The sequence below is a fragment of the Lepus europaeus genome, chromosome Y (assembly GCF_033115175.1).
Source record: "Lepus europaeus isolate LE1 chromosome Y, mLepTim1.pri, whole genome shotgun sequence".
Taxonomy (NCBI): Eukaryota; Metazoa; Chordata; class Mammalia; order Lagomorpha; family Leporidae; genus Lepus; species Lepus europaeus.
Window position 1 is genome coordinate 31,928,624 of NC_084851.1, and position 72,089 is coordinate 32,000,712.

The 72,089-nt window shown below is 40.4% G+C and overlaps 1 pseudogene; it reads right to left on the reverse strand.

The window, feature by feature from the left end:
• Positions 1 to 18,574: 18,574 nt before the first annotated feature.
• Positions 18,575 to 28,065, reverse strand: LOC133754019 (SRSF protein kinase 2-like; annotated as a pseudogene).
• Between the last annotated feature and the right edge of the window lie 44,024 nt (positions 28,066 to 72,089).

Consider the following 72,089-nt stretch of genomic DNA (forward strand, 5'->3'; position numbering starts at 1 on the left):
CCTTTCATATTAAATTGCAGATTTCAGAAATTGGGTCTTGGGTTGGATTTTGTGATGGTGGGTTAAGTGGTTACTTGAGACATCCACATCCCATCTCAGAGTGCTTGGTTTGGAATCTTGCCTCTATATTTTTTTATTTGACAGATAGAGTTAGACAGTTAGAGAGAGAGAGAGAGAGAGAGAAAGTTCTCTTTCCATTGGTTCACCTTCCAACTGGCTGCTATGGCCGTAGCTACACTGATCTGAAGCCAGGAGCCAGGTGCTTCCTCCCAGTCTCCCATGCAGGTGCAGGGGCCCAAGCACTTGGGCCATCCTCCAATGCCTGCTTGGGCCACAGCAGATAGCTGGACTGGAAGAGGAGCCACTGGGACTAGAACCCCACACCCATATGGGGTGCTGGCACCTCAGGCAGAGGATTAACCAAGTGAACCATGGCGTCAGCCCGCTTCTACTTCTTATCCAGCTTCCTACTAGTGTGCACCCTGGGAGGCAGCAATGGAAAACCAAGTACTTGGGTCACTGTCATCCAAGTGAGAGACCCAAATGGAGTTCTTTGTTCCTGGCATTGGCCAGGCCCTGCCCAGACTATTAGGGACATTTGTGGAGAGAATTGGTGGATAGAAATTTTTATTCCCCTGTTTCTCCTTCTAAATCCATAACTGCATTTCTAATGAATACATCTTTGAAAGTGACTGGGGTCTGACCATGCTGGATGCATAACCACAGGGAGCAACAATTGACTGTAGCTGGTTAGCTGCTATTCCTTTTATAATGTACACATATTCTAATTCACCACAATCATTATTGCATTTCAATAGGTCCTTTTTATTCCTCAATACTGTCTGTATTAGCACAGTAGGCAATGAGTGAGAATTGTTTCAAGTAACAGATTATCACAGATAGAGAAACCTATCAGGACTCTGCTGGCTTCTCAATTCCTTAGGAAGCTACATTATTCCTGTTATCAGGAACAAAATTGCTCTAAATCTGTTGACTTCATAAGATGTTTATTCAGGTAGGGCCAGAATTTTTGATGTATATGTGAGGGATCAGGGTACATGAGGGGAGATTCATGAAACTGGGATTTTGGCAAAATTTGGCCTGCATGGCTGGTGCCGCAGCTCAATAGGCTAATCCTCCACCTTGTGGCAATGGCACACCAGGTTCTAGTCCCAGTCAGGGTGCTGGATTCTGTCCCTGTTGCCCTTCTTCCAGGCCAGCTCTCTGCTGTGGCCAGGGAGTGCAGTGGAGGATGGCCCAAGTGCTTGGGCTCTGCACCCCATGAGAGACCAGGAGAAGCACCTGGCTCCGGCCATCGGATCAGTGTGGTGCGCTGGCTGCAGCATGCCAGTTGTGGCAGCCATTAGAGGGTGATCCAATGGCAAAGGAAGACCTTTCCCTCTGTCTCTCTCTCTCACTGTCCACTCTGCCTTCCAAAAAAGAAAGAAAGAAAAGAAAGAAAGAAAGAAAGGAAGAAAGAAAGAAAATTTGGCCTGCACAATAACATGAATAAAGAAAATATATCTTAGCATTTTAAAAATCTTAAATTCAATGGCTTAAAGAAACTGCTTTTTATGCCTAATTCCAAATTTATGATTAATTTTTATAATGAATTGTGGGTAGAAGAATGATAGCCTGTCTCATGATAAGATCTCATTAATGTATAGTTGGAAATTAATTGGAGAGTGAGGAGCAACTCAAACTGCCTGAAAAAGTTAAACAGAGTTCATAGTATGAGGTGAAAAAGAGACCTCCATTTGGGTAGGTCAAAGATGTTTTGAAAATGCAAAATGAGGTGTTCTGTTCCCATATGGCGTAAGGTCTTGTTATCAAGCTGAACCACCACATCCTCCTCAGCCTTAATCTTGGCAGCAACCCTTGCCCCACCCCATCATGACCAACTGCAGCTCCAGAGGACCCTTGCACACAATGCTGCCCACTAATGGAGATGGGAGTATTGGGTTCTCTGAAAGAAGTCAGATCAAGCTTGCTCTTAGGCCAACCCACTACACATTTCTGGTCCAGCTACAACTCATAGCCATCACCCTCAGTGCTGGCCATGGTGATGGCTCATGCTGGGTCCAGGCTTGCACACTGTTGTATGGCTGCTTGGCTGCCACTGAGTCAGAGCAAGTTCTGCTCATCCCAACTCTGGCTTGTCCTCCAGCTCATGCTCAGGCTCAGGCTCTGGCTCCCACTGCCTCAAGTAATGAGCCATGATGCATACCTCAAACATCTACATGGGACAGACTCTAGACTCAGTTTTAAAATTAGAATAGAATTGAAAGTGAGGGAATGCTCCAACATGGGAAAACGTCCAGTTAGCAGATTCATAGAATGACAATTGCTTTAAGTAACACTCTGACCTCAGAATCAGCCCGTAAGTCTTCCTGGTCTGGTGGAGAGCCTGTGAGAGCCTTTCAGGCATGGAAAGCTAAGGCCCTGTGGCAAAAAATATTCTACATGAAGGATCTCTGTGAGTGAGATCTAAATGGAAAGAAGTAGCCATCAAAGAAGGATGTACTTTTCTCTAAAGGGAAGAGAGAACTTCCAATTTGTTATGGCCTTGTCTAAATACTGGTGGTATTTGTGGATTCAAAAGGCTTCCATAGCCTAAGCAGCTCATGTCAAGAGCCTCAGATGGTCAATCACATCATGCATAAGAATGTTACTTGTTAGATTAACAGCAAGAGTCACTGAGCACTAACTTTATGCAGGACCTCTGTCTTCAAAGAGTTGACTGGGATACTTGTTTTCAGTTTGTGTGTGTTTGTGTGCATGTATGTGTGGGTGTTTCTGTGCAAATTATTGAAATCTTTATTTAGTATAGAGTTGATCTTCTGTGTACAATGTTAACTGAAAATAATCCTTAATGGATAAAGGGACTGGGAAGTGGACAAAGAGGAGGAGAGATGGGAGTGTGGATGGGAGGGGCAGATGTTGAGGGAAGAACAACTATATTCCCAAAGTTGTACATATATAATTGGAATTCCTTAAAAACTAATTAATAAAAAACACAATGTATTTGTAAATATTAGAACTGAATCTGTTAAATGCAACCATATATATTTGTGCATTTCAATAACAATTAGAAAAATCCATTAAAGAATAGAGTTAATGGTGTTATGAAAATCATGTCTGTGAAAGACTCTGCTAGGCATTTTCAAGAGAAATACCATAAATATGCAGAGAACATTTAGCAATGGTAGCCTCCTGGTCCCCTGAACATAACTTGAACTCGAGATTCTGAAATGAGAAATTAGGTTGATTATTTTGAAGCCTATATTAAATGTGGGTACTAGAAAATAAAGATATCTTTGATTATGAAATTATTTTTAAATTTTCATGTCTATTTAATGTTTTTTATCCACTTGCCCTTAAAAAGCTTACATATTATAATTTTGCTCATAAAGGAAAATATGTTTGTTATATATCCATTTTCTGTCTCATAGCATTATTTTACCTTTGAAGCTGCATAGATCTAGAATTCTCCTATTATTACATGGACATGATTGCTTTATTTAAGGCCATTATTATTGATTTAAAATTTTCATGGTTATTTAATGCATAAAAAGTGTGTAATGAAGATATTGGTTCATTTAAGAAAGGAAGTCTCATGTTAATAAGTTTTAAAGTGACATATTCATTAAAAGTTGCATTCAAGCTCATGTCTAAAACAAACACACTGCTGTGAAGTATATTTGAATTGGAATACAATCCCATCAAGGTGGCATGTACCAATGCCATCTCACTAGTCCAAGTGATCAATTTCAGTTCACAATTGATCACACTGATAGATCTAAGAGTCAAAGAGATCACACAAACAAGACTAATGTCTGCTAATACAAACTGATAAAATCAAAAAGGGAGAGAATGATCCAACATGGGAAGTGGGAGACACAGAAGACTCATAGAATGGCAGATGTCCTAAATAGCACTCTGGCTTCAGAATCAACCCTTAAGGCATTCGGATCTGGCTGAAGAGCCCATGAGAGAATTTTAGGCATGGAAAGGCAAGACACTCTGGAAAAAAAAAGAAGAAAAAGAAGACCTAAATGAAGGATCTCAGTGATTGTGATCACAGTGGAAAGAACGGGGCCATCAAAGATGGAGGTACCTTTCTCCGAAGGGAGGAGAGAACTTCAACTTTGATATCTAAAATAATATAAGCCATGAATCAATTGTATGTTGAGAAAGAGAAGACATGGGACAGCTTTTCTGATGAAAAGCATATACTAAGAATTATATTGTTTATTAGCTAATAATTGAAAACTTATTTTCTTTTTTTTTAACTTTTATTTAATGAATATAAATTTCCAAAGTACAGCTTATGGATTACAATGTATCCCCCCAATACCTTCCCTCCTGCCCGCAAACCTCCCCTTTCCTGCTCCCTCTCCCCTTCCATTCACATCAAGATTCATTTTCAATTCTCTTTATATACAGAAGATCAGTTCAATATATATTCAGCAAAGATTTCAACAGTTTGCTGCACATAGCAAAAAAAGTGAAAAATACTGTTGGAGTACTAGTTATAGCATTAAATAACAGTGTACAGCACATTAAAGACAGAGATGCTACATAATATTTTTTAAAAATTAACTAATTTTCTATGCAATTTCCAGTTTAACACCAGTTTTTTTTTCATTTTCAAATATCTTTATATACAAAATATCAATTCAGTATATACTAAGTAAAGATTTCATCAATTTGCACCCACACAGAAACACAAAGTGTAAAAATACTGTTTCAGTACTAGTTATAGCATCACTTCACATTAGACAACACATTAAGTACAGATCCCACATGAGATGTAAGTACACAGTGACTCATGTTGCTGACTTAACAATCTGACACTCTTGTTATGGCATCAGTAATCTCCCTAGGCTCTAGTCATGAGTTGCTGAGGCTATGGAAGCCTTTAAGGTTCGCCGACTTTGATCTTATTCCGATAGGGTCATAGTCAAAGTGGAAGTTCTCTCCTCCCTTCAGAGAAAGGTACCTCCATCTTTGATGGCTCCATTCTTTCCACTTCCCATGTTGGATTGTTCTCTCCCTTTTTGATTCTATCAGTTAGTATTAGCAGACACTAGTCTTGTTTGTGTGACCCCTTTAACTCTTAGACTTATCAGAGTCATCAATTGTGAACTGAGATTGATCACTTGGACTAGTGAGAATGCATTGCTGCATGCCACCTTGTGATTGTATTGGAATCCCCTGGCACATTTCTAACTCCACCATTTGGGGCAAGTCCGATTGAGCATGTCTCAAATTGTACATTTCCTCCCTCTCTTTTTCCCACTCTTATATTTAACAGGGATCACTTTTCAGTTAAAATTTAAACACCTAAGAATAATTGTGTGTTAATTACAGAGTTCAACCACTAGTACTAGAACAACAACAACAAAAAATACTAAAAAGGATAAAGTATTATATTGTACATCAACAGTTAGGACAAGAGCTGATCAGGACATTGTTTCTTATAGTGGTACTGGTACAGAAACACATGGATAGACTAATGGAACAGAATAGAAACACCAGAAATCAATTCAAACATCTACAGCCAACTTATATTTGATCAAAGATCCAAAACCAATCCCTGGAATAAGTATAGTGTATTCAGTAAATGGTGTAGGGAAAATTAGATTTCTACATGTAGACACATGAAACAAGACCCCTACCTTACACCTTAAACAAAAATTCACTCAACATGGATTAAAGACTTAAATCTATGACCCAAAACCATCAAATTATTAGAGAGCATTGGAGAAACCCTGCAAGATATAGGTACAGGCAAAGACTTCTTGGAAAAAAACCCAGGAGCACAGTCAGTCAAAACCAAAATTAACATTTGAGATTGCATCAAATTGAGAAGTTTCTGTACTTCAAAAGTAACAGTCAGGGAAGTGAATAGGCAACCAACAGAATGGGAAAAAATATTTGCAAACTATGCTATAGATAAAGGGTTGATAACCAGAATCTACAAAGAAATCAAGAAAATCCACAACAACAGAACAAACAGCCCAATTAAGAGAAGGGCCAAGGAGCTCATTAGACATTTTTCAAAAGAAGAAATCCAATGGCCAACAGACACATGAAAAACTGTTCAAGATCACTAGCAATCAGAGAAATGCAAATCAAAACCACAATGAGGTTTCACCTCACCCAGGTGAGAATGGCTCACATTCAGAAACCTACCAACAATAGATGCTGGAGAGGATGTGGGGAAAAAGGGACACTGTTGGTGGGAATGCAAACTGGTTAAGCTGCTATGGAAGTCATTCTGGAGATTCCTCAGAAATCTGAACATAACCCTACCATACAACCCAGCCATCCCACTCCTTGGAATTTACCCAAAGGAAATTAACTTGGGAAGCAAAAAAAGCCATCTGCACATTAATGTTTATTGCAGCTCAATTCACAATAGCTAAGACCTGGAACCAACCCAAAGGCCCATCAATAGTAGACTGGATAAAGAAATTATGGGACATATACTCCATAGAATACTATACAGCAGTCATAAACAATGAAACCCAGTCATTTGCAACAAGATGGTGGAATCTGGAAAACATCATGCTGAGTGAATTAAGCCAGTCCCAAAGAGACAAATATCATTTGTTTTCCCTGATTGGTGACAACTAACTGAGCACCAAAAGGGAAACTTGTTGAAGTGAAATGAAAACTTATTTTCAAATATTTTAGTTTACAATTCTGACAACATGACCTTCAATATGAAGACTTATCTAAGTTACAGCATTTTGAAAGTCTAAAAGTATCTATTTGTATGCCAAAAGCATGACCAAAATCAGATAACATGCACAAAATTTGGACAAATGGGCTTGACACTTAAGAAAATTTGAATATTACAACTGTGTGTTTATTAGCTAAATGTACGAGAAAACAACAACAATTAAAGATTTATAGAAGAATTGAGAACCCAACTGTAGAGCACCTCTGCATGGCTTCATAATATGTCAGTCGTGGGATTTTTTAAAAATCATTTTGGGGCAAAATTTACTTTCGAGTTTATTCTCCTTATGTACACTTAATAAAAATCATTCTATAGCAGGTATTGACAATTTTGACTCTAAATATTTCTGGATATATTTCTTTAGTTGAGGCCTATATTGCCCTTATTTTCCACTCTTGTTTTATTATTCACCACACTCCATCTATCTAATATCCATTTCAGCGTAAAGTATTCCCAATAAAAACATGACTGCTAGCCATTATTTAAACCTTAGTTTGAAGCATTTGAACATTATGTGTCATGCTTTAAAATCCGTATTCAGCTCAACTCTCCATCTTAGTCCCTTTCTGTCTGCCCATTGCTTTGGCATTAGTGATCTGTTTGCTGATTCCCTTCTCAGCAACATCTATATTTTATTTTATTTTGTCCATGTGTAAACTTATATTCCGTTTAACATCATACAAACATTTCAACTCAAAGAATAAAATGAATACATGCACATTTTACCAGTGTGAGATAAGCAAAAGTTTCAGCATTTGAATTGATCTGCAAAAAACTACATTAGATAGGCAAATTGTGCTATAGTAGGTCTGAAAGAAGTTGAAAACTTAAGCCTGTTTCAATAATATTTTTTAAAGATTTATTTTATTTATCTGAATGTCACAGTTACACAGAGAGAGGAGAGGCAGAGTGATAGAGGACTTCCATCTGCTGGTTCAGTACCCAATTGGCAGCAAAGACTAGTGATTCACAGACCTGCAGCCAAGAGCCATGACCTTGCTCCCACATAGATGTGGGGGCCATCCTCCACTGCTTTTCCAGGTGACAGTAGAGAGCTGGATCAGAAATGGAGCAGCCAGGACTTGAACCAGTGCCCATATGGGATGCTGGCACTACAGGCAGCAGCTCTACTTGCTACATGACAGCACCAGCCCCTCAAGAATACTTTTTACATTTAAATTCATAGCTACTTAAATAATCAAAAAAAAAGCATAATAAACAGTGTAACTTGCTTTAGCAGCCACACTATTTCTTTCTTGTGTGAAAGAAATATTTAAAAAGATACTTTTACAAACAGTAAGCTCTTACTTATAATAATTTTGTTATGTCTTAACTAAAACATTTTGTTTTGGTTTATTGCCTAAAAACCCCAATTCACATTATAATCCTTCCATTGTCTCCGAAAAACAAAATCTGAGACTGAAATAGAAAATAACCTTAACTTTGATCTTTTTGTTCCTGTTGCTTCATGTCACGGAGAATAATAGCAGGAAAATGGGAAAGTGATAGGTGTGCTCACTGTGCTACACTGCCACAAAGCTTAGGGAACTTAATCTTTTCAAACATTTATCCTGAAAAGGATGCTGCGAAACAACTATCTGCTGTAAGAGTTTGTGCTTACAGAACTACAGTGAAAAATGCATTGTTTCTACAGAAATTTAAACAATCTCATGAGTACTTTGAAAATCTTTGAGGTACTAATAAAATGCTAACAGAAACACTTGAAGCTTCAGGTCATTCTCAATGAGTCAAATGAATACTTAAAGCAATTGTCTAGTATTTCATGACTCTGGAGTGATTTCACTGAAGTAAAATATTTCATTTTGCTTCAAGTAACTCACTGCCTGACTTGAGTCTTAACTTCGCTAGAATGGAGTAAAAGAGAAAACTATCTCTTGGAGGCTATATTGTCAGCACTTATCAATTAGACCCTTTTCAAAATTTCATGCATTGTGTCAGTATTAGCATGTAGTACAATGAACTGAATTTATATCAAAACCTTTATTTGTTCAGGTAATTTCCCAAAATATATTTTCTCATATCCTGAAAATTCATGCCATGAGTAATCATTAATGCAAACATTTTCAAAAATATCTTAAATCAAATGGTTTTATTAGGAAATGTAATAAAATCAGCAATATTTATGTAATATGCTATTTAAAAATAAAACATGAAAACCAAAAGAACACAAAATGAAGCATGATGGAGGTAAAAATGTAAATGACACAGTCACTGTTCTTCCTTTGTTGAAGACCTCATCAAGAGAAAGACCAGTTATCTTTTCTATACATCAGCTCTTAAGGGGAGTATACTGTTCATGTCTCTATTGTTTATCAATATGTGTCATGACTTTAAAAACTTGTCTTTGATCATGTCAAATTTCTGCTTTTCATGCACAGCTCTGGCTGTGTTTCATGCTTCCCAAAATTTGTCCACACAGATGTACTTAATTCTGCACTCAATACCATATCACAATGGTGGTTTATAACATCACAATTTATTATGACTACCTAAAGATAGATTTGTGACATCATAATAGTTTCTATGAGTTCAAAACTGACTATGACATATGGTAGCTTTATAACATCACAATATGTTATTGATGTAAGCATTGATTATAATGTTACAATGATAGTTTCATAACACAACAATAACTTTTAAGACTTCATATTGATCATGACATCAACTGTTGAATTATGACATCACAATGATTGTGATATCCCAGTTGATTATGTCATCGCAAGGATTTTTATGACATCACAATTGATTATGACATAACAATGGTAGTTTTATGATAATACAAGTATATATTATAGCATATTAAGGAGTGACATGCTTTGCAAGGCCAGAAAAAAACAGTGAGGAGAATAGTGTAGGTGGTAAACACTTGGTGGAAAAGTGGAGAGAAAACTGCCTGGGAAGCCTCATGTGGGAATGGTAATGGCTTGAACTTGCATGGTGAGTGCTAATGTGCTAACATGCAGCCAGAGAACTCAGAAAAATGGAGCCACTCACCCAGCTTTACAGAAGACAAGATCTTTCATCTGATGGTTCACTCCCTAGATGGCTGCAATGGCCAGTGCTGTGCAAATCCAAAACCAGGAGGCAGGAGCTTCTTCCAGGTTTCTTACATGGGTGCAGGGGTCCAAGGGCTTGGGTCATCTTCTACTGCTCTCCCAGGCCAAAGCAGAAAGCTGGATCAGAATTGGAGTAGCCAGGTCTCAAACTAGTGCCCATATGTGATGAAAGTGCTTCAGGCCAGGTTGTTAACCCTCTGCACCACAGCAAAGGCCCCAAAATACAACCTCCTTTTATGATGAAAACTTCAAGGAAAATGCATATGGAAGGCACATTTTTTCAGCACAATCAAGGCAATATAAGACAAATCCACGGTAAGCATCATACTAAATAGAGAAAACTGTCAACACCTCTACTAAAATATGAAAACCAAAAAAAAAAAGATGTTCACTCTCACTATTGTTATTCAATATGATTCTGGAAGTTTTAATTAAAGCCATTAGGCAAGAACAAAATCAAAGGTGTGGAAGTTAGAAAAAAGGAACTTAAATTATCCTTATTTGCAGATGACATGATCCCATACATAAGAGATCCAAAAAACTCCAATGAGTGACTATTGGAACTCATAAAAGAGTTGCTAAAGTGGCACTATATAAAATCAATACAGAAAAAAATAAGAGCCTTTGTATGTGCAGACAATGCCTTGGCTGAAAAAGAATTTTTAAGACCAGTACCATTCACAATAGCACCATAAAGAAACTAATTCATCAAATATTTTGGAATAAAGTTAACTAAGGAATTCAAAGATGACTATGATGAAAATTATATAACACTAAAGAAAGAAATAGAAGAAGACATTAAAAATGGAAAAAAATCTTCCACATTCATGGATTGGAAGAATCAACATCACCAAAATATCCATACTTACAAAAGCAATTTATAGATTCAATATGATATCAATCAAAATTTCAATGATATTCTTTTCAGATCCAGAAAAAAATGATGCTAGAATTCATATAGAAACACAAGAGGCCCTGGATAGCTAAAGCAATCTTGTACAACAAAAACAAAGCTAGAGGCATCACAATCCTGGATTTCAAGACAAACTACAGGATAATCAAAATAGCCTGGTACTGGCACAAAAACAGATGTATAAATTAATGGATTAGAATAGAAACTCCCAAATTCAATCCATGTGTCTACAGAAAGCTGTGATGTTATTATGTGTAATAAAATAGCAAAAATCAATCCATGTACAGGGATAGTCTCTTTAACAAATGATGCTGGAAAAAGTGGACCTCTGATTGTGGAAGTAGGAAATTGGACCCCTACTTTATACTCTACACAAAAATCCACTAAAATGGATAAAGGAATTAAATCTATGACCAATATAATCAAATTATTATTGAACAGTGAGGAAGCTCTGCAAATCATTGGCATAGGCAAAGACTTCTTGGATAGACCCCAGAAGCACAGGCAATCAAAACCAAAATCAACAAATAGGATTACATCAAGCTGAAAAGCTTCTGCCTGCAAAGAAGCACTCAGAAAAATGAAGAGGCAATTGACACTCTTGTTTATGGTGTCAGTAATCTCCCTAGGCTCTAGTCATGAGTTGCTGAGGCTATGGAAGCCTTTAGAGTTCGCCGACTTTGATCTTATTCCGATAGGGTCATTGTCAAAGTGGAAGTTCTCTCCTCCCTTCAGAGAAAGGTACCTCCTTCTTTGATGGCCCCGTTCTTTCCACTGGGATCTCACTTGCAGAGATCTTTCATTTAGATCTTCTTTTTTTTCTTTTCCATCGTGTCTTGGCTTTCCATGCCTACAATACTCTCATGGGCTCTTCAGCCAGATCTGAATGCCTTAAGGGCTGATTCTGAGGCCAGAGTGCTGTTTAGGACATCTGCCATTCTATGAGTCTTCTGTGTCTCCCACTTCCCATGTTGGATTGTTCTCTCCCTTTTTGATTCTATCAGTTAGTATTAGCAGATACTAGTCTTGTTTGTGTGACCCCTTTAACTCTTAGACTTATCAGGGTCATCAATTGTGAACTGAGATTGATCACTTGGACTAGTGAGAATGCATTGGTACATGCCACCTTGATGGGATTGTATTGGAATCCCCTGGCACATTTCTAACTCCACCATTTGGGGCAAGTCCAGTTGAGCATGTCCCAAATTGTACATTTCCTCCCTCTCTTTTTCCCACTTTTATATTTAACAGGGATCACTTTTCAGTTAAAATTTAAACACCTAAGAATAATTGTGTGTTAATTACAGAGTTCAACCACTAGTACTAGAACAACAACAACAACAACAAAAATACTAAAAAGGATAAAGTGTCAAATTGTTAAGTCACCAACAGGAGTCACTGTGTACTTACATCTCATGTGGGATCTGTCCTTAACGTGTTGTATAATGTGAAGTGATGCTGTAACTAGTACTAAAACAGTATTTTTACACTTCGTGTTTCTGTGTGGGTGCAAACTGATGAAATCTTTACTAAGTATATGCAGAATCGATCTTCTGTATATAAAGATAATTGGAAATGAAAAAAAACCTTGTGTTAAATTGGAAATGGCATAGAAAATTAATTAATTTTTAAAAAATATCATGTAGGATCTCTGTCTTCAATGTGCTGTACACCATTATTTAATGCTATGACTAGTATTTCAACAGTATTTTTCACTTTGTGTTGCTATGTGGGGACAAACTGTTGAAATCTTTACTTAATATATACTGAACTGATCTTCTGTATATAAAGGGAATTGAAAATGAATCTTGATGTGAATGGAAAGGAAGAGGGAGCGGGAAAGGGGAGGGTTGCTGGTGGGAGGGAAGTTATGGGAGGAGGGAAGCCAATGTAATTCATAAGCTGTACTTTGGAAATTTATATTCATTAAATAAATGTTTTTAATAAAAAATAAAATGGAATGAACAAGAAAAAAAATGAAGAGGCAATTGATAAAATGGGAGCAAATATTTGCGAACTGTGCAACTGATAAAGGGTTAACATCCAGAATATATAAGGAGCTCAAGGAATTCAATAACAACACAATAAACAATACAATAAAGAAATGGGCAAGGAATATTCACGAGTGTTTTTTAAAAGAGGAAATTTATATGGGAAAATGCTCAGGTTCACACCCTTCAGGAAAATTTATATGGGAAAATGCTCAGGTTCACACCCTTCAGGAAAATGCAAATCAAAACCACAATGAGGTTCATCTCACTATAGTTAGAATGGCTCTCATAAACAATAATCAACAAATGCTGGCAAGGATGTGGCAAAACAGGTACTCTGATCCACTGCTCATGGGAATGTAAACAGGTACAACCACTGTGGAAGACAGTATGGAGATAACTCAGAAACCTGAGAATAGACCTTCCATATTATCCTGCCATTCCAGGCCTGGCAATTTAACCAAACCAAAAGATAAGTACATGAAAAAGATACCTGTACCCGCAAGTTCATTGCAGCTCAATTCACAATAGCTAAGATGTGGAATCAACCCAGTTGTCCATCAGCTAGGCACTGAGTAAAGAAATTATTGTATATATGCACTATGGAGTACTACTCAGCTGTAAAAGCAAATAAAAAAAATGAAATCCTTTATTTTGCAACAAGATGATCACCACTGTATACCATTACATTTAGTGAAATGTGCAAGTCCCAAAAAACAAATACTGTATGTTTTCCCTGATCTGATGCAACTGACAGAATACCTGAAATGTAATGTATTCAAGCAAGACAGTCATTTGGAGAATGGATGATTGTTTGTAGCCCTTCTTTCTTCCATTGATGAACAATCTTCATTTTTGCTTTATTTCATTTTGTTTTCTCTTCAAGTTGTTTGCTGAAATCTTCTACTTAGAGTAGGGCTAATTATAAGATCACTAAGTAAATTGATCGTAGATCATCATAAAAATTAAGAATGGGAATCTGAGAAGGGTGGGAGGATTGGAATGTGGGCAGGAAGGAGGGAAAGCTCCATTTTGTTCCTAAACCTGAATACATGAAATATATGAAACTTGTAGTACTTAAATTTAAAAAAAAGACTACATATTGTTTACAACATCAAATGGTTGGGTTATGACATCACAATGATTGTTTTTTATATCTCAGTTGATTATACCAGCACAAGAGATTTTATGACATCACAATTGATTATAACATAACAATGGTAGCTTTATGATAACAATAGTATGCTATGCCATCACAATACTGGTTTATTTCATCACAATTTATTTTATGACATCTAATTGATCATAACATGATAATCATCAATTGTGACATCAGAAGTGATACAAGATCCCAATGGTTTATATGGCATAACAATTGCTTATCATATCACAACGGTGGGTTATGGCAACACAAACTGATTATGACTTCAGATTGGTAGATGTATAACATCACAATAGTCTTTATGAGTTGATTATGACATCACAATGAAAGATATATGATATAACAATGATAGATCCTCACATCCTAGTTGATAAGAAAATTACAAGGGATTTAATGAAATCACAATTGATTATGACATAATGATAGGTTTGTCATTTATAACATGGTTTTGCATGACATGCTATCTGTTGACATCAAAATAGTTTTAATTACATCATAGGTTATTATACCATCATATTGGTAGTTTTACAACATTCCAATGGAAGCTTAGGATATCATAATATCAGTTCATGATAACATCTCAATGGAAATTCATGTATGTCCACCCAGTGGTCATTATGACATCCCAATTGATTATTACCTCATGATGATAGTTTTATATCAGAATTATATTCATTTCATCATGACCACATTATGTTTTCTCTATATATATTTATGGCAGGACAATATTGGTATATGACATGAAAATAGTTTTCATAATATCAGAATTTTTTATAACTTCAATATTGTGGTTTATGCCATCACAATGGTGGTTTATGACATAGCAATTGACTAAGATATATTATAGGTTTATGACATCACAATGGTTTTGTTAATTCATAATTGAATATGACATCATAATAATTTTATGGGATCACAAGTAATTATGATGTCAAAATGGTAAGTTTATGATGTCCCAGTTATTTCAACAACTTCACAATTGATTATGAGACTACAAGTGTAGTTTTGTGATATCACAATCATCATTATGGCAACACGAGGGTTGTTTATGACATCACAATTGATCATAATGTCACAATGGCAGGTTTATGATACAGGAATTATTGGTATATGTAATCATAAGTATTATTATAACATCACAGTGGTAGGTTTATTGCAGTATAAGGCATTTTATGTCATCACAATACTGATCTATGACATAATTGTTTTATGACATCACCAGCAATTACAGTACCACCACAATGGCCTATGACATTTCAATTTATTCTGGTGTTACAACATTGGATTTATGGCATCACAATAGCTTTTATGACTTTGCAATTGATAATAACATCACAGTGGTTGGATTATGATGTCACAATGGTGATTTATCAAGTCCTGATTGATTATATCACTATGATTTTGATGATGTCACAATTGATTATAACATAGCAATGGTAATTTTATAAAATCACAGATTTTACGTGTCACAACAATATATTTATACTTCTCAATTATTTTATGACATCACAATTGACTATAACATGAGGATGATAGTGAATGAAATTTTGTTATGCCATCAGAATATTTGTGACATCAGAATATTGGTTTATGACATAAGAATAGTTTTAACATCATCATAGATTTTAGCACTGCGTGGAGGTTCATAATATTACAATTAATTATGACATCATGATGATAAGTTTACAATGTCCCAATTGGTTCAGTGACTTCACAGAGGTAGTTTTATTTTCATTTTATTTTTTTTTTGACAGACAGAGTTATCCAGTGAGAGAGAGAGACAGAGAGAAGGGTCTTCCTTTTTCCACTGGTTCACCCCCTCAAGTGGCCACTACAGCCAGAGATTTGTGGTTGGTGTGCTGCACTGATCCGAAGCCAGAAGCCAGGTACCTCCTACTGGTCTCCCATGTGGGTGCAGGGCCCAAGGACCTGGGCCATCCTCCATTGCACTCCAGGGCCACAGCAGAGAGCTGGACTGGAAGAGGAGCAACCAGGACAGAATCTGGCACCCCAACTGGGACTAGAACCCAGGGTGCCAGTGCCGCAGGCAGAGCATTAGCCACAGAGGTGGTTTTATAACATCACAAAGATCATTATGACACCACAAATGTTATTCATAACATCACAATTTATTACTATAGTACAATGATAGGTTTATGACACCACAACGATTTTTACAACTTTGCTATTGATTATGACATCACAATAGTAGTCTTCCAGGCATTGTTTTGTGATCACAATGATGACTAATGACATCACAATTCATTATGACTCCATAATTCTTGTTTATAATTTCATAGATTTTTATGATTTCACAAGTCATCATGAAATCACAATGATAGTTTTATGATACAATCATGGTTTATCACATCTCAGTTGATTTTTCAACCTCAAAAATAATAATGATGACTTGATTTTATGTCATAATACTGGTTTATAAAATCACAATGGATTTTATGACATCACAATAGAACATAACATAATAGTGGTTTATGCTATTACAATTTTGACTTATAAATCTACTACAAATTGTGGTTTATGTTACACTAATTTTTTTTCATTTCACAATTGATTTTGTAGTCACCATGATCATTTATGCCATCACAGTAGATTGTGACTTCACAATGGTGTTGATGACATCACAATTGATTATGACATTACAATGTTAGGCTTATGATATCACAATGGCAGTTTGTTACATCCCAATAAATTATGACATCAAGTGCATCCTTGCATCACAGATAATTATGATGTAACAATGGTAGTTTTATGATATCACACTAGATTTTTATGACATCACAACAGACTTCAAGATAACAATTATTTTATGATGTCAAAGTTGATTTTATCTTAAAACCAATGGTAGTTTATGAAATGAAAATTGATTATGATATATCTATGGTTGCTGCATGATATCAAAATGATTTTATGACATTAAAATTAACTATGAAATCACAATGGTGATTTATAGCATCATAGTCAATTATGGTATAACAATTTTGATGAGTCCATGATTGATTTGATGTTACAATTTACATATATGAGACCACAGTACTGTTTTATGGCATCACAATGATTTTGTGACATCATAATAGATTGTGATGTCATAATTGTAGCTTTACTATATCACAATGTTTTTATGTCATAATTTGGTTTATGTAACCACACTGGTTTTTATGATAATGATGTTAGCATCCTATTGGCAGTTTATGACATCATAATTGATTATGACATCAAATTGATAGGTTTATGGGACAACATTTGATTTATAACTTCATAACTGACAATGAAAGCACAATGCTAGGGATATAATATCACAGTAGTGGTTTATCACATCTGAATTAATTATGACATCATGATTTTTTTACTATGTCACAATATGTTATGTTATAGAAATTTAGATTTTGATGTTACCTTGTCTTTTATATTATCACAGTTAATTTTCAACATCTATCAATTCTTTTTTTTTTCTCTTGTCCAATTTAATCTATGTATTTAACTCTTTGCAGGAGGCTTCACCACATGGTACCCAGCCATCACATTTTTAAAGGGAAATCACCCTTTTCCTTTAAAAGTACATTTAGAAATATGCAAAAAAAATAGGCATGGGACTGCTAAATCATAATGCATATTTTGGAATGAGAAACATGTCTTTTCCCTCTATAAAGTGCCATATGGGGAATGGCATCTTGTAACCCAGAGCCACTTCATTTCAAGTCCAATATAAAAGGACTGTAATGGAATGAAAAGTCTGCACAATGCCTTGGAGCAGTTAAAATCTGCTACATGCAACTCAGGCTATAAAGCACTCAACACTTGCTAGCTTTTCTGCATTTGAGTCTCCATCCCATTTCTAATGAAAATTAACATTTATATAGTGCATTTACATATACTATAACAGGAATGATGTCCCTTTGCCAGAAGGCAAAATTGTATATTTCCTTGCTATTTCTTGGTTCCAACTTGATAATATCTTTTTTTTAAATTATTTGACAGGTAGAGTTATAGACAGTGAGAGAGAGAGAGACAGAGATAAAGGTCTTTCCTCCATTTGTTTGCTCCCCAAATGACTGCAATGGCCAGGGTTGTGCTGATCTGAAGCAAGGAGCCAGGTGCCTCTTCCTGGTCTCCCATGCAGGTGCAGGGGCCCAAACTCTTGGGCCATCCTCCACTGCCCTCCTGGGCCACAGCAGAGCTGGACTGGAAGAGAAGCAACCAGGACTAGAACCCAGCACTCATATGGGATGCTGGCACCACAGGCAGAGGATTAACCAAGTGAGCCATGGTGCCAGCCCCCGATAATATCTTATGATTTTAATTTATAGAGTACTCAGCTAAAATATTTCTTCATAAATAGTTATAAAACCTGCCAAAACACAAATGGGAAAGTATTTTTTATTGAAGTAAATGACACCTGAATGTCACACAACACAGGAAACAATGTTTAGAGACCAGAAGAGAGTGGGCAATGAACTACTCAGCTGAAGACAAAAGACTACCCTTCCCTAGGACCACAGTGCACAAAAAGAAAAATCTTAAACAACAGTATCTCAAAGCAAAATAAAAGTCTGAGTATGAAGCCAGCCTACTTGCAATCCTGTTAAAGAATTAGAGTTATCATTTAGGTCCAATGTACTGGAAAACATTTGCTAGCACAGGATGCTATATTTGTCAAATTAGCTAAGAATTCAACCATGTATGCCAAAGGCATTCACCAGCAGAGGCTTGCTTTCCTGGAACCATTTCTAACTTTGGGATCAGTAAATCTGTGAACTGTGCAGCATCTTCATGGAACCAGCCATACCCTTCCACAAGTACATCAAACAGGCTCCAGGGCTTCAGCCTGGTGAATTGCCACAGTTCTCCATGCATGCCATACTCCAAATGACAGCAGGTGTACTGTAACCTGCACCTATCAAAACCTCTATGGACCTATAATACCATGTCTAGATGTCTTCTGTGAAGTGTTTATGCACCCAACAAGCATTTCCCAGCTTAACAGTTTTTACTCTAATTTTATCTACTTTCCAAGGATCCAGAGGATCACCAACCAGTCAGTTGCCTGAGTTTTTGTTTTTGGCAAATCTCCAGTACGGGAGGCTGAAATGTTAGTGTCATGGGATGGGCTGCTTTCCTCTTGCTTGGTCAGTGTTGATTTCTTGGACAGCACAGAGCCACAGACCACAGGTTCTTAGGACCCCTGAGTACGGGGAATTAGGAAACTCTGGAAGATCTGACTCAGGAATTTTATGTTCCATTTGGCAATTCACATTGAACTGTTCATAGGAGCTGCTCTATGTGTAATCACTTTCTGCATTTGGCTCATCAGGGTTATGCTCACTGGGATTTGGGCAGTCATCTTCAACATCTTTCTCCTCCTCCAGCTGCTGCTCCAGTGAGAAAGGTCCATTCTCTATACAGTTGGTTTTTGGGAATTCTATCCATGTGGGATCTAGGTTTGCAAGTTCCTGTTCAACATCTTCAGCTTTCTCAATGTTTCCTTTCTTGGCGTCTTCTTTCTCGCTGCTGTCCTTTGCGGTCTCCTCCTCAGCAGCCTCCTCCAATTCTGCCACTTTTAATTGCATTTCTGGGTGGTATTCACCATCTTGCTCATTGGAAATTACAGCTGAATTGATGTTTTCTTCTATTAATTTCCTTTCAGCTCTGCACTCCAGTTCTTTTTCTCCTGCAGGTGTTTCTCCAGTAATATTGAAGGACCCTTATGGGGGAGAGGGACAAGAAACTAGGCCTGGGCAAATATCAGGGGCTTCTTAAGTGGTTAGATGTTCCCCAGAGTCCAGCGGGCAGGACGTTCTCTGGGAAGGAAAAGTCAATCCCCTTCAGAGAATCTGTAGGCGCCCAGAGCAGAACTGCCCCTCCCCTCCGGGAAACCTCTGGGCGCGCCCAGAGCAGAGCTGCCCCTCCCCTTCGGAGAGTCTCTAGGCGCGCACTTATGATGTCACTGCGACCGGCCAATCCTGTAACACCTCAGCACTCTCCCTCAGCATTCTCCGGTATGCTAATTGTCCCTCCGAACCAGCCAATCCCGTGCCACCTCTGCATTTTACACCAGCACTCTCCACCAGCATTTTTCGCCAGCATTCTCCCATATGCTAATGTCCCTCTGAACTGACCAATCCTACGCATGTGCATTAGGAATATGCTAATTCGTTGCCTATATAACCTGTGTGAAACTGCCGCTCAGGGCTCCTCACTGCCTGAGGTGGGGGCCCGTTTGCGCAAATGTTCAATAAAAACCTCGTGCTTTTTGCATCAACTGGCCTGGAGTCTGGATCTTTGGGCGTCCTCCCGAGCAAGTGGGCATCTCTGCAACTGAGAGGTCCAACATTTTGGTGGCCCGTACGGGGATTTTAGGTCGCCCTCAGACCCATTCCCTGAGGACCAGTTGGAGGTACGATTAAGTGTTTTCTGTTTGTTGTTCTTCGTCTTGAGTGTTCTGACTGGCCAGTACCTGACTCTGTGAGACCAGTGGGGGAGGCAGGCGTGCCCAGCAACCCCTGGTCCGTTCCCCGGAGGACGCTCCGGTTTGTGAGACCAGAAGGGGAAACCCTCGGTCCATTCCCCCAGAAGATGCTCCCGGGGTGGTCTGGAGGTGGGTCAGAGACCAAGTCTCCCTCCTTCCCGGGGAGGGCTGGTCAGGCAGCTGCTCCCAAAAATAGCACAATAGCATTCGATTTGTCCTAGATCTGGTGCCATGTGGTTTGTCTTGTTTATGTGTCTATGCATTGGCTATTCTTTTTGAATGGGCTGAAATCCTTGCACCCATGGGTCAACAAATAACCACCCCTTTAAGTCTCACTCTAGATCACTGGAAGGACGTTCAAGAACGCGCGCGCCATCTCTCAGTGGAGGTTAAAAGGAAACAATGGGCAAAATTCTGTTCCTCAGAGTGGCCAGCCTTCGAGGTCGGCTGGCCAAGGAACAGCACTTTTAACCTCGATATTATTTTACAGATTAAGGCGCGAGTCTTTCAGCCAGGATCCAATGGACACCCTGATCAGGTGCCCTACATTACCACGTGGGAGGATCTTTCACGTAACCCCCCTCCCTGGATAAAACCCTTCTCCTTCCCGACGGAGCCCATACGGACCCCGTTACCCCTTCCTCAGCCATCCCCAACTCCTTTAATACCTTCCTCCCCGATACCCCCTCCTCCTATCCCGGTTGTGCCAACCTCCTCCCTATACCCTCTGAAGGAGATTCGAGATCCAAAACCTGACAAGCCACCGGTTCTTCCGGCTGATCAGGACTTTCTGCTCTTTGACTCTCCCCCACCCTATCTTCCCGGCCAGCCTGCTCCCCCGCAGGAACCCCCACAACAACCAGAGCGGGATGTGCAACCTTCTGCACCATCCCCTGATTCCACGAGGGCAGGGGAAGAAGTCTCAGCGCCTTCCCCGCCCTCCAGCTGCCTGCGCCTCCGTCGGGGGCAGGCAGGGGGCTCGGGAAGCGTCTGGACTTCACAGACCTTTCCTCTTCGTTTGGTGGCTGGCCAGATGCAGTACTGGCCATTTTCTGCTTCCGATCTTTACAATTGGAAAACCCATAACCCCTCTTTCTCTCAGGACCCCCAGGCTCTGACTCATCAGCCCACCTGGGATGATTGTCAGCAGCTTCTGCAGACCCTCCTCACTACTGAGGAAAAGCAGCGTGTCTACCTTGAGGCACGGAAAAACGTCCCTGGAGCAGATGGCCGACCGACCCTACTGCCAAACGAAATCGAGGAGGCGTTTCCCTTAACCCGTCCTGATTGGGACTACACCACCGTTGCTGGTAGGGAGCGACTTCGTCTTTACCGCCAGATTCTCCTTGCGGGTCTCAGAGGGGCTGGAAAGCACCCCACCAATTTGGCCAAGGTACGTGCAGTAGTACAGGGGGCTGAGGAAACGCCGGCAGGCTTCCTAGAAAGATTAATGGAAGCCTACCGTATGTACACCCCGTTTGACCCCCTGGCAGAGGACCGGCAGGGAGATGTAATCATGTCCTTTATAGGACAGTCAGCGTCGGACATTCACAATAAATTGCAGCGGCTAGAGGGGCTTCAGGGGTATACTATACAAGATTTAATGAAGGAGGCAGAAAAGATTTACAACAAAAGGGAGACCCGAGAGGAGAAGGAGGAAAGGATCCGCAAGGAGCAGGAGGAAAGGGAAGACAAAAGAGACAAAAGACGTAATCGAGAGCTTAGTAGAATTTTGGCCACCGTAGTGCAGGATACAGAAAGGAGTAGACTACCAGGACAGAATAGGGACTTGGGAGACAAACGAAAGCCTTGGGTGGAAAGAGATCAATGTGCCTATTGTAAAGAAAAAGGACACTGGGTCAAAGACTGCCCGAAGAAACCACAGGGACCAAAGAAGAGACCAGTTCCAATCCTGTCCCTGGAAGAAGACGATTAGGTGAGTCAGGGCCAGGAGCACCCCCCCTGAGCCCAGGATAACCCTTGAAGTGGGGGGCAGATCGGTAACCTTCCTGATTGACACGGGAGCCCAGCACTCGGTACTGACTTCAGAAAAAGGGCCTTTAAGCTCCAAGACTTCCTGGGTTCAGGGGGCAACTGGAGGGAAGTTATATCGCTGGACAACCAATCGAGAGGTCCAGTTGAGTACAGGACTTGTGACACACTCATTCTTACTAGTGCCAGACTGCCCTTACCCCCTCCTGGGCAGGGACCTACTCTCGAAGGTAGGAGCCCAAATTCACTTCCATGAGAAAGGAGCTACCATCACAGACTCAGGAGGGCGGCCCCTCCAGGTATTAACACTACGCTTGGAGGACGAACACCGATTATTCGAGAGGCCCCCGTCCACCATGGCTCCCCTGGACCCCAAGTGGCTCGCAGATTTTCCTCAGGCCTGGGCAGAGACTGCGGGAATAGGGCTGGCCATCAACCAGCCTCCCTTGATCATAGATCTGAAGCCCACGGCCATTCCCGTGTCAGTTTGTCAATATTCGATGGGCAAGGAAGCTAAGGAAGGTATCCGGCCACATATCCAGAGACTGTTACACCTAGGCATTTTAAAACCTTGTCGTTCACCTTGGAACACCCCCCTACTACCAGTAAAGAAGCCCGGTACGGGTGACTACCGCCCGGTACAGGACTTGCGGGAGGTTAACAGGAGAACGGAGGATATGCATCCCACAGTGCCCAACCCCTACAATCTGCTAAGTACCTTGCCTCCGACCCACGTATGGTACACTGTGTTAGATCTAAAAGATGCATTCTTTTGTTTAAGACTGAGCCCTCAGAGCCAATCCATCTTTGCTTTTGAGTGGAAAGACCCAGAGACTGGGTTTTCAGGACAACTCACCTGGACAAGGTTGCCCCAAGGATTTAAAAACTCGCCTACCTTGTTTGACGAAGCTCTGCACCTAGATTTGGCCAACTTCCGAGTCAACCATCCGGACCTGGTCCTCCTGCAATATGTGGACGACCTCCTCCTTGCCGCTGAAACTGAGCAGAACTGCCTAAAAGGTACCAGGGCCCTGCTACAGAGACTGGGGGAATTGGGCTATCGAGCCTCCGCGAAAAAGGCCCAAATATGCCAGAAACAGGTGGCCTACCTAGGCTACCTCCTAGAAGGAGGGCAACGGTGGCTGACGGAGAGCCAAAAAAGGGTGGTTGCTCTAATTCCACCCCCCACCGATGCCAGAAAGATGCGGGAATTCCTCGGGAGTGCGGGATTCTGCCGCCTTTGGATTCCTGGGTTTGCGGAGCTGGCAGCCCCATTGTACCCCCTCACGAAGTCCAATGCTCCCTTTCAATGGAGAGAAGAGCAACAGCGGGCATTTGACAACATAAAAAAGGCCCTATTGTCAGCCCCAGCCCTGAGCCTCCCTGATATGACCAAGCCCTTCACATTATACGTGGATGAGAACAAGGGAGTGGCGAAGGGAGTGCTAACACAAATGCTTGGACCCTGGAAAAAGCCGGTGGTATACTTTTCAAAAAAACTAGACAATGTAGTGGCCGGCTGGCCTCCGTGCCTCCGCATGATAGTGGCCGTGGCAGTTCTGGTGAAAGACTCAGACAAATTGACTCTAGGCCAACCTCTCACCGTAGTGGCACCTCATGCTGTGGAGACAGTTATCCGCCAGCCACCAGATCGGTGGCTCTCAAATGCTCGGATAACTCATTACCAGACTATGTTATTAAACTCAGAGCGGATCCAGTTTGGGACTGCCACCTCTTTAAACCCGGCCACCCTGCTCCTGGAACTGGGGACCCAGGCCCAGGTAATCCATAACTGTCACCAAATCCTGGCTGAGGCCCATGGCACCCGAAAAGACCTAACCGACCAGCCTCTGCCGGATGCCAAAATGACCTGGTTCACGGATGGGAGCAGCTTTCTACAGAACGGTGAGCGGAGGGCTGGGGCAGCGGTGGTGGATGGAAAAACTGTTATCTGGTCAAGTGCCTTAAAGCCTGGAACTTCTGCTCAAAAAGCCGAGCTCATAGCCTTAACTCAAGCTTTAAAACTGGCACAAGACAAAAAGGTCAACATTTACACAGACAGTCGGTATGCATTCGCCACTGCCCATGTACATGGGGAGATATACCGGCTAAGGGGCCTCTTAACCTTGGCAGGCAAGGACATTAAAAATAAGCAGGAAATCCTAGATCTTCTACAGGCCCTGTTCCTGCCCAAAATGTTGAGTATAATCCATTGCCCCGGGCACCAACGAGGAGACGACCCCGTAGCAAGGGGAAACAGGATGGCAGACAAGGCCGCTAGGGCGGCAGCCCTGAGCCAACAGGTGCTCCCGTTAAAGACAACTGAGCCCACCCAAGTATCGAGGGAACCACCTTTCCTCTATTCGGACCAAGACTTAGATACGATCCAGCGGCGCGGTGCGGAGTATGATGAACAAATAAGGGTTTGGAGGCTCGGAGAGAAAATAGTCCTGCCACACCAATTGGCTAAAGAAATAATTACCAACCTCCATCAATGGACTCATTTGGGACACAAAAAGCTAAAAGCAGCCTTACAGGAAGATAGGCAGTCTTATTACATCCCCGGACTTGACTCTTTAGTCCAGCGGGTGACTGAATCCTGTGTTCCGTGTGCCAAGGTAAATGCCAGACACCTCAAGCTCCTGGAAGGAGCTAGGTTAAGAGGAGACCAACCAGGGATCAACTGGGAGGTCGATTTCACTGAGATAAGGCCGGGCAGTTATGGGAATAAGTATCTTCTAGTTTTTGTAGATACCTTCTCCGGATGGACTGAGGCATTCCCCACAAAACGGGAAACCGCCCAGGTGGTCGTCAAGAAGATCATAGAGGAGATCTTCCCCCAGTTCGGCTTGCCTAAGGTAATCGGGTCCGACAACGGCCCAGCGTTTGTCTCCCAGGTAAGTCAGTTGGTGGCCAAAGCATTAGGCATAAATTGGAAATTGCACTATGCCTATAGACCCCAAAGTTCAGGACAAGTAGAAAGAATGAACAGAACAATTAAAGAGACCTTGACCAAATTAGCGTTGGAGACTGGCGTTAAAGACTGGGTCCAACTCCTCCCTATGGTGTTGTTCCGGGTCCGAAACACGCCCTCTCATTGCGGGCTGACGCCATACGAAATCCTTTATGGAGGGCCCCCACCAGTAGCAGGCTTGCTTGACCTTGCCAGTGACTCCGTTGCCAATGCCCCTAAATTACAGGCCCGGTTGAGAGCGCTCCAGATCATCCAGAACCAGGTCTGGAAACCTCTTGCAGCAGCCTACCAACCCAAGACGACAACCATCCCACATCCTTTCCAAATCGGAGATGCTGTGTATGTCCGAAGGCACCAATCTAAGACTCTAGAGCTCCGGTGGAAAGGCCCCTTCACTGTGCTGTTGACAACTCCCACCACTCTCAAGGTCGACGGAATCGCTGCTTGGGTCCACGCCTCACACGTGAAGCGAGCACCACCCCCCAGGGCCCCGAGGATCCAGATAGACCAGCCAAATGGAAGCTCCAGCGCACTCAGAACCCACTCAAGCTAAGACTTTCAAAAACTGTTTAATATTTGTGATGTTCCTGGCCTTTCCCCATTGTTTTTCCAATCCCCATGCTCCACAATTGTTAACATGGGACCCAACCCAGTCCAGCAAGAACAGAGTTCCCTCCCTCCAGTGAGGCAGGCTCTCCCCAGGCCACCCCTCCCACCAGCCACCCTTTCGCCTAGCTTGGCAAATTTAACTCCAAACGCTTCAAGCCCCCGTACAACCAGACAGCAGCTGTTTAACCTTTTGACAGGGGCCTTTCTGGCCCTCAACCAGACCAATCCAGAGCTGACCGAGTCCTGCTGGCTATGCCTAACCCCAGGTCCACCTTATTACGAGGGCCTCGCGGTCCCCAGGACCTGGAATGGCACTACAGAGGCAAATAATTGCCTCTTGCCCCTTCAGCCGCGTCTCACTCTTACAGAGGTGTCGGGACAAGGTACTTGTGTAGGAAATCCTCCCTTGTCCCACCGACACTTGTGCAATGTCACCCACAATGTTACTATACGAGACGGCCCATGTATTCTTAACAGGTTGCTCCAGTTTATCTGCGAGAGGCTTTTCCTTGTCCAAACCCTGGTGCTGACTGACTCAACAGTACCAGTGTCAAGCTTCAAAGACCTCCGAGGTCCAATAGATTTTAGGATTAAAATCTGTGCAAAAAAGAAAAGGAGGGAATGAAGGACCCTTATGGGGGAGAGGGACAAGAAACTAGGCCTGGGCAAATATCAGGGGCTTCTTAAGTGGTTAGATGTTCCCCAGAGTCCAGCGGGCAGGACGTTCTCTGGGAAGGAAAAGTCAATCCCCTTCAGAGAATCTGTAGGCGCCCAGAGCAGAACTGCCCCTCCCCTCCGGGAAACCTCTGGGCGCGCCCAGAGCAGAGCTGCCCCTCCCCTTCGGAGAGTCTCTAGGCGCGCACTTATGATGTCACTGCGACCGGCCAATCCTGTAACACCTCAGCACTCTCCCTCAGCATTCTCTGGTATGCTAATTGTCCCTCCGAACCAGCCAATCCCGTGCCACCTCTGCATTTTACACCAGCACTCTCCACCAGCATTTTTCGCCAGCATTCTCCCATATGCTAATGTCCCTCTGAACTGACCAATCCTATGCATGTGCATTAGGAATATGCTAATTCGTTGCCTATATAACCTGTGTGAAACTGCCGCTCAGGGCTCCTCACTGCCTGAGGTGGGGGCCCGTTTGCGCAAACGTTCAATAAAAACCTCGTGCTTTTTGCATCAACTGGCCTGGAGTCTGGATCTTTGGGCGTCCTCCCGAGCAAGTGGGCATCTCTGCAACTGAGAGGTCCAACAATATTGCCTGCCTCTCCTGCTTCTCTTTCAGCTTTTTAAGTCATTTTTCCTATAGGTTTTTGCTGTGGAGATGTACTTACTGCAGACCCTGAAGGAGGAGGAGCACCTGCTTTCTGCCATTCAGTGGACATGGCAGCCATTCTTCTCAAATAGGAATCATCTACATGTATTAGAATGTTTTGTGGTTTTATGTCAGTGTGAATGATCTTGCATTTACTGTGCAGATAAACTAACCCTAAAAGGACCTGTCAAATGATACTGTTCACACAGCACACTGGGAGGCCTTGATAGTTGGACTTGATGATCTGTTGGAGGAGATGGTGGCCACGCCCTTCAGATACTGTGTAGACATGCATTCCATTCCTATCTGAAATCTTGAAGTTGTCGATCAGCTGGACTACCATGTCTGGTGATCACTGGGATAACTTTCTTGAACATATTTGAGGAATTTCATTTCATTTCATCCAAGGCTGTTTCTGTATAATCTTGGGCACTTCTACAAGTTTCATAGCAACAGATCTTTTCCAATGCATATCCCAACACAGGCAGATAGCAGAGAAGTGCCTCCCTCCAGGCTCCCTAATAACATAACAGCCATTGAAGAAGTCTCCAATTTTCACTGGATGACAGGCACCTTTGCAGTAGTCTGCAGGGTCCTCTTGCTCCTCATTGTTTGAGCCCTTCCTCTGGCTTTGGGGGTGTGGGGTCTGGCAGAGGTGGCGAAGGTGGTGACAGTGGCAGCGGTCCAGCAAATAAAGGAGCTGTCTGCTGATGCTCTGGCTTTTTGGGATGTTTCTCTCTTTCCTGATTCCATTTTCAAGCCTGAATGGCTAGCACTTTCCCAGAACTCATTGCTATGCAGTGCAAGCGGGGCAGTGGGCTTCATGGTGGTGGCAGCTGCAGAGGTCATGCAGGAGCTAAGGTGAGCCAAGGCAAGCCAGGCTGCAGCCTCCCCTCACTCTGCCAGTGGAGGAAGCAGAACTGTGCCTGCACCTGAGCCTGCACCTGCGCTGCCCGATGTCACTGCCATGGCCACCACCACTGCCGCTGCTCCAACCCTTTCAATTCTTTTCACGACAATGCATTTGATTGCAAAATCATAATGGTGTCTTTATGAAATCACAATGGAAATCTATGATATCACAATTGGTTATGTCACCAAAATTGATTGTGATTTCAGAATTGTTGGTTTATGTTGTCATAATAATTTTATAACTATAGTTCATTACGACAGAAAAATACTTTATAACATTTTTATAGGACTTTATGAGATCAGAATATTTGTATGGCAGCATAAAGGTTTCCTAACATCACAATTGATTATTACATCATAATGCTGCTTTATGATTCACAATTGATTATGATATACACTGGTGGTTTATGATGTAATTAAGTATGATGTCCAATGATAAATTTCTTACCTCACAGATTTTATGAATTCACAATTGATTATGTTATCACAGTGATAAATTTATGACTATGGTGGTTTATGATATCCCAGGTGATTATAAATCAAAAAGAATTTTATGATCTCACAATTGATCATTACCTGACAATACAACTTTAAACACCACAGTGGCCTTTTTTGTCACAAAATATTGGTTTATTACATCATATGGTGTTTATGACACCACAGTTTATTATAACATCATAATTATAGTTTATGGCATAACAATTGATTATCATGACTCAGTAGTGTGTTTATGATGCCACAGTGCTTTGAGTGATTTCACGTGACAATGAAATAACAATGGCAGATTTTATCATGATCATGATTTACCACATTTCAATTGGTTATGATATCTGAAGGGTTTTTGCATCACAAGTGATTAAGACATAAGAATGATAGCTTAACACAATGTTTTATGACATCAAAATATATTTTCAAATCACAGTGGTTTTTATATCACAATTATAACTTCATAATGCTAGTTTTACTACAATACAATCATTGGTTTATGACTTCACAATAGTACATTAATAACTTCACAATACTGCTATATGATCTCACAATGGATTTCATGGAATCACAATAGATTATAAAGTCACAATGGTGATATATGACAAGACAACCAATTATGATATCATAACTGATTATGATGTCACAATTGTGGGTTCATGATGCCACAGTATATTTATGATTTTACTTGTGATTACTTGATTGTGACATCATAACAGTAGGTTTATGATATCACAATGGTTGGTTTATGGTGTCAAAATATCATTTTATTAAATCACAATGATTTCTTTGACATAATAATTAGTTATGATATGACAATGGAGATTTATGAAATCACATCTATGACATCATAATGATATATTAATGATATCACAAGGCATTTTTTGTGTTTTCAATTGATTATGACATTATAATGGTAGGTTTTTGTAATAGCATTGGTGGTTTATCATCATTATAATGTCATAAGGATTGATTATGAATTGGCAACTGTACCTTTTTTTTTTGACAGGCAGAGTTACACAGTGAGAGAGAGAGAGGCAGACAGAAAGGTCCTCCCTCCATTGGATCACCTCCCAAATGGCTGTTTAATTTTTTTGACAGGCAGAGTTAGCCAGTGAGAGAGACAGAGAGAAATGTCTTCCTTTTTCTGCTGGTTCACCCCTCAAGTGGCCACTACTGCTGGCATGTTGTGGCTGGCATGCTGTGCTGATCTGAAGCCAGGAGCCAGGTGCTTCCTCCTGGTCTTCCATGCAGGTGCTTAGCCCAAGCACTTGGGCCATCCTCTACTGCCTTCCTGCGCCACAGCAGAGAGCTAGACTGGAACAGGAGCAACCTAAACAGAATCTGGCACCCCAACCAGGACTAGAACCCAGGGTGCCAGTGCTGGAGTCAGAGGATTAGCCTAGTGAGTTGTGGCACCAGCCAACTAGGCTATACTGGTTTATGACATCACAATGGAATTATGATATCAAAATGGTTGTTTAAACATCACAATTGATTATGACATGTCGTATGTCTTAGTGTTATTCCTTACTTGTACCTACTTAATAGTGGCTGAGCCTGGCTCATCTGGACTATCCATAGTAGATTTGGAGTCAAAGCTTGCAAATGCATTCTTAGAAATCAAATTGGCACCTTGAAATCAGCCTTGGATGGGGATATTTACACCAAAGAAATGTCCCAGTGATGCATCCTAAGGCTTCCCCTGCTTCTAAGGGACTATTTTAAATGTATGTCATTGGCTGACACCGTAGCTTAACAGGCTAATCCTCCACCTTGCAGTGCCGGCACACTGGGTTCTAGTCCCAGTTCGGGCACCGGATTCTATCCTGGCTGCCCCTCTTCTAGGCCAGCTCTCTGCTATGGCCCGGGAAGGCAGTGGAGGATGGCCCAAGTTCTTGGGCCCTGCACCCACATGGGAGACCAGGAGAAACACCTGGCTCCTGGCTTCGGATCAGCATGATGCGCTGCCGCAGTGGCCATTGGAGGGTGAACCAATGGCAAAAAGGAAGACCTTTCTGTCTCTCTCTCTCACTATCCACTCTACCTGTCAAAAAAAAAATGTATGTCACTGCTCTGGCATTTGATTTTGTTTCACTCTTAGGCCAATATTTTTCATCCCACAAAAATATAGTTTCTTATCTCTGGTCATAGTCAAAAGCTGGTTTAAATTTCAATTTCTAAGCTAGGAGTAGAGTACTCATTTCTGTGTGTCTCCCAGGTTCAGAGCTTGTGCAGATGAAGAATTTCCAATGAACTTTTCAGCTTGTTTCTTCACCCTCTTGTTAGAATCCTTTAGCATGATCTTTAGGAAAGAACCTCAGTTGAAGACAGTGAGTTCTGCAAGCACAATGCCTGGAAGATGGAGGGAACACTGGCTTCATTGGGAGAAGTATTTCTCTCCTGATTTCAGAAAACCATCTTTCTATTTAAGTATGTATTTCTCTTTGAGGCTAAAATTTTATTCCAGAACTCATCCATACCCTGAAGAGACCAAGAACGTATTGAACACAAATACTAGGTTATGGCTTTGTCACCCAGCCAGAAAATAAGGCAAACAGAGTAAGGATATTTGGCTTTATCAATTTATGGATACCTTACCAATAAAATAGGACAAAAGGAGGTGAATTTACAAAGTTTAGACTGATTTGTTTATTTTTAATGTATTCTTCATTAGTATTTCTTTTTTAATTTTTAAAAATTTTATTTAAGCTACAGAAGTTTGATGTATTTCATATATACAGATTTAGGAGCATAGTGATAGTTCCTTCATTCCCACCCATGCTCCTACTGTTCCTCTTCCTACCTCTAACATTCCCAATCTTAATTTTTATAAAGATCTACTTTCCGTTTACTTAATTACCATAAAGTTAACCCTACACAAATAAAAGAATTCAACAAATAGTATGATGATACAAAGAGTGTTCCTCAACAGAATAGACCAAGACTGTAAATGATCATCAAATCTGAAAATGTCAATTTCAGTCCTATACATTACCATTTAGGTACTCTAATAGCTACCCTTGATCACAGAATATACGATGCATTTCTTTTGGGGGCTGACTTATTTCACTAAATATAATGGTTTCCAGTTGGATCCATTTTGTTGCAAAAGACAGGATTTCATTTGTTTGCAGCTGATTAGTACTCCCTTAGTGTGTGTGTGTGTGTATGTATATATATCACAATTTCTTTATCTAGTCTTCAGTTGATGGACATATGTTAGCTATTATGAATTGAGCAGCAATGAACCAATGAACTTGGGGGGTACAGTTAGGTCTTAAATGATGATTTCTTTTGCTTTGGGTAATTCTCAAGAGTGGGATGGACAGAACAAATGGTAGGTCCATGTTCAGATTTCTGTAATACCCTCATATGATCTTCTACAGTGGCTGCATCAATTTACATTAATACCAGCAGTTAATTAGGATACCTTTTCTTCACATCCCTGGAAATAGTTATTGTTATTGATTTCTGTATAAGATTCATTCTAATTGGGGTGAGTTGAAACTGCCTTGTCATTTTGATTTACAATTCCACAATAGCTAGTGATCCTGAACATTTCTTTTCAAATGTCTGTTGGCCATTTGGTATTCACTCTTGAAAAATGCCTGTTCAAGTCCTTTGGCTATTTCATAACTGGATTCTTTTGTAGAATTTCTTGAGCTACTTATAGATTCTGGATATTAACCTTTATCAGATACATAGTTTATTAATATTTTCTCCCATTCTGTCAGTTGTCTCTTCACTTTGCTGCTTCTTTTGTAGTGCAGAAGCATCTCAGCTTGATGTAATCCCATTTCTCAATTTCAAATTTGCTTGCCTACAATTCTGGGGTCTTTTCCAAGAAGCCTTCTCCTATGTTTTCCCAATATTATTTAGTGATTTGATGGTATCAGGTCATAGATTTAGGTCTTTGATATATTTTCAGTGGATTTTTGTGTAATGTGTCAGGTAGGGGTCTTGTTTCATATTTTTGCATACGGTAATCCAGTTTTCCTGGCTTCATTTGTTTAATAGGCTGTGCTTGCTCCAGGGATTGATTTTAGTTCCATCATCAAAATTAAATGTATTTTAGATGCATGGACTGGTTTCTGGAGTTTCTATTCTGTTCCATTAGTCTACACATCTATTTATGCCAGTATCAGGTTGTTTTGAATATAACTGCCCTGTAGTATGTCTTGAAGTCTGGTATTGTGAGACCTCCCATTTGGTTTCTATCATATTATATTACTTTAGTATTCAGGATATCTTGTGTTTGTATATGAATTTTAGCATCATTTTTCCAGATAAGAGAATAATGTTATTGGCATATTTATAGCGATCATGTTCAATCTGTAAATTGTTTTCAGTAGTATGGACATACTGATGATAGTAATTCTTCCAATCCATAAACATTGATTTATTTCCCATTTTAATATATTCTACTTCTTTCTTTAATATTCTATAATTTTCATAGTAGAGAGCTTTGGCATCTTTGGTTAAATTTATTACAAAGTATTTAATTCTTTTTGTAGCTATTGTGAATGGATTGATTTTAAAAGATTTCTCTCAACATGGTATTGTCTTGTATAAAAAGGCTATTGATTTTTGTATGTTAACTTTATGTCCTGCCATTTTACATAACTTTTTTATGAGTGCCAATAGTCTCTTAGTGGAGTCTTTTGGTTCCCCAATATATTGTGACATGGCATCTACAAGTACAGATAATATGACTTGCTCCTTTCCAATTTTTATCCCTTTGGATTCTTTTTCTTGCTTAGTGGCCCCGGCTCAATCAGACTATATCTAGAATCATGTCATCTGCAAATAGGAATAGTTTGCATTGCTTCTTTCAATTTCTACACTTTTGACTTCTTTTTCTTACCTAATGGCTCTCACTAAAATTTTGAAAACTATATTGTTTAGCAATTTCTTGTCAGGTTGTGGATCTTAGTGGAAATGCTCCCAATTTTCCCCCATTAAGTTCCTGGCAGAGGTTTTGCCTATACTCAATTTGCTTAAGATTTTCATCCTGAAAGGGTGTTGTATTTTATCAAATGATTTCTCTGCATCTATTGAGGTAATCATATGGTTTTTGTTTTTCAGTGTATTAATGTGATGAATCACATCGATTGATTTGTGAAATGTTGAACCATCCATGCATACCATGGGTAAATCCCACTTGGTCCAGTGAATTACATTTCATGTGGGTTATTGTATTCAATTAGCTACTCTGTTGTTGAGGATTTTTGCAACTATGTTCAGCAGGGGTATAGGTCTGTAGTTCTCTATCTGTGTTGTATCTTTTTCAGATTTAGGAATTAATGTGATTCTGGCTACATAGAAAGGATTTGGGAAGATTTCCTCCCTTTCTGTGGCTTTGAACAGCTTGAGAAGACTTGGAGTTACTTTTTCTTTAATGTCTAGTAGAATTCAGCAGTGAAGCTATCTGCTCCTGGGCTCTTATTTGTTGGGAGTGTCTGTATTACTGATCCAGTCTCCATCTTGCTTTTTTGGTCTGGTTAGGTTTTCTATATCTCCTGACTCAATTTTGACATATGGCAGGTATCCAGTAATCTACCTGTTTTGTTCTGAGTTGCCCAATTTTTTGACATACAGCTCTTTGTCTTAATTCCTGAAAAATTTTCAGTTATAGCTGTTGTTTCATTTCCTTTTTCTCTTCTAAATTTATTCAGTTGAGTCTTCTCCCTCTTTTTTTTTTTTGGTTAGTTTGGCAAAAAGTGCATCACTTATATTTATTGCTCTTTAAAAAACTAAAAGCTTGTCCAGTGCCATGGCTCACTTGTGCCTTTGAGAAATTCTATTATAAATGTTTATATTCCATTTCTTGCATTTCATTAATCACATCATCTTCACATTCTAACATTGAAATGCTATTGTGTTCCTTTGGCAGGTCATGATGTTTTCCTTATTATTGTTTGTTGAATATCTGCATTTAATTTTAAGCATTTGGGGAAATACTTGTTAGTTTTTTTCTACTGATGCCTTTTTTCTTTGAACTATGCCTTTGTGACTTAATGGAATATCTGCAGTTTCAGTAAATACCAAAAGTTGTGTGTTGGAACAACACATCAGAAAGATCATCCACCCAGACCAAGTGGGATTTATCCCTGGTATGCAGGGATGGTTCAATGTTTGCAAATCAATTACTGTGATACATGACATTAACAAACTGCAGAAGAAATACTATATGATTATCTCAATAGATGCAGAGAGACTGGCACCACAGCTCACTAGGCTAATCCTCTGCCTGCAGTGCTGGCACCCTGGATTCTAGTCCCAGTTGGGGCACCAGATTCTGTCCCGTTGCTCCTCTTCCAGTCCAGCTCTCTGCTGTGGCCAGGGAAGGCAGTGGAGGATGGCCTGAGTGCTTGGGCCCTGCACCCACATGGGAGACCAGGAGGAAGCACCTGGATCATGGCTTCAGATTGTTGTGGCACACCAGACGCAGTGCGCTGGCCATAGTGGCCATATAGGGGGTGAACCAATGGAAGGAAGACCTCTCTCTCTCACTGTCTAACTCTGCTTGTCAAAATAATAATAATAAAAATAAAAAATAGATGCAGAGAAAGCATTCTATAAAATACAACACCCTTTCATGATGAAAACTCTAAGCAAATTGGGTATAGAAGGAACATTCCTCAATACAATCAAAGCAATTTAGGAAAAACCCACAGCCAGCATCCTATTGAATGAGGAGAAGTTGGAAGCATTTCTACTGAGATCTGGTACCAGACAAGGATGCCCACTCTCAGCACTTCTATTCAATATAGTTATGGAAGTTTTAGCCAAAGCTATAAGGCAAGAAAAAGTAATTAAAGGGAAGCAATCTTGTACAACAAAAGCAAAGCCAGAGGCATCACAATACCAGACTTCAGGACATACTACAGGGAAGTCATAATCAAAACACACTAGTACTGGTAAACAAACAGATGGATATGCCAATGAACAGATTAGAGACTCCAGAAATCAATCCAAACATCTGCATGCAACTTATATTTGATAAAGGATCTAAAACCAATTCATGGAGCAAGTACAATTGATTTAAAGGATGGTGATGGGAAAACTGGATTTCCACATGCAGAAGCATGAAGTAAGATCCCTACCTTTCACCTTACACAAAAATACGCTCAACATGGATTAATGATTTAAATCTACAACTTGACACCATTAAATTATTACAGAACATTGGAGAAATCCTGCAAGATATAGGCACAGGCAAAGACTTCTTGGAAAAGACCCTGGAGGCACAGGCAGTCAAAGCCAAAATTAACTATTGGGATTGCATCAAATTGAGAAGTTTCTGTACTGCAAAAGAAACAGTCAAGAAAATGAAGAGACAACTGAGAGAAAAGGAAAAAAAATTGCAAAGTATGTAACAGATAAAGAATTAATAACCAGAATCTATAAAGAGATCAAGAAACTCCACAACAACAAAACAAACAACCCACTTAAGAAATGGGCCAAAAAACTCAATAGATACTTTTCAAAGGAAATCCAAATGGCCAACAGACACATGAAAAATTATTCAGGATCACTAGCCATCAAGGAAATGCAAATCAAAACCACAATGAGGTTTCACCTCACCGAAGTTAGAATGGCTCACATACAGAAATCTACCAACAACAGATGCTGGCGAGGATGTGGAGAAAAAGGAACATTAACTCACTGTTGGTGGGAATGCAAACTAGTAAAGCCACTATGGAAGTCAGTTTGGAGTTTCCTCAGAATCCTGAATATAACACAACCATACAACCCAGCCATCCCACTCCTTGGAATTTATCCAAAGGAAATTAAATTGGCAAACAAAAAAGCTGTCTGCACCTTAGTGTTTATTGCAGCTCAATTCACAATATCCAAGACCTGGAATCTACCTAAGTGCCCATCAACAGTAGACTGTATAAAGAAATTATAGGATATGTACTCTATAGAATACTATACAGTCATAAAAAAAACAATGAAATCCAGTCATTTGCAACAAAATGGAGAATCTGGAACGTATCACGGAGTGAAATAAGTCAATCCCAAAGGGACAAATATCATATGTTCTCCCTGATTGGTGGCAACTAACTGAGCACCAAAAAGGAAATTTGTTGAAGTGAAATGGACACTGTGAGAAACACTGACTTGATAGGTCTGTGTATTGACTTTTGATGAACAACTTAATACTTTATCACTTTTAGTATTTTTTCTGGTCTACTTAATACTATTGGTTGTACTCTGTAATTAACACACAATTATTTGTAGGTGTTTGAATTTAAGTGAAAAGTGATACCTGTTAAATATAAGAATGGGAATAAGAGAGGGCGGAGATGTACAATTTGGAACATACTCAATCAGACTTGCCCCAAACGGTAGAGTTAGAAATGTGCCAGGGGATTCCAATTCAATCCCATGAAGGTGGCATGTGCCAATACCATATCACTAGTCAAAGTAATCAATTTCAGCTCACAATTGATAATAATGATTGGATTAAGAGTCAAAGGGATCAAATAAACAAGACTAGTGTCTACTAATGCTAACTGATTGAATTAAAAAGGAGAGAATGACCCAACATGGGAAGCGGGATATGCAGCAGACTCATAGAATGGCAGGTGTCCTAAACAGCACTCTGGCCTCCGAATCAGCCCTTAAAGTATTCAGAACCAACTGAAGAGCCCATGAGAGTATTTTAGGCATGGAAAGCCAAGACACTCTGGCCAAAAGAAAAAAAAAAAACTGAATAAAAATCTCCACAAGTGAGATCCCAGTGGAAAGAACAGGCCGTCAAAGAAGGAGGTACCTTTCTCTGAAGGGAGGAGAGAACTTCCACTTTGACTATAACCTTGTCTAAATAACATCAGAGTTGGAGATCTCAAAAGTCTCCCATAGCCTTGGCAACTCATGACAAGAACCTATGGTGATTACTGATGCCATAAACAAGTGTGTCAATTTGTTAAGTCAACAACAGGAGTCACTGTGCACTTACTCCTCATGTAGGATCTCTGTCCTTAATGTGTTGTACAATGTGAATTAATGCTATAACTAGTACCAAACAGTATTTACACTTTGTGTTTCTGTGTGGGTGCAAAGTGTTGAAATCTTTACTTAATATATACTAAATTGATCTTCTGTATATAAAGATAATTAAAAATGAATCTTGATGTGAATGGAATGGGAGAGGGAGTGGGAGATGGGAGGGTTTCAGGTGGGAGGGAATTTATGGGGGGAAAGCCACTGTAACCCAAAAGCTCTACTTTGGAAATTTATATTTATTAATTAAAAGTTTTAAAAAAAGGATACATGCTTTCAACAGCTTGAATTAGAACATCTCCTTGAGTCTTATCTTTCTGTTGAAATGATTCTCGGATGCAACAGTGACATCACTGCATAGGGTTTGCAATATGCTTAGTGTCTTGATCCACAAATATGCACATCTCAGCTAAATGGTGTGTGACTTGTCTGTGTATTCTTCATTGGGTCAGTCCATGTTGGGCTGTCTTGTTGCACTGGTGCTTACCCATGTTATGCAAAAGCTGGAAGTGATAAGTGATATGACATGGAGGCTGCTAAGGTAGCATGTGTGAATCTTTTCCTGCACCAAGCCAAAATCCTACAGATTCATTTACACAATGAGGAGAGTTCTCCCCAGTAGGATCTCTATTCTTAATGTGCTGTACTATGTGAATTAATGCTATAACTAGTAACCAAATAGTACTTTATACTTTATGTTTCTGTGTGAGTGCAAACTATAAAAATCGTTACTTAATATATACTAAATTGTTCTTCTGTATATAAAGAGAATTGAAAATGAATCTTGATGCAAATGGGATGAGAGAAGGAGCAGGAGATGGGAGGGTTGTGGGTGGGAGGGAAGTTATGGGGGGAGGAGACACTGTAATCCAAAAGATGTTCTTTGGAAATTTATATTTATTAAATAAAAGTTAAAAAAAGAACCAAATAAGAAAAAAAATTGAGAACAAACAAAAATTTGTTACTCAAAATGGTGAATTATCAGAAGGCTTAAGATTTTTTCATATTTGTGCATGATAACTTAAGGATCAATATTTGTGAAGAAATGAGGAATCTATTGTTGCCGTTGATTTCTCTACAATGTTGCAGTGGGTTCGTTTCTGAGAAGAGCAGCGTGATGGGGGCAAGAGGCGCAGAGTCAACACACAGACCCCTGGGAGTCGGGTGAAAGCAGGCTTGAGGCTAGCAGCTGGCAGACTCCTTTATTACAGTTGATACAACAGCTTATATAGCCAAGACCAGCCAATCTGGTCAAGGGCGGTCTATACCCCAACCAATCACAGCCTGTTGCCAGGCAGTTTCCAGAGCCATCAAATCACAGCCTGTCGCCAGGCAGTTTCAAATCCATCCAATCACAGCCTGTCACCAGGCAGTTTCCAGAGCAAGTTGGGTTTCAAAGCCATTCCTGACTAACTGACGCTCGCTTGCCAGTGGCCACCTTCGCATGGCCTTCTCATTCCACCACATTTCCCCCTTTTCGTTTATTTTTGAGCAACAGGAGGCATGATTCTTGGCCATACCATTGTTGACCCCGTTTCCATGTGGTCTCCATATGCAGCTGTGCCTGTCTTAGGTTGTCCCCCAGGGGATCTTACCCGTCATTGGCTAACCAGCGCTCAAATCGAGAGACCACAGGATTGCTTGCTCAGATAGGGGTAGGGATGACGAATAATGGTTATCAGGAGTGGCATGACCGCACACAGGCTGTGGGCCATTGGAGTGGCTGACCAGAGCTAGTGGGGTACACAACAGTAACAGATATGGCTTTGGGCAGTTTCTCAGGGTAGGATGATAGGGCAGGTGTGTCTGCTAAAAAGGCAGAGTCTTGGTCTTGTTCAGCTTGTTCTGGTTGGCTGTCAGTTGCAGGCTTGATGTTTCTGGCTGGTACCCAAATGGGCTGTTCTGCATTCTCTGGAAAGACACAAGCATATCCTCGACCTTTGGTTAATAGAAGCCTTTTTACAGGCATTGGAATCCAGGGCCTGAATTTTGCGTACACTTCGACATTAATAGCAAACATGCTGATGGCATGGGGTCTAGCAGCTGCCCTGAGAGATTGGGGTATCCGAGTACTGCCACAAATGTGGGGATCCTCACTGGGTGCGGATGGGATGACATTGCATGAGTTATTGTGTAAAGGTCCTCTTAGTTCATCCCACGGGTATGTGGGGGGTGGCTGACTAGGCATTGCTACCTTGTTTGCTACGTTGTTTTTTTCACTGTCGGAGTTCTCTCTCCCTAAGTCAGCAACCATTGTCTGTGAGACAGGGACCTGGAGTGTCAGGCTCCTATCACTCACAGATTCACTATCTTTGATAATCTGCACAGGATTCTGAGAGGGGGGGTATCTTTCCCATGTCTGAGCGCTTAAGAGCAGCACGGTACGCCAACTCTAGCCAGGGGAAAGACACATACAGCACTGCTACCGTAACAAAGCAAATTCCTAGCACCTCAACTGTGGATGGCATTTTGTAGGAGGTTTCCTACCTTAGACGAACAGACAGTGGTGTATCAGATCGTACGTATGTCTTGTGCTTAGTGGGGGACTTCCTTGATTCGTTAGGTCAAGGCCATATGCCCACACGGTGTCTCCGGAGCGTCACCTCTCTCGAGTGAGGGAAGATGACTTGGTTCCGAATTCTGGGATGATCAGTCCCTTATGTGAATTTGCTGGGCGAACCGAAAGTAAAAGGAGGAGCCGAGAAGCGATGTACGCTTCAGGGCGGTGTGTGCTAACCTGGGGTCACTTAGACCGAGGACAAGGACAAGGAAAGGGGCATAGGAGGGGGTTCTGTGCTCACCCTCACAGAACCGAACAGCACACAAAACACCGAGGGGCCTACATGCCGAAATCCAGGGGGGACCTCGCCAAGTCCGACACACTGGTTCTTTCTCAGTCACGTTGGCGTGCCAGATGTTGCCGTTGAATTCTCTGCAATGTTGTAGTGGGTTCGTTTTTTGAGAAGAGCAGCATGGTGGGGGCAAGAGGTGCGGAGTCAACACACAGACCGGGTGAAAGCAGGCTTGAGGCTAGCAGCTGGCAGACTCTTTTATTACAGTTGATACAACAGCTTATATAGCCAAGACCAGCCAATCTGGTCAAGGGGCGGTCTATACCCCAACCAATCACAGCCTGTTGCCAGGCAGTTTCCAGAGCCATCCAATCACAGCCTGTCGCCAGGCAGTTTCAAATCCAACCAATCACAGCCTGTCGCCAGGCAGTTTCCAGAGCCAGTTGGGTTTCAAAGCCATTCCTGACTGACGCTCGCTTGCCAGTGGCCACCTTCGCATGGCCTTCTCATTCCACCACAATCTATTAAGAGTAATAATAGAGTGACAACCAATTGTAAAGACAGCTGAGGAAAAATAAATCATTATTACATTTATAAAGAGAAAAATAAAGAGAAGGTAAAAAAATTACATTTCTTTGAGAATAAAAATAAATGCAAGAGGATAGTACATAGAAGTACTCAATTGGATATTTTAAATATCATAGTAAAATTCAAAGCACCCAATAATTAATCAAAGATTTAAACAAATCATCATCAACACAGGTGAATAATTTGTGTGACCTAAATTGGCTCTGAATTTTGTTTAAATGAAGTTTGCCAGAACTAATTATAGTTTTGATGTAAATGATGCTGTTCTGTTGAAAAAGAATATTAGCATATACAAATAATACACATATTATCAAATATAAAACTAAAGAATTAGAAACATGAAACAAAAATATGGCATAAACAATGGAATACTACTCAGTCATAAAAAATAATGCAGTCCCATTTTTTACAACATAATGGATGCCATTCTCCCCAAAGCAATTTATAGATTCAATGTGATACCAATAAAAATACCAAAGACATTCTTCTCAGATCTTGATAAAATGATGCTGAAATTCATATGGAGACACAGGAGGACTCGAGTAGCAAAAGCAATCTTGTACCACAAAAACAGAGCAGCAGGCATCACAATACCAGATTTCAGGACATACTACAGGGCAGATATAATCAAAACAGCATGGTACTGATACAGAAACAGATGGATAGACCAATGGAACAGAATAGAAACACCAGAAAACAACCCAACATTTGGTGTTAAAAGATATTCCATAACACCTAATGAAATATAGGGACCTACACTGTGGTGCAGCAGTTAAAGCCCTGGCCTGCAGCACAAGCTGGTTGGAGTGCCAGCTGCTCCATTTAAATCCAATCCCTGATAATGCACCTGAAAAAGCATAGGAGAATGTCCCAAGTCCTTGGACCACTGCAGCCACATGAGAGACATGGAAGAACCTCCTGGCTCCTGGCTTGCATATGTTCATCTCCAGCCATTATAGCTATCTGGGGAGTGAGCCTGCAGATGTAAGACCTCTCTCTCTCTCTCTCTCTCTCTCTCAAATAAATAAATCTTTAAAATAAATAGAATATTTCTCAATATCCTGAATCAAGGAATGATCTAACACCGCTTTAGAAAATAAAATTAAAGGGATCATGCTAGTATCTAGGAATATCCTTTAGCCTTGGCAGCTCATGACAAGAGGATCTAAAACCAATGTCTGGAGAAAGGACAGTGTGTTTAATAAATGGTGCTGGGAAAACTAGATTTCCAAGTGCAGAGGCATGAAGCAAGACCCCTATCTTACACAAAAATCCACTCAACATGGATGAGAGATCTACATCTATGACCCAACACCACCAACTTATTAGAGAACATCAAAGAAATCCTCCAATATATAGGCAAAGCAATGACTTCTTGGAAAAGATCCCAGCAGCACAGGCCATCAAAGCCAAAATTAACAATTGCAATTACATCAAATTGAGAAGTTTCTGTACTGCAAAAGAAACAGTCAAGAAAGTGAAGAGGGAACTGACAGAATGAGAGAAAATTTTTGCAAATTATTCAACTGATAAAGAATTAATAACCAGAATCTACAAAGAAATCAAGAAACACTAGTCCATTGTTGGTGAGAATGCAAACTGGTAAAGCCACTATGGAAGTCAGTTTGGAGATTCCTTAGAAACCTGAATATAGCCCTACCATACAACCCAGCCATTCCACTCCTTGGAATTTACCCAAGGTAAATTATATTGGCAAATAGAAAAGCTATCTGCACCTCAAATTTTATTGCAGCTCAATTCACAACAGCTAAGACATGGAATCAAATTAAATGCCCATCAACAGAAGATTGGATAAAGAAATCATGGGATATGTACTCTTCAGAATACAACACAGCAGTAAAAAAGAAAAAAATGAATCTCAGTCACTTGCAACAAAATGGAGGAATCTGGAAAACATCATGCTGAGTGAAATAAGCCAGTCCCAAAGGGACAACTATCATATGACCTCTATGATCTGTGACAACTAACTGAGCACCGAAAAGAAAACCCATAGAAGTGAAACTGGCACTATGAGAAACAATGACTTTATTATCCCTTGTCCTGACTGTTGAGGAACAGCTTACTATTTTATTCTTTTCAGTATTTTTGTTCTACTTAATACCAGTGGTTGAACTCTTTAATTAACACATAATTATTTTTAGTTGTTTAAATTTAACTGAAAATTGATCCCTGTGGGTATAAATGATGGAGGAGATGTACAGTTTGGCACATGCTCACTCAGACTTACCTTAATGGTAGAACTAGAAATGAGCTATGGGACTCCAAATTTCATTAAGTTGGCAGGTTATCAATCCCATCTTACTAATTAAAATGATCAGTTTAAGTTCATAATTGATCATAAAGATAGGATTAAGTGTCAAAGGTATCACATAAATAACACCAATGTCTGCTAATAATAATTGATAGGATTAAAAAGGAGAGAATGACCCAAATGGAAAGTGGGATATACAGCAGACACATAGAATGGCAAATACCTGAAACAGTTCTCTGGCCTCAGGATTAGCCCTTAAGGCATTAGGATCTGGCTAAAAAGCCCATGTGAGTTTCTCAGGCATAGAAAGCCAAGACACTGTGGCAAAAGAAGACCTAAATGTCTAAAGGGAAGGGAGAACTTCCACTTTGATTATGGCCTTGTCTAAATAAGGTTGGAGTTTGTGAACTCAAGTGTCTTCCATAGCCTTGGCAACTCATGACAAGAGCCTCAGGTGATTACTGACATCATAAATAAAAGTATCAATGGTTAAATCAACAATAGGAGTCACTGTGCTCTTACTCCCAATGTAGGATCTCTGTTCTTTATGTGTTATACTCTGCAAATTAATGGTAAACTCGTATTCAAACAAAACTTTATACTTTGTGTATTTATGTGGGTGCAATCTGATGAAGTCATTACTTAGTATATACAAAGTTGATCTTCTGTATATAAAGATACTTAAAAATGAATTTTAATGAAGAATGGGATGGGAGAGGAGATAGGATGGTTTGCAGGTGGGAGGGAAAAATATGGGGGAGACCACTATAATCCAAAGTTGTACTTTTGAAACTTATGTTTATTAAATAAATTTTTTAAATTATTAAATACAAATTAAAAAAAAAACATAATGGATGCACCTGAAGATGATTATGCATAGTGAAATCACCCATTGACAAAAAACATTATGTATTTTCCTTTATATGTTATCTAATATAGAATACAAAACCCACAATGCATAAAAATGAAATTGACATCATGATATAATCATCGTTTATATTGCTTCTCTTTTTCCTGTGTAATAACATTTTTTTTATATTTACTTGTTGAGCTTTGTTTAGTGGTGCATTAAGCCTGTGACTGTAAAGGACATTTTAATACTTATTGCAAAAACTAAAGATAAAAGGGAAGAAAGGAGGGGGGTGGGGAGGGGGAAGAAAATGTGGTTGTATTCCTCAAATTGTATTTATAAACTGTATCAAAATTACTATCTCTATAGTAATAAAAATTTAAAATGAAATAAAATTCGTTTGTCACTACTCTGAAAATTAATGAGTAATTATAGTTGGAAAACTGTACAAAACAGAGATATGAGACATTACTCTAAAGTAGACCAATAGAAGTATATTGAAAAAGGGAAAACAAAAAATATATCTCAGGAAAGATAAATCAAAGGTCATGTAATTACCACAATAGTTTATTTCCTTTTTTAACCACAATTCTAAAGGAAATATGTATCTAGAACTATTCTATTGAGACTTTCCAAAACTGAACATAAGAATTTCAAATAATCAGAAAAGATAAAATTTCGTTATCTGCAAGAAATGAATTATAAAAATAACCAGATGACTCTAGGATGCCTCTGAAAAATGTGTCCATGTTGACTGCCAGCAAAAAGTGTTGGATGGAATTAATGATTTCATAATGAAAAAGCTGACCAGGATGACCATGCATTCACAGTGCTAGGGCTGCTTAAAGTACAAAGTTAGAGATACATAGGTGTTAGCTATTAACTCAAGTGCAAAAGCAAATAAAAATGATGTTATGAAATAAAATATTTTATGATTACTCAGAAAAAATGAACAGTTTTTAGTAGCAATGATAGAATGACAAGGAGATAAAAAGCAGTTGAAAACTAGACTATCGGGGCTGGCATTGTGACATAGTGTGTAAAGTCACTGCAGTGCAGGCATCTGATATGGTAAGAGTTCAAGTCCTGGTTGCTCCACTTCTGATCCAGCATTCCCTGCTGGGAAAGCAATAGATGCTAGATCAATTCCTTGGCCCCTGCATCCATATGGGAGACCTGGAAAAGTCTTCTGGCCTGTGGATTCAGTCTGGCTTGACCTGGCCATTGCAGGCATTAAAAGAGTGAATCAGGATGGAAGATTTCTCTCTTCTATCTTTCTCTATCCCTCTCTCTCTCTTACTCTCACTCTTCCTCTCTGTCTCCATCTCACGTTGTAACTCTGATTTTCAAATTAATAAAATATTTTAAAATAATACTATTATAATTAATGTAAAAAGAATAATAAATGAAAGCTTTTCATGAAATGTGATTCAAAGAAAACACCAAATGCCAGAATAAAAACATCCGGAAGACATCACTATTTAGAACTAACTTACTGACATTTAAAAAAAAATCAAAGGCAATGTTACAGTTCCATGAACATTCACAGTTACCATGATTCTGACACCTTGAATGGGGTATTGACAAGATTCTCCTAAAATGGCACTGAAAAGTATGCATAAAATTCCAAAAACAACTTATACAATTTTATGGTAGTTGATAACCTTATGATTAAAACACCAAGCAAGACAGCATAAGCTTCAAAGTGGTAGGATTTGCAGAGAAAAGATTACTAAAGATATACAGGTGGGGCAGTTCTGTGGCAAAGCCGCCGCTTGCAATGCCAGCATCCCACATGGCACCAGTTTGAGGTCCAGTTGCTCCAGTCCCAATCCAGCTCTTTGAGATGGCCTAGGAAAGTAGTAGACGATGGCCCAAGTCCTTGGGGCACTGCACATACATGGGAGACCCAGAAGAAGCTCCTGACTCCTGGCTTTGGATCAGCACAGCTCTGGCAGTTGTGGCCAAGTGGGGAGTGAACTAATGGATGGAAGACCTCTCCCTCTGTTTCTCCTTCTCTCTGTGTGTAACTCTGACTTTCAAATAAATAAATAATCTTTAAAAAAAAAGATATACATAGGTGATAGTTACAAGAACATAAAGATTAAATAGAGATGCTATGAAATCAAATTAGTGTAAGAAACAATCATTTCAGAGAAATAACAGTTGAACAACAACTAGATATAAGTATTTGGCTGGAAACTATATGACTACAATTACCCTAAAAAGGAAACTGGGTGAAAAAATACAAAAGGGAAGTCAAAGCTCAAATAAGTTAGCAGTGAAAATTCAAAGAAGCCAATGTCTGTACCCATTCTACTGCAACTCTCATATACTGATAGTAAGCAGAGTGCCATAAAATACAGATAAGTCAAAAATATATTTCATGGGAGCCAGCATCATGGTACAGCAGGGCAGGTAAATCCTCCCTCTGTGAGACAGGCATCCCAGATTGGTGCTGGTTCCTATCCTTGATGCTTCACTTCTGATCCAGCTCCCTATTAATGGCTTGAGAAAAGCACTGGAAGATACACCAAGTGATTAGGCCACTGGCACTAATGTGGATGATGGGAAGAAACTCCTGGCTACAGACTGGCCCACAATCTGTAGAGTAAGTCAGCAGATGGCAGATCTCTGTCTCTCCTCTCTGCAACTCTTTCAAATAAGTAAACAAATATTTAAAAAAGAAAACAAGAAAAGATGGCTTTAAAAATTCATTACATGGATACTATGAATTATCAGGAATGCAAAGACTTCTCAAAATATATGAACATAATTGTTTATGATCTCGTATTCAAAATTTAATTTGTTCATAGGTTCACAATGGAAGTATAGACTTAGAGTAGGATATTAAAAACACATACAGGTAATGGTAATCTGAAAGATGAAACATAAAAAATGGGTGTTTTCTGAAATACAGTATATTGTGAGTAAGTATAAATGAATAATCCAGTGGGAGATATAATAGATTGATAAAAGACATATGGAAAATTGGCAGTAGACTATTACAACACATTAAAAAGTTAAATAGTCAAGAAAAAAATCAAAGTCAATGGCACCAGAAGAGGCTTCAACTTCTTTAGCTTTCACAATTAAAGGGAAATTATCCATAAAATGTTCAAAATATATTACCTGAAAGTGGTGAATGATTACCCCAGTCTAAGGCCTCTCTGAGAAACTGTGTACTTGAATGTTGCCAGGACAACTTATAGAACTTTAAGGAAGCTGATGACCTCACAATGTAAAACCCAAGCAAGATGGCCTCCATTCCACTGGGCAAATACTGACTTAAACCTGGATATTAAAGATACATATAGGTGGTGGGTAGAAAGTCAAAGAACAAAAAATTCAAATGTGCTGCAAATATGAATTGAAAAGCAACATGCTATCTTTACTGTGAAAAGGAATGAGTACTTTGTTAGAAATTATACTAATAATAACAGGAGATAAGGTAAGTTATCTAAAAATAGCTCATAAAATTACATTAAATCTGTATAGGTAGTTAAATATTCCTAGACTTCAACAAAACATAAAGGTTGAAGATATTTTAAAATAAAATATGGTAATTATCACGTGAAGGAATGATTCATTTTTTAGGAGCATCTGATTTAAAATGAAAAAGCAAGATTATATATTTTCTGTCCTTTCAGAAATTCATGTTTCTAGTAATTTGCATTTTACTTTATTTTACAAAATACCAATCCACAATGTGGTGGGGAAAATGCTTGTCCTTTCCTACAGGTGGTATGAACAGCACTGTTCTAGCCATAGTCTAGAATGCATTATTAAAAATGTATTTTCATTATGCTGAATACAAATATTTAAATAATTGAATAATAAAATCATTTACAAGATTTATTTATTTGAAAGACATTTACAGAGATGGGGAGAGAGAAAGTGAGACAGAGAGAAAGAGAAAGAGGTCTTCTATCCACTGGTTCAATCTGCAGATGGCCAAAACAAGTGGAGATGTGCCGATCTAAAGCCAGGAGCCAGGAGTTTCTTCCAGGTCTCCCACATGGATTCAGGTTCCCAAACACTTGGGCCACGTTCTAATGCTTTGCCAGGCCTTGGCAGAGAGCTGGATCAGAAGTGGAGCAGCAGGGACTCGAACTGGTACCCATATAGGATGCCAGTACTGCAGGCGGTGACTTTACCCACTATGCCACAGTGCAAGTTCCATAAACTCATTCTTTATAAAAAAAAAGATTTGTTTATTTTTTTTATTTGAAAAGCAGAGTTACAGAGAGGCAGAGGCAGAGAGAGAGAGAGAAGTCTTACATCTTCTGGTTCACTCCCTAAATGGCTGCAATGGCTGGAGCTATGTTGATCTAAAGTCAGGAGCCAGGAGCTCTTCCGTGTCTCCCACTTGTATTCAGGGGCCCAAGCACTTGGGTCACCTTCTGTTGCTTTCAAAGGCCATAGCAGAGAGGTGGATTGGAAGTGGAGCAGTGGAGCAGCAATGACTTGATTTGGTGCCCATATGGAATGCTGACACTGCAGGTGGCAGTTTTACCTGCTATGCCATAGCACCAACCCCATAACCTCAATATTAAGAAAAGAGTCCATAAGCTTTCTAATTATGCCCACATTCCATTTCTCAGAGAGCATGCAGATATGCATATTACTAATTTAATTTTACATTTTCTTGTCTGTATGTATTTATTTATTCACTCTGGGTTCATAACAGAGGAATTTGCTTTAATGAGTATAATCTCCCTAACTTAGTTGATGGCAGAAGTTAATAGCACCTACAAAATATCTACACAATATCAATAACAGAGTTTTGCCAAACTCAGCACAATAGTGCAACTAATTTGACCATATTGAGTTGTTGATTACAATGATCTTATCAACACTGAATCCATAACATGTACTTAAACCAAATGTAAACTTCAAATAAATAACAGACCTTCTTCTGTGTCAAATAATACAAGTACATGTATAACCAAAGATGCTGGTTGTTCTCCTTTATCTCATGGGGAAAACTTCATTTCTAATTATTGTACAAAACACATCATTCCACTCAATTACTGTCACCATGTGAGTTATACCAAATGGGCAAGATCTAAACAACATAACATATTCCATACCTCAATAAAACTTGTCTAAGAATGTGAGAGGTAAACTGCACCAAGATTCAAGGCTTTCATATAAATAATTATGCTAGGATCCAGTGAACTTGGGTAGGCTGGTGAATATTCTTATAAAAAAGACCCTTTACTGGACTGTTCTTCAGTTACTATCAGGAAACAAGGCTGACAATTGATAGGCATTCAAGAAGCAACATAATTTGTACTGCTCAAACTGTTTTTACAAGGTAAAAAGGAGATCTGCTGAGCTTTAAAATGGACTCAAACACAGAAAGAATTTTGTAATAATTCTGAGTTGTGGGTTGTAAAACACAACATGGATTATAAAACCAGAAAGATACTCTGATAGCGGAGATATTCCTGGTGAGAAAATACTTTCTTTGCATTTCATGGCTAGCCTTGATAATATCGTAACAGAAAACATACATGTTCTCAAGAAAAAACATATTTTCTATGGCAACAAAATATATACCAATATAGCCTCAGGAGGCCATGGGGTAAGAGTCTTTTCCAACACTTACTTCAGAAGTTACTTTTGGCTGCCATCACATATCCCTTAAACATTTTCCAGAACACACCCAAAGGCAACAAAGAATGATGTATGATAGCTTTCCCAAGGGCAGGCCATCACTATGAGCCTGCAATTGGGACTGCCATTCTCTCCTATTTAATGTATGTAAGATGAATGGGGGACATAGAGTACAATCATGGCTAGGAGCAGTTTTATCCTGGTGGCTCTGTCATATTCACATTCCATACCATGACTGACTGTGGGGAAACCACCTGAGGCACTGATAATCTGTCAGAATGTTATTCCAGATCTCTCAGGTTGTCCTGAACTTTGAACCAGGCCTGCTTTCTGATTCAGGGTTCTCAACACCTGTCTTTCCTAGGGGAAGGCTGAAATCTGTGTATCCATTTGTACACATCAGAATGGCTCTTAACCATTTCAATTAACCTTGCTGTGATCATTTTGCACTCCCTGTTTTATCATGTTTTCATCTCTATGCCCTGCTGTCCAGGGAACAGTGTGCTGGATAGATCTTCCACATCTTCTCCAGGTTTCAAACACCATCATGAGTATTAGAGCTATGTTTCCCAGTAAGTACAGGGTCATCTTATATTATATTCCTTCTTCTGGATCCTGCTGAGTACAAGAAAATACCCAATTTAATCTCTAGGTATGTAACTATCTCCACATTTGGCTGCGCAAGTTCCAGAACAGAAGCAGTTACTATATTGACTCAGCCTTTATCTAATTTGAAAGACTCGTGTGATTCAGTAGTGCTGCAAGGAACATATTACAGGTACTAATACACTGCTCCTTCAACCCCACATCAAATATTATTTTTTCATGTCTAAGATGAGATGTTTTTCAAAACAACTGTCATAACAGAGTGAGCTACTACCAATACTCAGCTGACCAACTGGTATTAGGGTATTAGGGTATTCATATGATTCTGTATTCTCTTCTGAAGTCTATTTTGAAAATGAATATTTTTTTCTGATAGGGAAGCTAATGTCTCTCTTCTGAACTGTAGTCACGTGTGTGTTTTAAAAATAAGTTTTATGGGACTAGTGCAGTGGCACAACAAGTTAAGCCTCCACCTTCAGTTCTGGCATTCCACATGGGCACCAGTTCAAGTCCTGGCTGTGCCACTTCCAATCCAGTTTCCTGGGTGTACCTAAGAAATCAGGGGATGGTGGTCCAAGTTCTTGATTCCTTGGTAATCATGTGAGGGACCTGGACAGTGTTCTTCACTCCTGCAATGGTCCAGTCCTGTCCATTATGGCCACTGGGGAAGTGAAAAATGGGTGTTTCTGTTTCTGTCTCTGTCTCTCTCCGTAACATTAACTTTCAAATCAATATATCATAATAAATTAAATTAATCAAGTTTAATAAAAAACAATCCAAATTCAGCTACTATGTTTAGTCACTGGATTGTTACTATCAAGTGAAAAATATTTCCTAAGTAGAACAAAAACATTAACATAAATTTTAACTTTGTGAGGATTTAGATTAAAATTATATGTTAAGCTTACTAATATGATTAAGAGGTGAATATTATTATTAAAGTTTCTTCACTTTACCCCACTATACCTTAAATGAAACTCAAAGTGCATTTATATACTTTTCTAATTACATATTTGAGAATAGGAAGATTTTAAATAATTCTGATCCAGCATCAAGTAATCTTAATAAAAAATGAAAATTTTCATTTTAATTCACATTATATACTCTGAAAGCTATGTGCATCTATATGGACATTTTTCCTAAGTAAAGTTTTAATATTTGCTATCTTACCCTAATAGAAATTGATAAAACATTTATGTAGATTCTGGAAATGAAATAAGTTAGGAAATTACCTGAAATAGGAAACTAGAAATTTTGAAACCCTGGAAATGATTGTTCCTTTCACTTTAATTCATCACATTGACTAACATGTTTATACTGCACACAATTTTAAATGTGTAATCAAATAGCTCCATAATAAACATTACTTTCTTTATAATGGAAAGAGGATATTAAAGAGGTTGAACAATTAGTATTTGGAAGATTTTGCTTCAATTTCATGAATAAAATTTAGATATAACTTACTACGTGCTTAAAAATAATTTGTTTTGTACTTAGTTTTCTTTCAGATTTATTTATTTATTCAAAAGGCAGAGTTACAGAGTTACAGAGTGGCAGAGGCTGAGAGGGAATGAAAGAGAAGTCTTTCATTGACTAATTCACTCCCCATGGCCCCCTTGGCTGGAGTCGGGACAATTCGAAGCCAGGAGCTTCTTCCAGGTCTTCCACAGGGGTTCAGGGTCTCAAGGACTTGGGCCATCTTCTGCTGCTTTCCCAGGCCATTGTAGCAAGCTGTATTAGAAGAGCAGCAGCCGAGATTCAAACTGGTGCCCATATGGGCTGCTGGCACCTCAGGAGGCAGTTTTACCTGCTATGTCACAGTGCTAGCCCCATAATTAGTTATTTTAAAGTTAAGAGTTCACAGTAAAGTAAAAGGACTGGGTTAAACTGTGAACTGCCACACTGATATCACTTTTGGGTGCTGATTCTTGTCTAGGCTGTTCCACTTCCAATCCAGATACCTGCTAATGTTTTGGGAAAAGCAGGGAAATATGGCTAAAGTTTTTGGGCCTCAACCACAAATGTGGGAGACCTAGATGAAGTTCCTGGCTCCTGGCTCCTGGCTTTGGTCTGGCTCATCCCTGGCCATTGTGACCATTCAGTGGATGGAAGATCTCTGTCTCTCTCACTCTGTTTCCCTCTGTAACTCTGATTTTCAAGTAAACAAATACATACTTTTAAAATGTAGATAGAGTGTTTTCCTACATTCTCTACACTCCCCCATCAGTTGTCAATGCCATGTTGCTAGTGGCCTGTCAGGTGGTTACACATCCATCTATCCATCTGCCCATTCATACATGTCCAGTGTTGTTGCAGTTGATTTCTCCACAATGTTGCAGTGGGTTCGTTTCTGAGAAGAGCAGCGTGGTGGGGGCAAGAGGCGCGGAGTCAACACACAGACCCCCGGGAGTCGGGTGAAAGCAGGCTTGAGGCTAGCAGCCAGCAGACTCGTTTATTACAGTTGGTACAACATCTTATATGGCCAAGACCAGCCAATCTGGTCAAGGGGCGGTCTATGCCCCAACCAATCACAGCCTGTTGCCAGGCAGTTTCCAGAGCCATCCAATCACAGCCTGTCGCCAGGCAGTTTCAAATCCATCCAATCACAGCCTGTTGCCAGGCAGTTTCCAGAGCCATCCAATCACAGCCTGTCGCCAGGCAGTTTCAAATCCAACCAATCACAGCCTGTCGCCAGGCAGTTTCCAGAGCCATCCAATCACAGCCTATTGCTAGGCAGTTTCCAAAGCCAGGTGGGTTTCAAAGCCATTCCTGACTAACTGACGCTCACTTGCCAGTGGCCACCTTGGCATGGCCTTCTCATTCCACTACATTTCCCCCTTTTTGTTTATTTTTTGAGCAACAGGAGGCATGATTTTTGGCCATACCATTGTTGACCTCTTTTCCATGTGGACTCCGTACGCAGCTGTGCCTGTCTTAGGTTGTCCCCCAGGGGATCTTACCCGTCATTGACTAACCAGCGCACAAATCGAGAGACCACAGGATTGCTTGCTCAGATAGGGGTAGGAATGAGGAATAATGGTTACCAGGAATGGCATGAACGCACACAGGCTGTGGGCCATTGGAGTGGCTGACCAGAGCTAGTGGGGTACACAACAGTAACAGATATGGCTTTGGGCAGTTTCTCAGGGTAGGATGATAGGGCAGGTGTGTCTGCTAAAAAGGCAGAGTCTTGGTCTTGTTCAGCTTGTTCTGGTTTGCTGTCACTTGCAGGCTTGATGTTTCTGGCTGGTACCCAAATGGGCTGTTCCGCTTTTTCTGGAAAGACACAAGCATATCCTCGACCTTTGGTTAGCAGAGGGTGTGGTCCTTTCCATTCTCCTGTCAGGGGGTCTTTCCATCTAACCATAGGGGCTGGGGTCTGGGATGGAAAGGATCCCCAGTGTTTATAAGCTGGGCTGATCCCTTGGCAATCAAAAGTATGAAAATTGATAGTGAAAAGGACCTCAGTCAAAGCAAGCTGTGGGTCTGAGGGTATATGATTTTTTTTTGCCTTTGTAAGAGATCTTTAATCGTCCTATGAGTTCTTTCAATAATTGCCTGTCCCTGTGGGTTGTATAGGATACCTGTATCAGACTGTATGTTCCAAGATTTCAGGAAGTAAATTCCTGTGATGTATACGCTGGCCCGTTATCAGTATTTATGGTCCAGGGGACACCAAGGACCAGCATGGCTGATTTAACTGCCTTTATCACATTACTAGCCTTTTCTCCGGATTGGGCTGTTGCAAATACAGCCTTTGAATAAGTATCTACCACCACATGAACAAACTTAAGTTTACCAAAGGAATTAATGTGGGTGATGTCCACTTGCCATAGTTTATTAGGAGCAAGGCCTCGTGGGTTCACTCCTGCTTGTTGCAGTGGGCCTAATGGGGCAAGGGGTGCACAATTCTTGCAAGAGTGCACTAGGTGTTTGCATTGGCTCATTGTTAGCTCTGGGAAAAGCAATTTTATGTTGCTTGCTGACATATGAAATTTTTGGTGTAAAATACGGGCTTGTTCTAAGTGTCCAATGGAAACCGTGTTGCAGGAGATAAGACGATCAACCTTTCTGTTGCCTTGGAAAATAAAGCCAGGTAAGCCAGTATGTGATCTTACGTGTGAGATATACCATGGGTATTTTCTGTTCTCAGTTAGCTCTTTAAGTGTTGTGAACATCTGGTCAATTGGTTTACTGGTTGGGTTAAAGATTGCAAAAGGGATCGTCTTTGCTACCTGTACTGAGTATTTGCTGTCCGAAAATATATTTACTGGTCCATCTTGGCTAAGGAGTAGAACCTTGACTATTGCTCTTATTTCTCCCAACTGTACTGATCCCCCATGGGGTTCTACATGGATCTTATCTTTTTCTGTTAAAGATTTGATCACTATTCCAAAGAGTGACTTGTTGGCATCTGTAAACGCACATGGTGCCATGGGTATAGGTTGATTAGCAGGGAAAGCATGTTTTGGATAGTCTATCTCTAAGGTTTTTAGTGTCTGGAGTAGCCTGTCTGCTGGCAGGTGATTGTCAATCTGTCCTGGAAAATTTATCATTAAAGTTTGAAAGAGCATGCTGTTCTGCATCAATGTTGACAGTTCCAATTGTGATAGTGGTAGGACCACTATGTCTGGCTCTGCGTTAAATATCTTATTGGTATAATATCTTAATTTAAGTCCCATCATAAGGATGGCATCTACTTTGTTTACTATTTTACGACAATCGCTCCAGGCTATGTGCACCCAAAAAAGTGGTCTGTGTCGTTGCCAAATAACTCCTAAGGGGGCCTTGAAGGTAGATATGGTTATGGCAAATAGAGGCACCTGAGGGTCATATCTAAAGGTTTTTAAATTTGACAATTGGGTGTTAATCTTTTCTATAGTGGATTTGGCTGCTGGTGTCAATGTGATTTTTGAGGAAGGGCTGTTTCCTTTAGTCAATAAATCGTATAGCGGTCTAAGTTCTGCAGGTGTTAGGGGAAGGAAGGGCTTCAGCCAATTGATTTGGCCACATAGTTGCTGAAGTTCATTAAGTGAGTATTTATGCTTGACTTTTAGGTTTGGGCCCAGTGGAGATATATGGGAGGAAATTTGATAACCCAATAATTGAAAGGGAGGAAAATGTTGTACTTTTTCTGTGGCAATAGACAAACCCAGGAATTGTAAATTTCTTACTGTCTCACTTAGACAGGCATTCAGAATTGCTGCATTCTTGTGAGCAAGTAAGATATCATTCATATAATGTATGACCAAGCACTGATCTTTAAGTGTGCTGGTCGCATGAGAAACGTATCTTTGGCAAATGGCAGGGCTATTTTTCATGCCTTGTGGGAGTACTGTCCACTGGAATCTTTTTGCAGGGAGCTGGAAATTGGGCTCCCATACTGTAAAGGCAAAGTAAGCCTTATCCTGCTCTGCAATGGGGATGGAAAAGAAGCAATATTTGATATCAATGGTAACTATGTGATATCCATTAGGAATAGCCCCTGGATGCGGAATGCCAGCCTGGAATGTTCCCATCTTTTTTATATTTTTGTTAATAGCTCTCAAATCCTGTAGAAGCCTATATTTTCCCTTTTTCTTTGGTATCACAAAAATGGGTGTGTTATGAGGGCTAGTGGAGGGTTCTATGTGTCCCTTTTCCAATTGTTCCTGTACCAATTCTTTAAGGATGCTAAGTTTGGGTTGTAATATTGGCCACTGCTCTACCCAGATGTTTCCTGTTTTTTCCCATTCAATGGGGATTGGGCTTGGCTTTTGTATGAAGTGAGCAGTGGCCCCTAGAATTGGGGGTGAATCTTACTTGTAGGTCTCCATTAAAGCTGCTGGCTTGTGGAGATTTGTGATCTGTAGTAAGGACTGCTTGCATTTGTGAGAGCACATCTCTCCCCCATAAGGTCATGGAAACCTCAGCAATTAGTGGAAAGATGGTTCCTGTATCTCCATTGTCATCTCACCAAGTTACGGGCGTGATGACTTGATCAGTCAATTTTAATCCTCCAAAACCTTGGAGGTCAGGTCCGGGTGCTGTCTTCCAATGTTGTATTTTTCTTGCATCCCTAGCTTTTAAAACAGTAACATCTGCTCCCGTATCAATTAAACCCACAAAGGCAATGTCATCTAAATATAGGGTCAATTTTGGTCTCAGATTGAAGATGGGCATCGACCAGTTAATGGTAGTGGGACTCCCTCTTACTTGCTGGGCTGAGGGCCGCCCCACTGGGAGTTTAAAGGTTTGGTCTTGCAATCTTTTGCCCAATGAAAGCCTTTTTTACATCTGGGACACAGTGTTTTGGGCTTGCCCCATTTTGCAGCATTTGGGCAGTTTCGCTGTAGGTGTCCTATTTCCTGGCATCCCCAACAAACTGGAGGGTTATTAGACTTCTTTGTGCTCAATTTGTTAATGGCTGCAGTCAGGACTTGTATGGGAGTATCAGCAGGGTTTACCTCTTTTGTGGCTATTATCCATTTAGAAATGTCTTCATTACGGACTGGGGCAATTGCTGCTTTTGCCTCTTTGGTAGCACCTTCCCAAGCTAACTGTTTGACAAAATTGTCTTGATCAGGGCCAGGCAGTAATCTTTTCTCTACTGCCTCCAAGACTCTGGCAAGGAAATCGGGGAACCATTTGCTTGGGCCTTGAACTAGGTTTCTAAAGAGCTGACTATAATCAGGAGGATTTATATTTTTTAAGGCTTTAAGTGCCAAATCTCTGACCTGATCAAAATAGGCAACTACTCCAATGCGGGCCTGTTCTTGAGGATATATGTAGGTGCCACGGCTTGTAAGCATATCAAAGGTTACTGCTATTCCATAGGCAGCATTATTCCTCACCACAGTTTCAGCCTCTTCATCATAGGAGGCTTTCCACTGTAAAAACTGTGGTCTTGACAAACATGCCTTGAGCAGTGCAACCCAGTCAAAATGAGTTTGGATGTTTGCTGCCCATTGTTTGAGCACTTGTTCAAAGTAGGGAGAGTCAGGACCTGACTCTTGAGAAGCCTTTTTTAGCATAGTAAGGTCATTTATGGGCGTTGGAATCCAGGGCCTGAATTCTGCATCCGCTCCTGTATTAACAGCAAATGTGCAGGTGGGATGGGGTCCAGCTGCTGCCCTAAGAGCTTGGGGTGCCCGAGGACTGCCACAAATGTGGGGATCCTCACTGGGTGCGGATGGGATGACATTGCATGAGTTATTGTGTAAAGGTCCTCTTAGTTCATCCCACGGGTATGTGGGGGGTGGCTGACTAGGCATTGCTACCTTGTTTGCTACGTTGTTTTTTTCACTGTCGGAGTTCTCTCTCCCTAAGTCAGCAACCATTGTCTGTGAGACAGGGACCTGGAGTGTCAGGCTCCTATCACTCACAGATTCACTATCTTTGATAATCTGCACAGGATTCTGAGAGGGGGGTATCTTTCCCATGTCTGAGCGCTTAAGAGCAGCACGGTACACCAACTCTAGCCAGAGGAAAGACACATACAGCACTGCTACCGTAACAAAGCAAATTCCTAGCACCTCAACTGTGGATGGCATTTTGTAGGAGGTTTCCCTATGCTAGACAAACAGATAGTGGTGTATCAGATCGTACGTATGTCTTGTGCTTAGTGGGGGACTTCCTTGATTCGTTAGGTCAAGGCCGTATGCCCACACAGTGTCTCTGGAGCGTCACCTCTCTCGAGTGAGGGAAGATGACTTGGTTCCAAATTCTAGGATGATCAGTCCCTTATGTGAATTTGCCGGGCGAACCGAAAGTAAAAGGAGGAGCCGAGAAGCGACGTACGCTTCAGGGCGGTGTGTGCTAACCTGGGGTCACTTAGACCAAGGACAAGGACAAGGAAAGGGGCATAGGAGGGGGTTCTGTGCTCACCCTCACAGAACCGAACAGCACACAAAACACCGAGGGGCCTACTTGCCGAAATCCAGGGGGGACCTCGCCGAGTCCGACACGCTGTTTCTTTCTCAGTCACGTTGGCGTGCCAGATGTTGCCGTTGAATTCTCTGCAATATTGCAGTGGGTTCGTTTCTGAGAAGAGCAGCATGGTGGGGGCAAGAGGTGCGGAGTCAACACACAGACCCCGGGAGTCGGGTGAAAGCAGGCTTGAGGCGAGCAGCTGGCAGACTCATTTATTACACTTGGTACAACAGCTTATATAGCCAAGACCAGCTAATCTGGTCAAGGGGCGGTCTATGCCCCAACCAATCACAGCCTGTTGCCAGGCAGTTTCCACAGCTATCCAATCACAGCCTGTCACCAGGCAGTTTCAAATCCAACCAATCACAGCCTGTCGCCAGGCAGTTTCCAGAGCCATCCAATCACAGCCTGTTGCTAGGCAGTTTCCAAAGCCAGGTGGGTTTCAAAGCCATTCCTGACTAACTGACGCTCACTTGCCAGTGGCCACCTTGGCATGGCCTTCTCATTCCACTACACAGTGTTCTCTCAATTCTCCCAAATAATAGACATGCCTGCAATTTCTGGATGCTGTTAAAAACTCATGGTGAGGGGAAAATGACCCTCTAGGGTAATCTCAGCACCTGTGGAAAGACCTTCAGGAAGTCCAAGGTGGAATTGTTATAAAAGAAGTGAGACTTTACTCAAAAACCATTTGCTAGGAGTTAGTATGTTCATGGGATTCCACAGGAGAAAATGCCCTGGGTGAAAAAGGCAGGCATGCCCTGGTGGGATGTAAAAATCCATCAGAGGGTGCCCTGGCCCCCAGCATCACAGCCTTGAGTATCAGTGTATGGACCACCTGCAGAACTCAGAATTCTACCACACCTCTCTGGTGGATGGTCCCTGCCAGACCTGAGAGGGTTCAGATTGCCTGTTTACAATCATTGCATCCCACCAGCTGGGTTTTCTTGGCAGAGCACAGTGCAGGGCTTCCATCATGTGCCAGACTCATGCCTACATATGTCTGTGGAATATAGGTTTGGGGCATGGACTGCTCAAATGCTTCTGCAGGCCATTCTTTGGTTTCTAGCCAGACAGCTAGGGGAGGCAGGTTGCCTCTGCTAGAATGTCAGTCTCCATGCACAGTGTTGGCCGAGCTTTTGTGGAGCCAGATCCTCAGCATCCCATGGCTTTCATCCAGGCTTCCCAGGTAGGCATTGAGTGCCAGGTTCCTGAGTGGGGGCCAGTGAGGAGCGGCTGATGGGGTCTGGCTTCAGGATTGTGGTTGCAGAGCCCCTCTGGTTCAGGCTGTGCAGTGCTGTCAGTGGGAGGCACAGCACCAGGTCATCAGAGTCTTGGCCTGTGGAAACTGCTAGCAGCCTCACTCCCCACTAAGCTCACTTCTCAGCGACAGTGCTGACCCAGGCAATCACCTTGCAAGCATGCCTAGCACTGGTGTGTGGCAGACCCAGGCCACTAGATATGGGCTCCCCAAGGCTTCTGCTGTCCCCTGTGGCAGCATCCCCTGAGGAGAGTCCTGGCCACATATCTGGACCCCAGCATGCGTGGGGACCCTGCAGGAGCAGTTGCCTGGAGGTGGTGCTGATGGAGGTCCCCTCCCAAACAGGAGGGAATGTTGCAGGGGTTCATGGAAAGTGGGGCAGCAGGGAATGAGATGACACTGTGGAAGGCTAGAACCTGGTGAAGCACACACTCCACAGCACACACCACCTGGCTTCTGGCACAACAGCTTAGGAAACAGAATCTGGTGCCCCCTCACAGCCCAGCTCCAGGAGCTGCAGGTGTGACCCACAAGCACAAACCACTGCCTCCATGGGGAAAGTGCTAGTTCCTTCATGGGGTTGGAGACAGGAATTCAGCCACTCAATGCTCCGTGCCTGGTGCATTTCAGGGAAGCATCCAGGAGTGGCCCAGGACAGTGAGGGTGCAGCTTCCACGGGCACTGGCTCTGTGCCATGTCCAGATCCCGGGCTCCAACACTGTTGTGACTCAGCGAAGAAGCTGGGGTTTTAGCCTCCTTCTGTGAGATTGGGTTCTTGGGGGTGGGGGGAACAAGTGAACCATGAGCAGCCAAGCCATGAGCAGCCTCTATTTTTTTTTCCCAACCCCTGTCTTACCTCACGCCCCATTGAAAGTCGAGAGGTGGCATTACTCGAGAGTCCTAGCTCCTCTGCTGCATCACTGGGCAGCAGGGAATTGCTACCTGACAGAGGCAAGTGTAAGTCATGCAGAAGCGGTGGGGAGCCAGGCTGCAGACACAGGGGACCAGGGTGACAATGGCCCCAAGCTGGTGCCCAAGGTGAAATGCAAGTCTGCTAGGATCTGTGTGCCAGTGGAGAGGCTGAGGCATGGGCAGCCAGTGGCAGTCCCTGCACAACTGGCCCATGCAGAACTCCTGTCATTATTGGAAGGCAGGACTGGAGAGAAAGGAACTTGGCACAGGTAGGAGAACAGCTGATTGGCCAGTAGGCGTGCACATGTGTACCTGTGCAGGATTGAAATTGCCTTCTGGCTTTGTGCAGGACTGCATGGCCACCCCCACGTGGCCTTAGTGCCCACCTTTCCTGTTACCATGCCCTCAGGAAGACAGCCACATTCTCCCTCAGCTGAATGCTCAGAGGCAAACTGAAGAAGAAAATTTACAGCTGTGCAGGGTGACAAAATTGAGGATTATAACAGAAACAAACTGTTACAGCAATTATTTTCTTATTTTGTAACCATTAATTTGTTGTTTATATCCAGATATGATAATATTATTACATATGTAATTTTATTGTGGGAAGTTAAGATTAATACCATTTTAGATCCTTGATTGAGATGATGTTCACTCCACATGCATCTCATAATATTTAGACAGCATTGTATAAAGTTTCAATAAAGACAAGCTTAAACACTGTGCATCTTCATAGTCATGAAATCTCAATCTGCAAGAGTAATTCAAAACATACTTATTGATATTACAATCGCTTTACAAAATTACTAATTTTCAAATTCATATTTGAATCACTCCCTCCTTATATGTCTACATATTTTAGTTTATAAAAATAAACAATATTCTCAGATACATTTGTCTTAGTCGTTTATCTTAATAATAATTAAAGCATTATTTGTACTCATTATTAACTATTTAACATTTTACAGCCTTGATACATTTTCTGTTCTTTCAGACAATTCTAGTGAATTATCAAAGTACATTACTCTTTCAAAACATTTTTGGCAAGAAAATGTGGGGTATCCCTTTACCTAAAATGTCTATTCAAAAGTGCCTTGAAAATATTTTAACTCTACTTCTTTATGAATGCCTATAAAGCTTAAATTTTTCTTGATCTTGAGAGAATGTTTTCAAGAAATCTGCATTCCCTTCTTCATTTAAACTTTACTGTTTTTCAAAGAAATTTCATTAAATTTGTTTTTATCCTCAACAGCCTTTCTGTTTTCTTAATGGTGACAACAAACATTTTCAAACTGCGGTTGTCATCTTTATAATTCTTCAATATTAAATTTTAAAGGAAATGCCTTTCCTAACTTCTAATTTTCTTAATGTACAGTTTCTTAAACAATTTATTTAATTGATGTCTCCTATAAGAAATTTTCCGTAAATTGAATTATTGTTTTGAGTGAAACTTAGCATTTTTTAATTATTTCTGGAGGATTTGAAAGGAGGAATTGCCTAAAATCAAGTTTTGAGTTACAATGTTTTTCCAAGTTGAAATTCTAACAGTTGAGAAACCAAAATACCAAAATAAGTTTATATCCTGTGTTACCATTCTCAGCCCGTCCAGTTCTACATTGAAGATTTGTTAAAAATTTCTTTTCTTTCACATTCATGAATTAAGTTATTCAATTCTTTGATGTTTTGTGTGTTCATGACAATGCAAGCTGCCCAACCAGACATGGTGACACCCATGCCATGTAATCACATGGGGTCTGGATGTCACAGTAGTCTTAGAGTTCTGCAGGGAAGCGTGGTCCTAGGAGATGCCTGTGCTGCCTGGAGGCTCACAAGGCAAGTCTGACTCTGCCACTCTCCATCTTTGCTCCCCAGGGGACACTGGACTCCTAGGAAGCCAAAAATAACAACTTGCTGTGTGGGCCAGGGTGTCTGGAGAGGGGAAAAGCAGAGCCTATGCAAACTGATGAAGAGCCAGGAGGACACAGGCCTCTCAGAGGTCATCTCTGGAATCTCTGGGCACCATATTGGTGCTGTCAGAATGCTTCCTTCAGTCCCTTGAGACCCATGGGTTGGGGACAGGACTGGCACCTGGGACCCCAATGTCCTGGCCCTTCTCTGCTCAGCTGTGTGGTGTCCACCCTGCATAATTCTCAATGGTGCAGTGTTAACAGGGTGGTCGCAAGGGAGAATGCGGGGTCTGTGTATGGAGTTCATGGGGGAAAAGGGCTGCTGTCATTTATACAGCCCTTAGTTCTGCCTTCCTTCTTGTGAGGACTTGATTCCTCTGAGTTTTCCAAACATGTGGGCTGCAGGGTCTTTTCTATGACTGTGACCACTTCATAGAGCTTTTTAAAAAGATTTTATTTATTTATTTGAAAGACAGTTACAGAGAGAGGTAGAGTCAGAGAGAGAGAGAGGTTTTCCATCTGCTGATTCACTTGCCAAATGGCTGCAAGGGCCAAAGCTATGCTGATCTGAAGCCAGGAGTCAGGATCTTCTTCCTGGTTTCCCACACAGGTGCAGGAGCCCAAGGACTAGGGCCATCCTCCACTGCCTTCCCAGGTCATAGCAGAGAGCTGGATCAGAAGAGGGGAAGCCGGGACTAGAGCCGGTGCCCATATGGGATGCTGGCACTTCAGGCCAGGGCATTTAACCTACTGTGCCACAGTGTTGGCCCCACATATAGCTGTTTCTAAGGTGTCTCACTTAGTTTTATGTTTCCAGTAACACAGTAACATTGATTGGATAAGGTAAAAACAGAAGTTTTATTTGGCTTAGGATTTTTATCCAGGTTTTAGAGGGACAGGAGGACCCTGTAACTTCATACAAGGGTATCATCTTAACCTTTACACTTTCTCCTGACAGGCTGCCATCTGTATTTGAACTTTCAAAACAGAAATTTTGGCTACCAAATTTATGAGTATGTTAAAAATTGTTTCTGTTCCATGAAAGCCTTCCTAATCTCACAGATATGTCTAGTTTACTAAGTTATTTTGAATTTATATTTTAATATAGAAGCCTGTTTCTTTATGCTTGTTTTAATTGTTAGAGTATGAGTGACAAAATTTGTGTATACTCAAGGTATGTAACCTAATGCTTTGATATGTGAGGGGACTTTCAAAAGTTATGGGAAAATCACATTATCTTTTAATTGCATTTTTCAAAAACTTGAAATCCATGTATGTATACACTATGAAATGATTAGGACAGGGCCGGCGCCATGGCTCACTTGGCTAATTCTACACCTGTGGCGCCGGCATCCCATATGGGCACTGGGTTCTAGTCCCGGTTGCTCCTCTTCCAGTCCAGTTCTCTGCTGTGGCCTGGGAGTGCAGTGGAGGATGGCCCAAGTGCTTGGGCCCTGCACCCTCGTGGGAGACCAGGAAGAAGCATCTGGCTCCTGGCTTCGGATCAGTGTAGCTCTGACCGTAGGGGCCATTTGGGAAGTGAACCAATGGAAGGAAGACCTTTCTCTCTTTCTCTCTCTCTCACTATCTCTATCTGTCAAAAAAAAAAAAAAAGAACGATTAGGACAATGTAACATATCCTTCACCTTATATCCCTATGTTATTAAAGAATATGAAAGCTATGAGCATATTGTGAGTATGTGATAGAGTAATCATCTAGTCATTGTATTGAATATTAAGGTCTTGATGAGTTAATTTATCTCATAACTGCAAATGTGTGTTCAGCTAACATTTTCCCTTTTTCTTCAATCTCAACCCCTGACAACCACTAACCTGTTCTGTGATTAAGTGTGAATTTCTTACATTTTACATATGAGGGAGATTTTTGTGGCATTTGTCTGTGCCTTATTAATTAGCTGAATGACCACATTAATATTTTTGAATACATGTTTTGACAAAATGGCTGAATTTCCTTTTAAAGGTTGAATGTGATTCCAGTGTGTGTGTCTGTGAGTGTTTGTGTGTGTGTAATATTTTCTTTATTCAACTGTTGATAATGTGCTTTTTTCTATATATTGTTCTTGTAGATAATGCTGGCATGAATATGGACACTTTTGTCTCTTTAAGATACCAATTTCTTTGGGAATCAAACACAGGCATGGGATTTGTCACACATTCAACATTTAATTTTTTAAAATTATATTTATTTATTTATTTTTGACAGGCAGAGTGAACAGTGAGAGACAGAGAGAAATGTCTTTCTTTTGCCATTGGTTCACTCTCCAATGGCCGATGCAGCCGGCATGCTGTGGGCGACACACCACACCGATCCAAAGCCAGGAGCCAGGTGCTTCTCCTGGTCTCCCATGGGGTGCAGGGCCCAAGGACTTGGGCAATCCTCCACTGCACTCCTGGGCCATAGCAGAGAGCTGGCCTGGAAGAGGGGCAACTGAGACAGAATCCTGTGCCCCGACCAGGACTAGAACCCACTGTTCCAGTGCCACAGGTAAAGGATTAGCCTATTGAGCCACAGCGTTGGCCAAAATATTACTCTTTATTCTTGATGTTATTTAATTATATGTTCATGTCCATGCATAATTTGTTATAAATTATAAATTTAAAATTTTGCATTTTATGTTTGCTTTTATCTATGTTACATACTTATAGCCATTTTAGAATCTATATAAGATTCAGAATTCTTAAAATGCACAAAAATATTGTCCAGTTTACAAGAAAATGAACAGTTGTCTAGACTTGGACATTTTGTCATATTTCCTTCATGCTTTTTTTTTACCATAATCAATATTTTGAAAACCACTTATATTCTATAGAGTGCAGACAATTCATATTTTTCTGAAAAGTACTATAATTCTTTGCTAACCTCCTAAGCTGTTTATTATTTAATGCTATTCTCTTGATATATAAAAAGGAAAAAGGAAAAGACAAAAATACTTTGTTGTGATAATCAGTCATGTTTTTCTTCTTGCTTGTATGAGGGAATGAGAGTCAAAATTAGATTTACGAGAGACAATATTACTGCCCCTCCCTGAAAAATAACATAATACTTCATATAAAACACTATATTAACAAGTGGGTACCCAGGGCATGAGAAAGTGTGTTTTCAAGTGAAAAAAAATTGATAAATAACTGTTTTAAGCTTCACAAGGTGAAATTTTAATATCATGTTAAATTATATCAATTTTTAATATGATAATTTATTTAAATTATTAACAATAACTTACATTGATTTGCATGTGGAATAGATTTTTCCTCAATTTTTGGGCATATATATTTCTTGATAAGTATACATTCAATAATAATTTTTCAGTATGGATTTCTCTAGATACCAGAGAAGACATTCGATCCTTTCTATATCATGATTAATAAAAAAAGTAGATAGATAGTTTAATTAAGAGGCTGGCATTGCAATGATGCAAATTACTCTGCAACCAGTCACACTGGTATCCCATATGTACAGCAGTTTGAACTGTTGAGCAACAGTTTGGCTGTTTCACTTTTGATCCAGTTTCCTGTCAATGCACCTGGAAAAGCAATGGAACATGGATCAAGAGCCTGGGACCTTTACACCCACGTGGGAGACTTGGATAGTGTTTGAAGCCACTGCCTTGGACATTGCCTCATTCCAGACATTATATACATTTTGGGAGTGAACCAGTGGATGGAAGAGATCTCTTTCTTTTTTTCTCTATATCTATATGTCTCCCTCTCTCCCTTCCTCACTCCCTCCCTTCCTTCCTCCTTCAATCCCTCCCTAAAATTTGTCTTTCAAATAAATAAAATACATTTTTGTAAGCAAGGTAGCAATGTTTAATTATGCATGGCCTCCATCAGAACAGATAAGACAGAACCATAGGGAGAGTGCCCAGTCATTTAGACTGCGGGATGCAAGATTACATGGTTTGCTAGAATACACATGATGGGCAAGGTGGGCCACTAATCAGCAATGTCTTAAAACTTTAGAGTTGACTTTGAGGTTTTTAAAACTCTACTAATTCTCTTTTATAAATGATAGAATTTGGAACAATGTTCCACAAAGTAAATTTTTATATTTCTATTTCTCCCTTGCTAAACAACTTGGAAATTTATTTTAAACATCTCATAAATAATGATAATAAATTAGACCAGGTTTTATCTTAGAAGATAATTGTTTATGACTGACAAAAGTTCATAATCAAATAAAATATATTTTATTAGCTAAGTTAATTTAGTTTGCTACTTTGCTGATTTTTAATTTCATGAGCATTTTGCCTATATATAACATCACCTCAACTGTTAAATGAATGATTTTCAATCTAAATAGTTATGGATACTAACAACAAATATTAGGTAGAGTTTTATTAATAATGTGTGAGAGACAAAAAAGAAAAATTATAAGGCAAAGAAATAATTTACTTATTTCTATCACAAAAGCATTGATTAAAGAACTAACATTTGTATAACATGATATATATATATATATATATATATATATATATATAATCCTTTTTCTTAACTAGGTTTCTAAATAATTTTGTGCAGAATTTAGAAAATCAGTTTCCTATGGCAATTTTAATAAGTACTAATACTTATCATTCTTTATATGTCAAAATATCATATCCTGGGGCAGGCACTGTGGTGCAGCAGGTTGAACTGCAGCCTGCCATGCTTGCATCTAATATGGGCTGCAGTTTGAGTCCTGGCTCCTTCATTTCTGATCACCTCTCTGCTAGTGTGCCTGGGAAATCTACAGAAGGTGGTCCAAGTCCCTGGGCCATTCACCCATGTGGGAGGCCTGGAGGAAGCCACTGGCTCCTGGATTCAGCCTGGCCCAGCCTTGACCCTTTTGGTCATTTGGGGAAAAAGAGGGGATGGAAGATTGTCTCTATCTCCCACCCTCTCTCTCTGTAACTATACCTTTCATGTTAATAAATAAATCTTTTTAAAAAGTTTCATGGCCTAAATTTAATTGATAGTCATAAGCATAACAAATGGGCATATATATAAAAACAACATACATAACTTAAAATTGCGTGGACTTTTTACTGTAATTTTCTAATCAGCTAATCAAATATCTATTCTTGTTAAAGATTTCCAAGTTAGTTATTGTTTTCACTGCAGAAGGAGAGTTGATGACAAATATAAGCAGAAATTAAATTATAAATGAGCTATCTATGTATCTCATGGACCCAGAGAAACAGTAAAATACCACAAATTAGTAGGAGAAAAGAAATAATTAAAGAGAATAAACAAAATTGAAAAAAATAGGAAAGATCAGTAAAATGAATAAATTTTTTTTCTGAAAAAAATTTTGACACAGTCACATCATTGGCCTAACTATCCAAAAAAGAAGGATATGACATAAATCAATAAAATCAGAGATGGAGAATGAAATGTAACAACAGATATAAAATTAACACACAAAAATCAATAGCCTTTGTCTACACAGAAAATGCCATGGCACAAAAGCAGCCATGTAGACCAATGGAACAGATTAGAAACTCCAGAAATCAATCCACACAAAGGAGCTAAAATCAATCTCTTGAGCAAGGACAGTATCTTCAAGAAATGTTGCTGGGAAAACTGGGGATCCATGTGGAAAAGTATAATGATACAAGATCCCTACCTTACAACTTGCACAAAAATCCACTTGTAAATCAAAGATGTAAATCTATAACCTGATAAAAACAAATTATTAGAAAAAACTGGAAAATCTGCAAGATACTGGCATAAGCAAAGACTTCTCGGAAAAGTCCTCCAAAACACAGGCAATCAAAAACAAAACTGGCAAATGGCATTACTTCAAGAAGAGAAGCTTCTGCATTGCAAAAAAAAAAAAATCAGCAAAATGAAGAGACAGCCAACAGAACGGGAGAAAATACTGGAAAGCATGCTACTGATAAAGGGTTAGTATCCAGAATCTATAAAGAGCTCAAGAAACTCAAGGGCAATGAAAGAAAAAATCCAGTTTAGAAATGGACAAGGGAGTTGAACTGTCATTTTTGAAGAAAAGAAATTCAAATGGCCAGCAGACACTTGAAAGAATGCTCAGGATCACTAGCCATCAAAAAATGCAAAATGAAACCATAATGAAGTTTCACCTCACCCCAGTTAGAATGTTCTCATACATAAATCAACAAACAATCGATGCTGGCCAGGATGTGGGGGGAAAAGTACACTAATCCACTGTTGGTGGGAATCTAACTGGTCCCTCCACTATGAACAATAGTATGGAGTTTTCTCTGAAATCTGAATATAGATCTATCATATCACCCAGTCATTCCACTCTTGCAAATTTACCCACATCAAAAAAATGAGCATATGAAAGAGTTATCTGTAATCTGATTCCATTGCAATTCAATTCACAATATCTAAGATATGGAATTAACCCAGGTGTCAATTAATTATTGACAGGATAAATAAATCATCATATACATTTATATATATTATAACATATATAAACATTATATGAAATAATATATAAAGGATAGTTTCATATTATGTGTAATATGAAGTTAATTGTGTATGTATATGTATATATATGTCTACATAAATGTGACATGCTCTGTCTCAGGTGTTACACTCAGCTGTACCTCAGTGCTGCCAACCATCACAAGAAGAAAGGCAGCCACTTCAACTACTTCTACCTAGGGTCCTGCACCTTGGTGTAGTGACTTAATCTGCCTACTATACCAACATCCCATATGGGCACCATTTTGAGGTTCAACACCTCCATTTTAGATCCAGCTCCCTGCTATTGTGCTTAGGAATGCAGTGGAATATGACCCAAGTGCTTAAACCCCTGCATGTATATGGGAGAACCAGAGGGAGACCCTGGCTCCTGGCTTCAACCTGACCCAGCTCCAACAATTGTGGACATTTGAAGATTGAACCATGGATGGCCAATGTTTCTCTGCCTCTATATCTCCTTCTTCCTACATTTGACTCTGACTTTCTTTTTTTATAGATTTTATTTATTTATTTGACAGGTAGAGTTACAGACAGTGAGAGAGAGAGGGAGAGAGACAGTGAGAAAGGTCTTCCTTCCATTGGTTCACTTCCCAAATGGGCACAATGGCCGGATCTGTGCCGATCTGAAGCTAGGAGCCAGATGCTTCTTCCAGATCTCCCATGCGGGTGCAGGGGCCCAAGCACTTAGGCCATCCTCCACTGCCCACCCAGGCCACAGCAGAGAGCTGGACTGGAAGTGGAGCAACTGGGACTAGAACTGGTGCCCATATGGGATGATGGCACCATAGGCAGAGGAGTAACCTAGTGCTCCACAGCGCCAGCCCTGACACTGACTTTCAAATTAGGGCCAATGCCATGGCTCACTTGGTTAATGCTCCACCTGCACTGCTGGCATCCCATATGGGCGCCAGGTTCTGGTCCTGGTTGCTCCTCTTCCAGTCCAGCTCTCTGCTGTGGCCCAGGAAGGCAGTGGAGGATGGCCCAAGTGCTTGGGACCTGACCTGAATGGGAGACCAGGAGAAGCACCTGGCTCCTGGCTTCAGACCGATGCAGTGCACTGGCTGTAGGGGCCATTTGGGGAGTGAACCAATGGAAGGAAGACCTTTCTTTCTGTCACTCTCTCTCTCACTGTCTATAACTCTACCTGTCAAATAAATAAAAAGAATCATTAAAAATGTTTAAAAAACCAACAAAAATCCATCCACCCCAAGAAGGTCAAATAAGTCTCTACCTAGGAAGGGTTGCTCCCGTCCACACCCCTTGGCCTTGTGGCCTCAATAAATTTCTCATTTGTTAAAAAACATATAGAATGAATGCTATGTCTGCAAAACATTTTTTTCACATGGGCAGAATAACTTTCAAAGACAAAGTATAAAGTGGGTGTTCATGCTATGCAGTAAATATTTAAATAAAGCACAGTATTTAGATTATTTTAGCAAAATTGAGTAACAATATGAAAAATAACAGTGTAACAAGCTGAAATAGGAGTATTTGGAGGAAAAATATATTCCACAACACTTTATGTAATATAGTGACCTTCTCTGTGGTACAGCAGTTAAAGACCTTTCGTGCAGCACCAGCTTCCCATATTGCCACAGGTTAGAGTGCCAGCTGCTCCATTTAAATCCAGCTCCATGCTAATGCACCATAGAAAGCATTGGAGAATGGTCCAAGTCCTTGGACCATTGCACCCATGTGAGAGACATGGAAGAATCTACTGAGGCCAGTGCCGTGGCTTAACAGGCTAATCCTCCACCTTGCAGCACCGGCACACTGGGTTCCAGTCCCGGTTGGGGCGCCGGATTCTATCCCAGTTGCCCCTCTTCCAGGCCAGCTCTCTGCTATGACCTGGGAAGGCAGTGGGAGATGCCCCAAGCCCTTGGGCCCTGCACCCACATGGGAGACCAGGAGAAGCACCTTGCTCCTGGCTTTGGATCAGTGCGATGAGCCAGTCGCAGCGGCCATTGGAGGGTGAACCAATGGCAAAAAGGAAGACCTTTCTCTCTGCCTCTCTCTCTCACTATCCACTCTGCCTGTCGAAAAAAAATTATATATAAAAAAAGAATCTACTGGCTTTGGATAGGCTCAGTTCCAGCCATTATGGCTATTTACAGATGGAAGACCTCTCTGTCTCTCTGTCTCTGTCTCTGTCTCTGTCTCTGTCTCTGTCTCTGTCTCTCTCTCTCTCTCTCTTTCTCTCTCTCTCTGTCTCTCTGTCTATACCTCTCTCTGTGCCTCTTTCATATAAGTAAAATAAATCTTTAAACAATAAATAGAATATTTTTAAATATCTTGAATCCAAGAATAATCTAACATCACTTTAGAAAATAAACTTAAAGGAATCATCTTAGCATCTAGAAATATTTTTTAAAAAATTTTTAAAACAAAGCTTAAGTTACATTCCATAAATTAAAATAAAAAGTAGACATGAGGAAATTTGTTGAAAATTAGTTAATTTCAAAACAAGAAAGATTTAAAAAGTCCTGCAGTTGTGAAGATCTATTATTATTTCTGGAAGATAAAATGAATAACTTCTGAGGAGAAATAAAAATGAGCTAACACAAAGTGACTGAAGCACAGACCATTACAATGACATTAAAATGAATATTAAAATTTCAAAAAAGTTATAACAAAATCATACCCTCTATCACAGAATTAAATAAGCATGTTAGGGGGAAGGTGTTGTGGTGCAGTGGAGTAAGCCTCCGATGGGTATACCCTCATCAAACATTGAGGTTCATGGTTAGGGTTCCATATATTTTTCTCTACTGATCCAGTTTCCTGCTCATGTATCTTGGATGCAGAAAATGATGGCCTAAATAATTGGTTTTCTGCCATCCACATGAGTGACTTAGATGGAGTTTCTAGATCCTGGCTTAGGAATTTTCAGCCCGTTACTGTGGAAATTATTTGGGTGAAGAAACACATAGAATTTCACTTCTCCCTCTCTCTTTTTTCTCTGCCCTTAAATTTAAAAAAAAAACTAAAAAAATTGACTGTGTAATAAAATACATATTGTCATCACTGTGAGAAAAATAAGCAATTTGTTAAGCAACAGTAAGGGCTGACTTTTTTGTTTAATGTGTTGAGACACCACCTTTGATGCTAGCATCCTGTATGGGCATCAGATACTCCACATCTGATCCAACTCCCAGCTAAGGACCTGGGAAAAGCAGTGAAAGATGGTGTAAGGGCTTGGATCATTACCACATA